Source organism: Bidens hawaiensis, unplaced genomic scaffold (genome assembly GCF_021521415.1).
Source record: "Bidens hawaiensis isolate Kalapana, Puna unplaced genomic scaffold, B.hawaiensis_p1.1 tig00003469_1, whole genome shotgun sequence".
NCBI classification, from domain to species: Eukaryota; Viridiplantae; Streptophyta; class Magnoliopsida; order Asterales; family Asteraceae; genus Bidens; species Bidens hawaiensis.
In genome coordinates, this window is record NW_027491193.1 from 245,715 (window position 1) to 317,803 (window position 72,089).

General features: G+C 35.7%; 5 protein-coding genes and 1 long non-coding RNA gene across 6 annotated transcripts; 4 read left to right on the top strand and 2 right to left on the bottom strand.

Annotated features, from left to right (window-relative positions):
- The first annotated feature begins 587 nt into the window (after positions 1-587).
- On the top strand, positions 588-1,067 carry LOC143623426 (uncharacterized). The gene has a single exon (XM_077094339.1). It carries the CDS (start codon positions 588-590, stop codon positions 1,065-1,067), a length of 480 nt encoding a protein of 159 aa, XP_076950454.1.
- Positions 1,068-10,066: 8,999 nt separating this feature from the next.
- LOC143623456 (brefeldin A-inhibited guanine nucleotide-exchange protein 5-like) lies at positions 10,067-30,546 on the top strand. Its single transcript, XM_077094362.1, has 34 exons — positions 10,067-10,568; positions 11,296-11,371; positions 12,046-12,220; positions 12,358-12,479; positions 12,579-12,637; positions 12,754-12,811; positions 12,887-12,971; positions 13,077-13,244; positions 13,347-13,402; positions 13,496-13,565; positions 13,645-13,713; positions 13,786-13,908; positions 13,997-14,050; positions 14,132-14,220; positions 14,329-14,425; positions 14,502-14,600; positions 14,681-14,875; positions 16,006-16,116; positions 16,195-16,379; positions 17,197-17,823; positions 18,702-19,119; positions 19,400-19,639; positions 19,730-19,850; positions 20,685-20,833; positions 20,929-21,285; positions 26,748-26,914; positions 26,997-27,127; positions 27,219-27,290; positions 27,361-27,536; positions 27,631-27,744; positions 27,848-27,984; positions 28,575-28,851; positions 29,848-29,943; positions 30,052-30,546. Exons 1-34 carry the CDS (start codon positions 10,457-10,459, stop codon positions 30,112-30,114), a joined length of 5,148 nt encoding a protein of 1,715 aa, XP_076950477.1. The 5' UTR covers positions 10,067-10,456; the 3' UTR covers positions 30,115-30,546.
- Positions 30,547-32,343: 1,797 nt separating this feature from the next.
- LOC143623437 (uncharacterized) lies at positions 32,344-33,861 on the top strand. Its single transcript, XR_013151893.1, has 3 exons — positions 32,344-32,457; positions 33,412-33,488; positions 33,606-33,861. It is a non-coding gene; the product is annotated as an uncharacterized LOC143623437 (long non-coding RNA).
- Positions 33,862-34,389: 528 nt separating this feature from the next.
- On the bottom strand, positions 34,390-38,142 carry LOC143623438 (aquaporin NIP1-1-like). The gene is made up of 5 exons (XM_077094349.1): positions 37,982-38,142; positions 36,308-36,532; positions 35,144-35,341; positions 34,983-35,044; positions 34,390-34,768 (listed from the first exon to the last, which is right to left on the bottom strand). The coding sequence occupies exons 1-5, from the start codon at positions 38,108-38,110 to the stop codon at positions 34,546-34,548; spliced, it is 837 nt and encodes a 278-aa protein (XP_076950464.1). The 5' UTR covers positions 38,111-38,142; the 3' UTR covers positions 34,390-34,545.
- A 4,601-nt stretch (positions 38,143-42,743) lies between these two features.
- LOC143623457 (casein kinase II subunit beta-1-like) lies at positions 42,744-47,364 on the bottom strand. The gene is made up of 5 exons (XM_077094363.1): positions 47,135-47,364; positions 45,053-45,271; positions 44,849-44,955; positions 44,595-44,760; positions 42,744-43,183 (listed from the first exon to the last, which is right to left on the bottom strand). The coding sequence occupies exons 1-5, from the start codon at positions 47,346-47,348 to the stop codon at positions 43,053-43,055; spliced, it is 837 nt and encodes a 278-aa protein (XP_076950478.1). The 5' UTR covers positions 47,349-47,364; the 3' UTR covers positions 42,744-43,052.
- A 22,501-nt stretch (positions 47,365-69,865) lies between these two features.
- On the top strand, positions 69,866-71,925 carry LOC143623462 (uncharacterized). Its single transcript, XM_077094367.1, has 3 exons — positions 69,866-70,859; positions 71,147-71,408; positions 71,484-71,925. Exons 1-3 carry the CDS (start codon positions 69,934-69,936, stop codon positions 71,697-71,699), a joined length of 1,404 nt encoding a protein of 467 aa, XP_076950482.1. The 5' UTR covers positions 69,866-69,933; the 3' UTR covers positions 71,700-71,925.
- Positions 71,926-72,089: the final 164 nt, after the last annotated feature.

Here is a 72,089-nt window from a genome sequence, read left to right on the forward strand (position 1 = left end):
GGTAGATGGTGTACATAAAAAAAGGTAGGTGTTACATTTATACGTGTGTCGTTGATGATTCTATAGTCCCACTTGATTTTACTATGACGGTATTGCGTTGGCATATGATTTTTTTTTTAATCATGAGTCAGATTTTAATAATGAGCTCAATGGTGTTGACTGAGTCTTACTTGGAAGCATAAAACTAGAATTGTATGTTCCAAGTAATATGAAAAATGTTAAATTAAAAAAGAAAGACGACAACCGTGCATGGGGTATACATAGTGCAAAAGTATGTGAAATCCGAAATTGTTGGAAACGAAAGAAAAAAACAAAATTCTGTAGTTTCATCGAGCAACATGAAACCTGAAAGTGGTTCGATCTATACAAATCTCAAAGGGTTATTTTTCGTTTTGATAAAAATGGTGTTATTTTTATGATTTTTCATTGAACAACATTTGACTCATGGCATGCGAATAATCCATCATTTTCGTTGCAAGTAATATTTTTAAAATAAAAATGTTTCTTTATATACAAAGTGCAACTTGGTTCTCCCTATATATAACCCAATTCACCTATTCGATCAAATTATCCCACTAATATCAAAAATGGGAATAGAAGGTCGAAGGCGAGATGTGGAGGAGCAACCGATCAATCCAAACACGTCTTCTTCGGAAAGCCCTTTTGCTTACTTCAGGTTCGACAAAAAAAGGGATTCTCCTGACCAAGCACGCAGCGCCATTCTGGTGGTCGCAGCGCTTGTAGTCTCTGCCAGCTATCAAGCTATGATGAGCCCTCCTGAAGTGTTCAAAGATAAGCCCCATAGAGCATTGCTCGTGTTCATTTATGCTAACACTCTAGCCTGGTCAGCTTCAAACACCATCTTGGAACTGCTCACCGCTTCTTTACCATATCAAAGAGAGCTCCGATTATCCTACGGGTCCATGGCTTGTGCCTATGGAATTGTTGCAGCCATACACGCAGATTTAAAATCTAGCACTGAGTATTTCCTATTGTTTTCGTGTTATCTCATACCATACATTGTTCGTTTGCTACCTATGGCTATAAAATATATGTGTTGTAAATGAATGATGGTTTGGTGAAAACAAGGTGTGATGAAGTGAAACTGTAATCTACTAATTAAAAGCTGTATTTAATGTACGTGATTAAACGTACGTGTGTGTTATGTATGTATGTTCTGATCTTTTGTCTTAATAAGCAGTGTACTCAGCTATATTTAATGTACGTGTTTGTGCAAACATCAACTATCTTATGCATTAAGTTTAATTCCAAAGCTGAGAAACCCGCATGGACACCATTTTCTAGTCGTTAATGTACTTCATTTTAGTTATGAACTATATCATACTGACCACTAACACGCTAATTAACCTACAATGGGTTGCCGTGTCATTATTACATATAAAAAAATTATGTAGTTAAAAAGATCATCGCGTTACCAAAAAAATAAGCTCTAAACACAAGTCTGGAACTCTGGATCTTCTCAAACTAATTGCCTAACCAAATGAATTAGTGAGTGGATAAACAAAAGAACAATAAGGCTGAGTGTAGTGGGCGTGGGCTCGGGCGACAAAGGGGCGGGGGGTTGTTTTTGTCGCCGTGGAAGAAAAAGAAATATTATTATTTTATTACATGTTGTGTGTGTGTATATGTATATGTATATGTATATGTATATGTATATATGTTGTGTGTGTGATATATATGTATATGTATATATGTTGTGTGTGTGATATATATATATATATGTATGTATATATGTTGTGTGTGTGTGTATATGTATATATGTGTATATGTTGTGTGTGTATATATATGTATATGTATATATGTATATATGTTGTGTGTGTGTATGTATATGTATATGTATATGTACCAACCGAGCTATCCGTTTCAATTTCCCGACCCGAACCTAAACATGTATGCCAACCGAGCTACAGTATATGTTTTTTTTATATTTTTAGTTATGTATTTTTTTGTATTTCTTTTTAATTTTTAATGCTTTTTTATTTAATTATTTGAAGAAATTGATTTTTATTTGATTAGTTTAATTATAAAAAGAAAATAATAAAAAAAGATACTGTGGGCCCAACTTGTAGCTCCTACACCATTACACCCTAAAAACAAATTCGCCTCTTTTGCTGACTGGGCGCCACATGTCACAATTCGCCTACAATTGTAGCCCCTCCACTACACATAGCCTAATGGATATTGGGATGAATCATATACTGGACAAAAGGAAACATACATATAATTAAACAAGTCGTATCATATAAAGTAATACCCACTTATCACAATCATGATAAAATAATAATAAATAAATATACACTAGGTCATTCGACTCAAATTAATGCAATCAAGTGTACGTAAGCAGGATATATATAAAACAATCAAATCCACATAAACACATTTGACATACTTCTATATAATAACATTTGCAATCGTAAAAAGTCCTTCCAAATTGTCGCTCATTTTTTCAATTTTATGTTGTATATCACATCAGTTTTTTCCACATTTTTCAGTTTTTTTCCCATTTAAACATCATATTTTTTGTATTATGGAACCGGGAACAAATCATATAGGAGAACAGTGGGGATGGTTTTCATGTTCGGCCCCTTTTTTTCCAGGTCCTTTTCCTGGCGTTTCTCATGCTCGACTTCGAATGCTAGCTATTCTTCAGTTTTACATGTAGATTTAAAAAGGATTTAACTTAAAATTCCTATGCTAGAATGACTTTTGTTCTTTCTTATTTCTAGTTTACATATTAACTATTTAGTCCTTTACAACTTCAGCAATTAAGTTTTAACAAGCTAGTCCGTCGATATTTAACTTATATACTAAAAGGTAAATAAATATTTATAACTTTTTCGGCTCTTAAATCTGCTTTGACATATCATAACGACGGTCTGACTAGTGACCTAGTAAGAAGGCTGATTTGTTTTTGAACCAATTTACATTTTTACTCATAAACTTTAATAGAGCTATAAGTAATACGGGAGTTATCATACGGCTTTAGTATTTTAATCAAGTTACCTTTTTTAACCAATATTTTTATGTTTCCAATCAGATTTCCACGTCACCGGTGTAACACGGGAGTTCACACGTAGTTATCAAACAAACATAAACTAATAACAACTTGCTTTTATAACTATAACTGGTCTGTATTTTTAAATGAATAAGATTAATTAAATCTTAACCAAAATTTCATATAATTAAAACCTAGTCCTGCAAGATGATTTTTTTGCTTTCCTTTTTGGCTCCTTTTTTTTATTCTATTATTTTTCGCTTTGTTTTTGTGTTTATTTTTTAAAATTATGTTGTTTTATTAATATTACAAATAACTAAATTTTAAATAGTAATTTGAGTTATTCATAAAAGAATTTGTCATTAATAAAAGTAAAAATATATTTAAAAAAACAAGGAACTGAACATTTTTCGATATCTTTTTAGACATATTACGACTTTATTAGTTTTGGGTTTTTCCGGGTTGCTATAGTGAGTTGTTATTTAACTATTGTTTAGTTGTTTATTTATTTGTTACTCCGTATTTAATTGTTTATATTTTGTTGTTTAATTGTTTTTTTTTGTTATTTAATTGCTTTTTTTCGGATCTTGGGAATTAATTAAAACTTTTTTGTTATCTAACTGTTTTGTAGCGATATTGTTGATGACGGTGATATGATCATTTCAGAGTGTCGTGGAATATAGAAAAACATATTTATTGTTAGAAATCTTGTATTAATAAAATTCAAAAAAAGAAAAGAATTTACTGTTGCAGCAAAGCAAAGATTATGTTTGTATGTTGGTGTGTCTAAACTGAAGAGATGGTCACAATCAATAATACTATTAACGACCATTATTGCCTCATGCGGGCTCGGGTTTTTGGAGCTGCATTCATGTCCGCGGGACTTGCTGGCGCGCACGAGTTTGATGAATTTCTAGTTCAGAAACCCAAATTTGCACCCCCCCCCCCTCTTCATAAAGATTCAAATGAGTGGTAAAGGCTCTACCTTATATATCACTCTTTATTTTGTTTTCAATTCGATGTGAGACAACTTTTACCACTTTCTTTTTAGGACTTCATTCACACACTTTTAAAACTTCCAACATTTATGACATATTAGCTAACTTGCGGAGCTTGAACATCCCTGAGTAATTGTTATATATGCATGTCTAATTTAGTCTAGATGTAACAATCCTCATAGGCTTATATGTTTGATAAATTAGCGAGCACATGCCAGTAACGTCGGCTAGAGAATAAAAACATTTTACTAATCAAATAAATAAGATTGAAGGGGGGAAAAAGCAGCTCTAGAAAAAATCAGCTTATAGGCCAGCTTAATTACCAAACGTAAATTATACATTGAATGTTAAGAAAATTAGAAACTGGCCACCAATTATTTAAATTATTAGAAGTTTGCCAATTGCCACTTTTCCCGTTTTTAGATGTCACCAACTATTCGTTTTTGTGCGGCCATCTCTAAGACCGAATTGGTGGTGGGGACTGAAGAATCACGGATCTACTTTCCTTGACGGGTCCTAGATTTAGTGAGTACACATGGTAGGATACGGATAACGATCAATACGATATGAACACAATTCCTAAAGTCCAGTGACGTGAACCTGCAAAACAGACACCGTGAGCTCGTTACGGGAAGGACAAGAGGGGGTCTTCCCGTAACCACCCTCCGGCGTGAGAATAAGTACAATTCTGATGAAGATAATGCACTTAAGTAAATAGTGAGAGTACAGTGGGAGTGAATGAATACCTCATGATAGTTGAGAGGGTATTTATAGCCGAAGAGTGTGGGAAGGTGATTGGACCAGCTGTCCTTTTTAGAAGATGCTCTCGTAACCACCTGGACACGTGTCTTCTTATGATAGGTTCAGTTATACGTCGCATGTGCATATATAACAACCTGGACACGTGTCCTCACGGAATAGGGTGACAGACAACCCTGGCCATATGCACGGTTATAACGGCCTTGCTAGGTGTCCTTTATTCATTAGGCGAGGGATCACGTATTGCCCAAGAAAGCATCTTGGCAAATCTTCCAGAAGGTAACTTAGTTGTTGACAGCTGTCCCGGGGCATTACCTCATGGTCGTTTACACGGACGGATACTCCGTATTACGGATGACTTCTGAGGGTGCCAGGATGCTTCAGCATGTCCTGCGATGGTGCTTCTTCCTCAAATAGATATGCGGGTGATCTGTATGTCCCGCGGGTGCCTTATGAGGGACCTCTGATTGACCCGCGGTTGATACTTAAGGGTATTTGAGTCTTTTTGGTACCCTACCTCTATAGGGACCACGACGATGCAACAAGTTTTAACTCATATTAAACCTTACTAATTTTTATTTATTTATTTTTATAAAGCAAACGAAAACATCTATATCTATACTCTCTAATAAAAGACTACAAGTTTTGTCACTTGTTACTCATACATTAAGCCTTACCCTTTTTAACAAATTTATAATAGTAAAATAATAGCTACCATTCTTAAAATTTATGCTTTAAAATTTATTAATTTAATATTTACTTTCTATTTTTTTTCAAACATTTGATACTAGTTTTATCCCCTCATATTACGGGGTTATTTACATTATTCGTTTTTAATATTTATATATTTTTTTGGATTTTAATTTTATTTATCACAAGGAAGTTAATAATATACTTAAGATTTGATGATGAAAAGGTTCATAAATAAATGAGATGTTATAACTCGGTTTAAAAGCTATCTGGTTTGGTAAGACTCATGACCCGCTTATTTTTTTACTATAAAATTGTCTCTTAATTATAAATAATATCTTATTTAAAAAAAATCAGATATTAAATTTTTGTATATCCTTATTTTATAGGATTTTCATATCAAATATTTGGTGAGATTACTTTTTAATTTAGTTAGATGTTATAACCCGTTTAAGGGCTATCTGGGTTTGGTGAGACACATACCCGTGAATTCGAGTCAAATACATGAGAAACCTCAATTTACAAATAAAACAATTTGATGGCTTGATAAAATGTAGAGAACAACTAGGGACCTTTAAAGGTTTCGTTTATATATATTTAAGATTTAATGATTAAAAAAATTGCTTCGTAAAATGAGAGCATGTTAGAGTTTTTTATTTAAAATCATTAACTATATACATAGTATAATATGTTGATGATAATATTTATAATTATATTTCTTTCAGTGTTTAACAAACACGGTTTGTTGTTAATTTTTGGATTTCACCAAGTATTTTGTGAAACATATATTCAACCAGCGTATATTAGTATAATATATAAATATTTATTTTTATAAAAATGTATAGATACAGTATAAATAGAGTTTAAAGGAAAATAAATAATTTAATAATGTTATTGAAATAATATAAATGGAGTGTAAAAGGAAATTAAATAATTAATGATTTATTACATATATTAGTTTTGAAGGGAAAACAATTATGAGGATACACGTGTCCCCAATTATTTTACTTTATTAGAATATGTATATTTATTATTATTTTTTTACTTTAAAATTGTTTTAAAGACTATTATACGACGATTGTACTAATAGTGTTTAATGGGTTTATTGTTTATTGTATATTAATTATTTATTATATATTGTATTTTCAAAAACTGCATGTGTAGTACACGGGCCTCAAACTAGTGTATTATAAAAAGGGGCAACTTCATAGAATAGTAACTATGTTTCAAAAGTGCATACGGGTATATAACAACTGAACCGGCTGGTCCGGCCTAACAAGTCGATAGACCCATCCCAAAAAACACCAAAATAGGGGCACTACAAATCAAACCCTTTCCAATTTGTCCACGAAATTGCATCCCCTCCAGATGTGTTTTTACCCAAAGAAAACTTAGAGTTTTTACGCTCTCCGCCACGCCTCCTACGGTCACCGCCACACCATCATGCTCTATATCATTCCTAGCTTTCCATAGACTCCATACATAGCAAGGCAAGACAAACCACATGGAACGACTTCACCTTTCTCTTGGGGAACTTGGTATATATATACTTAAATAAATCGAGAATATCCCACACACTGAAAGCGAACAACCGAGGAACCTGGCACCAAATGTAAATTGCTTGCCATATTGATTGATCTTGCACAATATATATATATATATATATATATGCTCGTTCGTTTAATTCAACAGCCCACATATTCAGGGGCGGACCTACATAGTAGCCGTCGAGGTCCCGGGACACCAATGTTTTTTAAAATTTATTTAGAAGCGATATAGAAAATTTTTGAAGGACCCATATAAATTAACACTTGGACCCCATAAACATATTGCATATCCACTCTGGTTGGAATGAAACCTATTTTTGGAGTGAAAGGTCCCAGGTTCAAGACTCTTGTAAACTGATTTTACTCTATTTTTTTGCTATTTTTTAGTCAAATTGGCAATATATATGGTCAATATAGTAATTAGGTTTTTTTAGTTTGTAACATCAAACCAGAAACAAAAGCTGCTTCTCAAGTCTCAACCCCTCCTCAACACTGCTCAATCCTCCTCAGTCCTTAGGACCGCCACCTGCCCAACCCCTGCTCGCTGCCGCGCTTCTCTGCTACCAGCCACCCTCTCGGCACTCCTTCTGATTTTGCCTCAACTCTTAGGTAATTTTAGGGCTAAAAACTACTCAATAAAATAAAAATGTCCAATTGATTGATTTTATGCAATCACATACTTAGATTGGTTATTCTATGTTGTATATTATTGTTAGATTGTGATTTGTTATGTTAAAAACTTGAATTTTAGGGTTAATTATGCAAGAATTATTGAAAAGAATGGGAAAAGGTTTTGAAGATATATATATATATACACACACACACATATACATACATACATATATAGATTTAGAGAAGAGCCATGCTATGGATTATGGTTTGAGGAGAGTAACATGGTTTAGATCGTGCAAAACGGCTCATTATAAGAATGTTTTAATTTGGCTCGGGTCAAAACGATTCTTCTTGCTAAGTTTTAATTTTTTTTGCGTCGAAACTGGCTTTGACCACTAGACTCTTGTTGAATTGAGTTGTTTTATGAAAGAAAAACATAAGTTAATTCTACTGTTTTGAATAATATAGCCCAGATGTTATTAAGAAACTTCACACAAACAGAATTTGTAATGTTTTCTCTTATTGTTTCGAATAACATCGTATTTTGTGTTTATATTATAATGATATTATTTTCTATTATGTTTCTCGACCCGCCCCGCCCCGACACAACCCAAACAGCGACCGGCCAAAAAAATTTGAACGCCGAAAATAATGGGACCCCATTGTCGAAAAATCCTGGGTCCGCCACTGCACATATTGGGCGGCAGACAATCCAACGACTCAGCCACACTATTTTTTTTAACAAACCTCACTATTTTAATAATTTCACAATAATATAATAATATTTTACTATTTTTAAAATTTACGTTTCAAAAGTTATTAATTTAATTCTTTTTTTAATATTTAAAATTTATAATTATCTCTTATTTTATATAAAAAACAACCGTTATTCAAGATATATAAATTTACTTAAATTTAAATTTAAAATTGTTGTGTTAAACTGAAAACTTTCTGAAATTTTGAAAAATAAAAATGTATTGTTTATTTTAAAGTTATTGTAAAGGGTATTGCACACGACTGTGTATTAATAGTATTTGCATGGTTGCAAAAGTCGTTAGGCGCTTCCAGGGCGGTCAATTGGGGAGTTGCGAGTATTCGGGAGTACTCAGACGTAGTAAATTATAAAGAAACTAGTTTTTTTGGGAATTTATATACATGTCAAGTATCATAAATCTACTAGTATCTATATTAAAATGTATTTATATCACTACTAGCTTTTAAACTCGTGTATTATACGTGATTTGTCAAATAAAAAAAAATAAAAATATTCATTATCTGAAAAAAAATTGAACCAAATTATAGGTAAAAAGAAGATAAAATATATAGTACAAACAATAAGAAGTCTAGAATCTTAAATTTACAAAGTCGATTCTTTTATATACAACATTTGCAAAAATTGTTTTGACCAATTACCCGTGGATAACTATGATAAATGAGATGAGAGATTAAAAAATTATAAGAGAAATTATAACCCATTTCTCAAAATTGTTTTGTCCCATGACCCATGGATAAGTAAGATAAATAAGATGAAAAATTAGAGAACTAAAAATGAAATTATAACCCATTTATTAAAATTATTTTGACCCATGACCAATGGATAGTTAGGATGAATGAGATGATAGATTAGGGAATTAGAAAGGAAATTATAAATCATTTGCCAATACGATTTACTCCATAACCCATGGATAGGTAGGATGAATGAGAAGAGAGATTAAGCCAAGAATGAATGTGAGATTGCTACATCATCCTCATTATTTTTTTTATGGAAAATTACAAAAATAAGCAACCTTGATCATTTTTTTTTCCAAAACAGACATGCCTGTTTCAGCTTACGTATCTTCAATCATTAAGTTTTTGACCAATAAACAATTGACACGTCACCGAAGCTGGCTAAGCCTTAACCGTCACTTTATGGACACAGAATGTTATGAAAAGTAAACGCGGCTGTAACACCACCTAAACTACCCTATTAAAATTTTAGCCTTTTATACCATACTCATAAAGTTTAGGGACTAAACTTAAAAATTCTGAAAAACTTCATCCATCGCGATACGCGATGGGATAAACAAAAGACCATCGCGTAGCGCTATGGACTTGCACACAAATCAACATTAGGGCAGCGTAGCGATACGCGATGGCTCAAATCTATAGGATCATCGCGTAACGCGAAGACCTCGTTAAGCAACCGGGTACACGTGTACAACCATGTGTTACCACGTGGCACAATGTGACAGGCCACGTGACATTCTGTTATAAATTGCGGCGTCGCGATACGCGACGGCCGTATATGCACTCCATCGTGTATCGCGACGGGGCGCAGATTTTGCCATCTGATAATGGAGAGTTCATTAAGTGTTGTTACAGATGCGCCCAAAGCAAATAGGGAATACTTTTTCTAACATGAAATTGTATCTTGGGAAATTGACGATAAGTTTGTGTTTTCTAACATGAAATTGTATCCTTTTCCCAAGCGGCGGGTCTAATTACCAATTTCTTTTTAAAAACCACGTCATTTCGGACTTTCCTTAAAACACTAGCGCAAGCAAATGAAATAAATTATAGAAGTTATATTATGTAACTCAGGTATGAGTTGAGGGGCGATTTATGCCAAGAATTCCATTAGCGGAAAGCTTTCAATTCTGATTTGAAAAACGTAAAACTGCAAATAAAGAGGACGGGAAACGTTTATGATTCACTATTTTAGTCATTCATCACCAACAATCGGATCTCACTACACACTCACTCATGATCTATCGTTCATTCATTCACATCTATCTCTCTCTCTCAATCGACTTACGTCACTCTCAAATCATTTCTTCAAAATTCGTTGATTAATGGCTGGAGGTGCTGCCGGAGGCTTTCTAACCAGAGCATTTCAATCCATGCTCAAAGAATGTTCCGGAAAGAAGTATAATTATATTCAGATTTCCATCCGTTGTTATCTAGGTTTGTTTTTCGGCTAATCCATGTTTTATTTTTTAGAAATTTGAGTGAATTAGTTTGTTATTGAATGTTCATGTGATAATATTGGTTGAATCAGTTTCTAGGGTTAGGAATTGAGTGAATCAGTGTGTTGTGTTTCGATCGAATTTTTTAGGGAGGAATCTGTGATTTGAGTACTTGAAACCTGGTGATATAATTGAAGACATGTTATGATCAGAGGCGGACACAGAAAATTTTTGTACGGGGCGCATTACGGATTGATGGCGACAACAGCGCGATGGGAGACATAATATGAGAAGTCGAAGCGGTGGCTGGGAGGCAGAAGTTGATTCACGATGGCATGATGTATTAATAAATCAAAATTAATCAATTATGATTAGATTTAATTGGTTTGAGCCTTAGGCTTGAAGTTTTGGAGGGCAGGCGCTTAGACTAGAACAAGAAAATTGGGCTATTTATTACACTACAAATTAGGACTGGACACTACAAGTTAGAGCTGGACGGTGGGCCTTGGCTCACCCTCATTTCTTTTTGGATCCACCTATGTTTATGATGAAAAAAGAATGTTACATGTTGAATTCTCATGAAATATGAAGCAAATTGGTACAAAATGATAAATCGTGTTATGAGAGGATTTGAAGGCGTTTCATAGTCACGTTTGTGTTGGGCGTTGTGCATTATTTTATTGTATTGAACAGACGTTAACTTCTAGTTCCTTGTGCTTGTGCAGATAGTTCGAAAGCGACCAGTCAAGAGGTGGCAGGAAACAATAACAATCAAGCAACATCTCCTAGGAAAGATAAAAGGTGCTTATTGTATATTAACTCATGCATGCTCTTGTTTTTATATATAATATAAAATGTTGATTTTCGGCTGCGGTTACTTTGGTGGCTAGAATACTAATGAATGATATCAACTTACACTTTCACTGGCCCAAATTATCAATCAAAGATGCTATAAAAGAAGGTAAGAAGTGTATACACACTGACACACATGTATACACACACACGGACACACATGCACACTCTGTCAAGATATGTACTTTATGATGGACCCTCTTCAAAACTATTTCATTTCCTGGTAAAACAGAAATTGATGATGTTTATTCTCTCTTTGTTTTGTTTGTCATCAAATATATTCTCCATGAATGTTAGCATCTCATAACCAACTCTATTAATATTGTGGTTGATTCAAAAATTAAGAATTCTCGTGCTGCATTTGGTAAAAATGTCCTTTAAGCAGCATTTGCTATAAGTTATTGAAAAATTTTGACTGGTGTTTTTTTTTTTGGTAAAAGGAAGTTGAATTGTACTTCTTAATTTGTTTAAGGCATGTGACTCTTATATTTTGTGAAAAAACATAAGCCGTTTGGTTTATTTAATCCGAGACTAATGAATTGGGGCTTAACATACCTATTAATTGAGATGGTCTGAACTTAATTAACATGAGTTTAATTTATCAAAATGGAGCTTTGTGACAGTGATGATGGGAATGCAAGAACTGAAGTGGACTCAGGAGGAAGTATTACAAAGACCTTGTCAAATGCTGGCCAGTCTTTGGAAGGAACTGATGCGGAACTCGTTCTTATTCCACTTCGACTTGCATTTGAAACCAAGAATCCAAAAGTCATTGAACTTGCATTGGATTGTATACACGTATGTCATTTTCTGTTTAATTCTTGTAGCTTTAACTACAATATAATACTGATTCGTTTTGCCTAACACTTTTGTTTCGAAATTTGTTTTATTACATCATGTCAACATTTTGTGTTTATAAACATCTCTAAGTGCAGAAACTTATTGCATATGATCATCTAGAGGGTGATCCTGGTCTAGAGAATGGTAAAAATGTTCCACTGTTCACAGACATATTGAATATGGTCTGTGGTTGTGTTGATAATAACTCACCTGACAGGTACATTCTTCAATATATGTTTTCCTTTTTTGATTTATTTGAAAGTTTCTCCAACATATAATATTTATTTGATACTAACTTCTGAGGATATTGATTCAGTACAATTCTTCAAGTCTTGAAAGTGTTACTTACTGCTGTCTCATCCACCAAGTTCAGAGGTAATATAAATCATTAAATGGATCTTGCTGTTCTTAAAAGAACATTCTTTTATGTTATTTCTTTATGATGTCAATTGTGGTTTATGGTTGCCTTGATGATTCGTTCATATATGCAGTTCATGGGGAACCACTGCTAAGTGTAATTAGAGTGTGCTATAATATTGCACTCAACAGGTAACTACTATTCTTTCATCTAAATATTTATATCACTTTAGCAAATTGAATTAATAGTCTCTTTTCATTGTCTAGTAAAAGTTCCATAAACCAAGCGACATCCAAAGCTATGTTAACTCAAATGATCAACATAGTATTCCGGCGAACGGAGACCAGCTCGGTTTGTAATCTATACCTTTGTGTTTAATTTTTTTCACACATTTGAAAAGTAGTATAGGTTCCACTATATTTTTTAGTTTTCAGTGTTGTATTTTTTGCATTTTAGGTGTTTTCAGATGGTCAATCTGTGAACAAAGGAAATGAGTCATCAATGAAAGTAGAAGAAACTTCGCCAGCTGATGAAGATGGTCAAATGCTGACTCCCACTGCCAACAACACAATAATTGCATCTTTTGAAGAACTACAGATTCTTGCTGGTGGGAATGACATAAAGGTGCATAGTTGCGTATTCTTTAAGATATCTCATTATGTGAAAGTGTGATTCATATGCTATTTGAAAGTCAAACCAAGATGGTTGACCATTTTTGTTTCACAGGGCTTGGAAGCAGCTCTTGACAAGGCTGTGAAGCTTGATGATGATGGAAAGATAAGGTATATAATTAATTAATTAATAATATAATATGATGCTACCATGAAGATTCTTTTTAACAACAATAACTTAATGACTTCTACTGTATTGTTAAGTGGGGTTGATCCCGAGAGCATGAGTATAGCAGAACGTGACGCACTGCTCATTTTTCGCACCCTTTGCAAGGTTTCATTTTCTTTTATCTGTTTTTTTGCATGATTCTTAATTTAAATAATAATTTTCGTTGTAACTTTTATTACTGCAGATGGGTATGAAAGAAGATCATGATGCAGTTACCATAAAGACACGAGTTCTATCGCTCGAACTTCTACAGGTACTCTGTTACAATAACTCATCTGTTTGGCCAAATTCTTCTTATAAATTGTTAGAAATATGAAATTTTCAGGGCTTGTTAGAGGGTGTTAGTCACTCTTTTACTAAAAACTTTACTTTTATGGACTCGGTGAAAGCTTACCTATCATATGCTTTGCTACGTGCATCGGTTTCAAATTCCCCAACAATATTCCAGGCAAGTTTTAAGATTTAATCACCATTTTTCTTTTTAGTTTTAAAAGTTTCTCTCGACTTAAAATGAAACTGTATCATTTTTCTTACAGTATGCTACTGGAATCTTTTCTGTACTTTTATTGAGATTTAGAGAAGGCCTCAAGGTAAGTTATGACAAAACTTTAGACATGTTTTTGGAAATTAATCTACTAATTTGTCCTGACAATTTTAGTATGCATTTTCAGATTGAAATTGGCATCTTCTTTCCTCTGATTGTTTTGAGAACTTTAGACAACACAGAATGTCCCCTGAACCTCAAATTAATGGTGATTCGGTAAAAATCTACTTACAATATTGAAATATGAAACTTCTATTACAGATTATTAATCCTCATTGATTATTTGGTTTATTAAATGAATTTGTTACAACTTCATAATCACAGGATGCTGGAGAAAATCTGCAAGGAACCACAGATGCTTATTGATCTATACATGAACTATGATTGTGATCTTGAAGCTCCTAATTTGTTTGAACGAATGGTATGATTCAACATATTTGTTTTGAGTTATTGAAATTGTATGTGATTTATTGTGTTTTTTTTTCATTCATATTTAGGTTACAACACTTTCCAAAATAGCCCAAGGGTCACAAGATTTAGATCCAAACTCTGCTAACTCTGTCCAAAATGGAACCCTTAAAGGATCATCTCTTCAGGTTTATATTCATTCTTTTATATTTTCTTTTGTGGGACCTTAATAATACAATGTGTACATGTTGACTTTTGTTCTTTCTAGTGTCTTGTGAGTGTCTTAAAGTCACTTGTTGACTGGGAGAAGTTGCGTAGGGAGGCAAAACAGAATAAAGATAAACAATCTATTCAGGAAGAAGTTTCGTCTGAGGATGTTAAAGCAAAAGACAGCAATGGTTCAGCGAATAACTTTGAGAAAGTGAAGGCTCAAAAGTCAACCATAGAAGCAGCCATATCTGAGGTATTTAATGCCTCCATTAACACCAAACAAACAAGAATAGTTTGACTTGAAGTCAACGGTATTTTTTTGGTCAAAATAGATCAAAGATTCCCATGTTCTTTTCATACACACATATTTTACCAAATGAGCTTTATAACGAATGGTACCAGTTCAGATAAATGTCACTCAAAGTTATAACAAAACCCATAGGCACCTTAAATTTTCACCTTAGCTGCCAAATCTAGGCCTGTAAACAAACCGAACAAACACGAATGGGACATGTTTGGTTTATTTGTTTAACTTAAACTAAACAAATGGTTGAACATGAACAATCAAACGAATGGGGTTTCTTGTTCATGGTTGTTCGTAAAGAAAATGAGTCTGTTTGTGTTTGTTTGTTAATATTATAAACGGATAGTTCATGAACATAAGCGAACGAACATAACTGAAAATAGATGAATGGGCATAACCGATTGAACTCCAGTAAAAAGTAAATGTGAACATCAGTTTGCGGGGTCTAAAAATCTAATAAAACTAGTCTAAAATCTAAATTGTAGCGGATCTAAGAGTTCTATTGAATATATAAATGAACAACTAAAATGAACGTACACGAATGAACATTAACGAGCGTAAATGAACAAACATAAATGAACGGGACATGTGTTAATGTTCGTTTGTTTAAACTAAACGAACAAAAAGTTATGTTTATGTTCATTCGTTTGTTAAATAAATGAGCATAAACGAACTTCCTGCCTATTGGTTCACTGAACGTTTAGTTCGATTACAGGCCTAGTCAAACATTTAAAAATTATGGACAAAAGAAGTGCTTCAGGTCAACCCATAAAGTATTGTATGTGACCAGAACTCGCTCTAACCATCTACACAGCCCGTCACACATCCATTTTGCCACCTTTGTTTTCTTGGAATATAATTTAGATATCATCAATAAATTTGAGAGATTAATTGACAAAATGAGAGTAACACATTTGAAAAATAAAAACATTTAATACAACTAATGAGATGAGAATATCAGATTATGTTTAAAAAAGGGGTTAAATTGGTAATTTAAATACCACAAAAGGTATCTAAATAAGATATACAAGAAACAAGAATTTAAGAGGGAGTACTCACATATCATCAATAATTTACAGTTCAACAGGCATCCTGCAAGGGGTATTGGATTTCTCACAGCAAATAGGTTGGTGGAAAATACACCCATTTCGGTTGCACAATTTCTTAGACATACATTCGGTTTGGATAAGGTACTTCTTTAAGTAAAAAAAAAAACTTATGTTCAAACATAAATAGATGTTAAACATCTTTAATGGCTGGACTTTCAGGCTATGATTGGTGATTATTTGGGTCAGCATGAGGAGTTTGCCCTTTCTGTAATGCATGCTTATGTTGATTCTATGAGTTTCTCTGGAATGAAATTTCATACAGCCATTCGTGAATTTCTCAAAGGTTTTAGGCTTCCAGGTGAAGCTCAGAAAATTGATCGGATAATGGAAAAATTTGCAGAGCGGTAAGTATCTTGTGTATCATTTTATCTCTAACGGGTCAGTAGATTAAACAGGTTTAATGCCACCCCAAGTGTACTTTAAATCGGTGGCGGATACATAAATTTTTCGTTGGGAGGGGACGATACAGTCAGCTAAAAATCATCAACGCAAAGTATAAATTAACATACACAAACAAAACAATCAACGCAGGTTAACCGACCCATAACTGAACCAAACCAACATTATAAACTGATTCACTATAACTGGCTTAACTGAAACAGGTTGGTTATCATTCTCAGGTTAATCACTAATAAATTATTATTACACATTTGGGCAATAATTTGAGTTTTACCGTTTGACATTTGTATCATTCGTTTATATGGGTCGGTTATACGTATTGGGCCGGTTTGATTAACCATGGATTTACTAAAACTTGGTTCGGGTCGGCTTCGTCGGTTATGGAAATATCGATAACCAAAACCTACCCACTATTTTTTGGTTTTCAAAAGTCATTAAACCGATCCACCAGTTTTTTATTAAGTTAGGTTATATTGGTTGTGTTTCATTGATAAATTTTGTTATGGGTTGGTTAATTCGATTTTATGCACACCTCTAACTTTTAATGCACAAAACCTCTTGAAGTGTTTCATTCAAAAGCCAGATTTCCAACCTGACTTCTACTAAATGAATGTAATAATTTGTTTTATTTGTACTATACTCGCATTGCATACAAAGCAGACATGCATAGATAGATGCATCGATATCTAACTTTTACTTTTCACCAAATAGTTGTGTGCTTATTATCATTTCCTTGTCTTGAATATGTTGCCATTGTTGCAGTTACTGTGCAGATAATCCTGGTCTGTTCAAGAGTCCAGATACTGCATATGTTCTTGCATATGCAGTCATAATGTTAAACACCGATGCTCATAATCCAATGGTCTGGCCTAAAATGTCCAAATCTGATTTCGTGAGAATGAATGCCACAAATGACCCCGAAGAATGTGCACCAAGACCACTTTTGGAGGAAATATATGATTCCATTGTTAAAGAAGAGATAAAAATGAAGAACGAGACGATTAATGTAGGAAAAAGCAGTTGGCAAAAAGCAGAAACCGAAGAAAAAGGGGGCATTGTTGGTATTCTTAATTTGGCTCTCCCAAAACTTAGGAGTCAGTCTGACACCAAGTCTGAGAGTGAAGCTATTATTAAACAAACACATGAAATTTTTAAGAAACAAGGAGCAAAAAGAGGAACATTCTATACGTCTCAACGGATTGAGATTATAAGGCCGATGGTTGAAGCTGTGGGGTGGCCTTTGCTTGCTACATTTTCTGTTATGATGGAGGAAAGGGAAAATAAGGCTCGAGTGATTCTCTGTATGGAAGGTTTTAAAGCGGGAATTTACGTCACGCATGTTCTTAGAATGGATACTATGCGATATGCTTTTTTGACGTCGTTGGTCAGGTAAATATATACTTTGCATCATGCACAGGCAGGGCAGATTGGGTAACAAGTTTGCTTGAAAAGGGCGGTTTGTTAGACTAGTTATATAATTATCATATCTAGAAGGTATCCAAGTGTTATATTATTCTCTCTATATATAGAGCACTTATGTAACCTTATTTTACACAAAATCAATACACCACAGAATGTAAAATGTATATTGATTGTGTGTATAATAGGGTTACATAGTTGCTCTATATATTGAGAATAATATTACACTTGATACCTTCTAGATATGATATTTATATAACTAGTCTAATACGGTTGACCAATATGTACCTTATGTGATAAAACACAACCCGCATTGACCCATTCCTGAAATGAGTTGAAATTGCACCTCTACTACCAGTATATTTCAAAATTTCTTTTCCAAATCTCTTGTTTTTTGCTTTTCTTTTCTGAGCGGCGATGGTCATCCAAGATGTTTGCCTAGAGGGAAGGTTTGAACCGGGGACTCTTTGGATACAAAATATCATTTTATGAGCCATTTATTCCTCGGGACTCCATATCTTATTTATTTAAATCTTAGTATTTTATTAAAGATTTGCAAATTCACACCAAAACATCAAGCATTTTCATATTTTGTTTTGTATTAGATGTGTATATGTAGTTTTATGTTTTATATCATTTAGGACGTCATCCGGTACCAGTGAACCGGTAAGGCAACCGATTTGCTATCCGGTCCGGTTTTGAAAACACTGAATAGGACTATACGATTCTTCTCAAATCAGTTAAAGACTTAAAGGGGACCACTTTTGAATCTTCATTTCTTGTCATTTAACTAAATAAACTCAACCGTCTTCCATTGTTTGGTTCAAACTATTGACGGGCTCTTGCAGATTTACTTTCTTACATGCACCAAGAGATATGTATAGTAAAAATGTTGAAGCCTTACGGACTCTACTAGATCTGTGTGACTCAGAGCCCGAAACGCTCCAAGATTCTTGGAATGCTGTTTTGGAGTGCATATCTAGACTAGACTATACTACATCTATTCCAGCTATGACTGCAACTGTAATGCATGGAGGTAACCAAATCTCTAAAGATGCTGTTGTTCAGTCACTTAAAGAGTTGGCTGGAAAACCATCCGAGCAAGTTTTCTTGAACAGCGTTAAACTCCCGAGTGAATCAGTGGTGGAATTTTTTGCTGCTCTTTGTAATGTATCAGCTGAAGAATTGAAGCATATTCCAGCCCGAGTTTATAGCTTGCAAAAACTTGTGGATATCAGTTACTATAATATGGCTCGTATACGCATGGTAATAATCAGGCACTTACCTCAAGAATATGCTTCTATCTCTAGAAACTATAGGTGAACTAAAATAAAAGTTTTGCAAGTAATGATTTCAAGAAAGTATTACTTGAAAACTATCGTTCTAACTGTCGTTTTACCAATGTATAATCCAAAAAATCAGTTTCCATTCCATACACAACAATTTGGAAGTTTTAGTGTCAGTGAAAAAGTAAATGGACGTTCTTATAGTGATAGTAATGTTGTTTCATTGGTTTTCAACTTAGTGAAAGCATTTATATTTTCAGGTATGGGCTAGAATATGGTCTGTCCTTTCTAATCACTTTATTGTTGCTGGGAGTCATTATGATGAGAAAGTTGCAATGTATGCCATAGATTCTTTAAAACAACTAGGCATAAAATACATGGAGCGTGCAGAACTCGCCACTTTCACATTCCAGAATGATACCCTGAAACCATTTGTTATTTTAATGCGGCATAGTAGGAGTGAAAGAATTAGGAAATTGATTGTTGATTGCATTGTTCAGGTATGCTTACCTGTCTATGCACTGGGCTATTGTTTTTAAACATTTTTTTATACTATGTTACTTTATAACCAACATGTGGATTGGATACAGATGATAAAATCGAAGGTTGGGATTAGATCTGGTTGGCGAAGTGTCTTCATGGTGTTCACAGCTGCTGCCAGTGATGAGTTGGAATCAATTGTTGAAAGTGCTTTTGAGAATGTAGAGCAAGGTATTTTATTCATTGCTTTACTTCCATCATATCTTTTAAAAATGAAAATCAGAAATAAATAAGAACAGAGCTATACACACGCCACTGATATACTATCCATACACCACTAACAAGTCAATGCTCATATAGCCCTGTATGACTTTTTTGTCAAATCATACGGGTTGTATGTATTTGAATAGATAATTTAAATTATTTGAATAATATATACGGTGCTAATAGTATGACCCTATGTACCCGTATGATATGTCATAGATGTTCATACAGGCTTGTATAAGGTGTTATACGGGCTCGTATAACTTTAGTAAAAATAACCGATGTGAGAGTGGTGTGTAAGTGTTAAGATTCATACGGGACGTGTAACTTTTTTGCCATATCATACAGGCCTGTATAACTTTTGCCAAATTTAATGGCTTTATGACCTTATATGGCCCATATGACATGAAAAAATGTTCATACGGGCCCGTATAACTTCACTAAAAAATGACTGATATAAGCGTTTGTTTATACAACTCGTATGATGTGATAGGTCTGGTTTGCAAAACGTCGCACGGGCCATATAATCTCATACAACCTGTATGGTGTGACGTTCATGTTGGTGTGCATTTTGGGGGTGGTGTGTCAATAGCACCACCCATAAATAAAATGTTGACATGACAGACAGTATGTCAATACCTTTTGACAACCTTTTATAGAAACTTTTTGGGATTATGGGGTTTTAGGTTTCAAACAAAGCCGGTTACCCAAAATAGAAAGTATTACCTCTTATGCAATTACCCCTAAAAACATACAATTATTTATTTTGGTGTGCCGTGTCAAACTAACTGAATTTGACAGTTATACTAGAGCACTTTGATCAAGTTGTTGGAGACTGTTTTATGGACTGTGTTAACTGCCTAATAAGTTTTGCCAACAGTAAAAGCTCTCCCCGCATCAGTTTAAAAGCTATCGCACTTCTCCGCATATGTGAGGATCGACTTGCAGAGGTTTTATTTATATTATTATTCATCACCGTTTCAAATATAGTTATATTTTTTTTTCAACATCAAAACAGAGTGTAATCACATTTTGTCTTTGTTAGGGTTTAATACCTGGTGGTAGTTTAAAACCGATTTACACCAATGTAGATACAACATACGATGTTACCGAGCATTATTGGTTTCCAATGCTGGCTGGTTTATCTGATCTGACATCCGACCAACGTGCTGAGATCAGCAAGTGTGCACTTGAGGTTTTGTTTGATTTGTTGAATGAAAGAGGAAGCCATTTTTCACCCACTTTTTGGGAGAGTATATTTCACCGAGTTTTGTTTCCTATTTTCGATCATGTGAGGCATGCGGGAAAAGAAAACACTACAGCTTCTAAAGACGGGTGGATTCGTGAAACTACTGTTCATTCACTGCAGTTGTTATGCAATCTTTTTAACACATTTTACAAGGTACTGTTATTTTCGTTCGACATTAACTGCGAGTGGGTCAACTTGTGTTTTGTCACTGATTATTCTATAAATCGAGTTGAAATCAAGTTTAGCATTTGGATAAACAGATTTTGCTAGTCTTGTAAACTAAACGAACTGACACAAATGGAGCATATTCATGCTCGTTCGTTTAACTTTAATCGAACGAACTCGAACAACTAAACGAATGGGGTTTTCTTGTTTGTTTTCATTCGTTAATAAATTAAACATGTTCATGTTCGTTTATGTTTGTTCGTTAACAGTATGAACAAACGGTTTACGAATGTAAAGGAACGAGCATATGAGCTAAAACTTTCAATAACAATTTGTTGGCCCTAAAAAGTTAATAGAATCCCGATTAGTTTAGAAGACATATGTTTATCTTATTATTTGAAAGGTTGATATTTATCCCTAAAATAAGGGATTCCTTGCTGTATATATTGTAATCTATTATTGTGAATGAAAGAAGGGGAAAACGTTTACATCTTTCATGGTATCAATAGCCTAAGATCCTATCCCCTCTCCTAACCCTAGCCGATTCTTCTACAATCGGCCTCTCCTTCTGTGTTCTTCTCGTATCCCTTCAGTCTCCCTTAATCCTTTGAACATGGAGGCCAAACTCCATCCAGCCATAACGGTGTCCAACATTAAACACTTCGTCCCCATTACCCTCAACAACGAAGATGCTCAATACAACACATGGTCCGAACTCTTTCGGATCCATTGCACGGCCTATCTTGTAGACGATCACCTTGCTCCACGTCCGGCCACACAATCTTCTACTTCCACCGAAAAAGACAAGGCTGCTGTAGGTGCTGCCACAGATCAGGAACAATGGAGATGGATTGACGCCATTGTTTTACAATGGATTTACGGGACGATCTCACACGACCTAATCCAAACAATCATGAAGAAGAACGCAACGGCGCATGATGCATGGGTCGCCCTAGAGAACCTGTTCCAAGACAACAAGAGCTCTCGTGCTCTTCATCTACAATCCAAACTTACTAATACACGTTTGAATCGTTCAAGGATATGGCTTCTTATTGCCAAGAGGTTAAAGTGCTCGCCGACCGCCCGCCTCGCAAACGTTGATGTCCCGCTTACTCACACTCAACTAGTCCTAAAGCTGCTTGGGGGGCTAACTGAACAATATCACACCATCGCCGCCATTATTCGGAACACAGAGCCGCTCCCAGATTTCAATATCGTCCGTTCAAAGCTATGTCAAGAAGAGTCGGAACGGGAGGCCATGTCACTCCAGTCCGCAACACAGGCCGGTCAGGCCCTTGCGGCTTCCTCAAAACCAGATACATATCTCTCCGACTCCTCCTCTACCAGTCGCGCTGATGCATCTAGTGAACGTGGACGTGGTAGGACACGCGGACGTGGCCGCGGTCGCGGCCGAGGTTACACTGGCAGAGGCCGTGGACAACAAGTCCAGAAACAACCTGGATACTATGCTCCTTGGGCTCCCTTCTTGGGTCATTGGCCCAACACAACTCAAGCCCATACAAACTGGCAGGCCTGGGCCGCTTCACCCCCCTGCCCCTATCCGACCTCAAACAAGCAGCCCCAACAGAACACAGGACATGGTATTCTAGGCCCGAGACCGACACAAGCATACCCCATGGGGTACACACCTACAGATATTGACCAGGCTCTCTACACTACGTCGCTCCACCCTCCGGAGCAGCCCTGGTTCATGGACATCGGCGCCTCAAACCATATGACAAATAACCCAGGTAATTTTTCGTCTTTTTCTAATAAGGGTATCTCACGAAACATAGTTGTAGGCGACGGTAATACCATACCGGTAACTGGACATGGCAATCAAACCTTACCACCACCCTTTCCGCCACTTAAACTTAATAACGTTCTGCTAGCCCCACACATAATTAAAAACTTATTGTCGGTTCGTCGCCTTACAACCGACAATCAAGTTTCTATTAAATTTGACCCTTATGTTTTCTTGTGAAGGATCTCAAGACCAAGGCGTGTATCCTCCGCAGCAATAGCACCGGGGACCTCTATCCTTTGACGCCGGAGATACTATCCAAGATCCGCTCACCATCTTTGTTTGCTGCAATCTCGCAAGACGTGTGGCATCAATGATTAGGTCATCCGGGTCCTGAGTCTTTACAGTCACTCAAAAATTCCAATTATATTTCTTGTAATAAGTCAAACGTTAAACTCTGTCAGTCATGTGTTTTTGGTAAAAGTATTAGACTTCCCTTTACTAATTCTACTACTTCTACTTTTATGCCTTTTGATTTATTACATAGTGACTTGTGGACATCCCCAATTATAAGTACCAGTGGACATCGATATTACATACTATTTATCGATGATTTCACCAATTTTTTATGGACTTTTCCTCTTTCTCATAAATCTCACGTCCTTGATGTTTTCAAACAACTTTACAAATTAATCCAAACCCAATTTGAACGATCAGTAAAACAAATACAATGCGATAAATGAAAGGAATACTCCAATAGTTCCTTTCAAGCATTCTGCCAAAAACACGGAATGCTCTTCCGATTTTCTTGCCCTACACATCCTCACAAAATGGGAAGGCTGAACGTAAAATTCGGTCTTTAAATAACATCATTCGCACCATTCTAGCCCAAGCCAGTCTACCCAACAACCTTTGGCATCACGCGCTAGAGGTTGCAACATATTTAATGAATATCCTACCTTCCAAAACAATCAACAATCAAACCCCCACCCAACTTCTATATCACCGAACACCGACATACGAACACCTTAGAGTGTTCTGATGTTTGTGTTATCCCTTACTTCCACATACTACCATCCACAAACTACAACACCGATCCAAACCGTGTGTTTTTCTCGGGTACCCTACTCAACATCGTGGGTACAAATGCCTAGATCTCTCTAATAATAAAATAATCATCTGTCGTCATGTAAGATTTGACGAACACGTTTTCCCATTCCGCAATATTAACCAACCGAAACTACAAACTTATACTTTCCTTACCCATCCAATTCATATCTCTCACTGGCCTCATATTGATCCAAACCCAAATTCCCATCCTACTCCTAACCAGCACCCTACACCACCAACACCTGTCCCCGGTACCCCTCCCAACACAACTCACCAGCCTACCACTATTACCTACTCGAGACGACCCAAACCGCCAGTGGCCCAATCTCAACAGCCTGCCCAAACCACTGTTCCGTCTCAAATCACCACCCCTCAGCCCGAACCCACTTCACAAACGCAAAACAAAACAGCCCCCACTCCCTCGGCACCACCCACCTCGAGCCGAACCATCAGAACCCGGTCGATGGACGGCATCTCCAAACCGAGACAAACTTTTAATCTCAATACTATCTCACCCATTCCCCGCAATCCTACCGTTGCCTTGTCCATACCGGAATGGCGCCATGCAATGACCATGGTTGTAAAAATCGCGCCTAGGCGCCGAGTACTCAACGAGTAATCCCCGAGTAATCCCCGCCTAGGCCGAGTTCTCGGTGAGCCATCCCCGAGTACTCTCCAACTAAGGCCGAGTATTCACCAACTAAGGCCGAGTACTCCCAACTCCCTAGTCGGCCGCCTAGGGTCCGCCTAGCGACTTTTGCAACCTTGGCAATGACTGTTGAATTTGATGCACTTATTAAGAATAAGACGTGGGAATTGGTTCCGCGTACACACGATATTAACATAATACGAAGCATGTGGCTATTCCGTCACAAGTTTAAATCGGACGGTTCTCTAGAAAGGTATAAAGCGAGGCTGGTATGTGACGGAAGAAACCAGCAAATGGGGGTAGACTGTGGTGAAACCTTCAGCCCGGTGGTTAAACCGGCAACCATACGCACCGTCTTATCACTAGCCTTGACCCAGTCATGGTCCATACACCAGCTCGATGTGACAAATGCGTTCTTACATGGCAATTTGAATGAAACGGTGTATATGTATCAGCCCATGGGTTTTCGTAACCCACAATATCCTGATCATGTCTGCCGATTAACGAAATCTTTATACGGGTTAAAACAGGCACCACGGGCGTGGTACCAACGTTTCACAGATTTTGTTACCACCATGGGCTTTGTACAAAGTAAGTGTGATAATTCGCTTTTCGTATTTCATCAGGGGAGTGACACGGCATATCTTCTTATCTATGTCGACGACATTATTCTTACCACATCCTCTGATAATCTACGGGTCAGCCTTATCGCCACCTTAGCAGCAGAGTTTGCAATGAAAGACCTTGGGCCCCTTAGTTTCTTCTTGGGCATCTCTGTTAAACGAACCGGAAATACTCTTTTTTTATCTCAACAAAATTATGTTAGTGATATTCTGGAACGCGCGGGAATGAGCACATGTAAATCTGTCCCGACTCCAGTCGATACAAAACCAAAACTCAGCAATAATGACGGTGAAGATTTTCGTGATCCAACCCTTTACCGCAGCTTGGCCGGCGCCCTTCAATATCTTACGTTTACTAGGCCGGATATTTCGTACGCGGTACAACAACTATGCATTCACATGCATGCTCCTAAAATCTCTCATTGGAATGCTCTCCTTCGAGTTCTGCGGTATCTTCGAGGCACAACCAGCTACGGTCTCACGCTTGCACCGTTCAAGGAATCCACACTGAGGGCTTACACCGATGCCGATTGGGCTGGTTGCCCGGACACTCGTCGGTCCACCTCTGGTTATTGCGTGTACTTTGGAGAAAATTTCCTGTCTTGGTCTTCAAAACGACAAACCACAGTTTCAAGGTCGAGTGCTGAAGCGGAATACAGGGGGGTTGCAAATGTGGTAGCCGAAATTTGTTGGCTACGTAATTTATTACTCGAGCTACATAGACCGCTTTCGAAGGCTACACTGGTTTACTGTGATAACATTAGTGCAATATACCTGTCGGGGAATCCGGTTCAACACCAACGCACCAAGCACATCGAACTCGACATTCATTTTGTTCGTGAACAAGTAAGAAAGGGTCACGTCCGGATTGTTCATGTCCCAACTAGATTTCAGATAGCAGACATCTTCAGATAGCAGATACCAAAGTTATTAAAACTATACTAAGTTGTAATGGGCGAAAAGAATTTAATGAATATATTAACGAACGAACTTTAATAAACGTAAACTAACGGACATAAATGAACATAAACAAAGGAATTTAAATGAAAGAATGTAAACGAAAGTTCACTAACAAAATGAATAACTAGACATAAACATGTTTGATCATTTAACTAAATAAACAATATGTTTTGATCATGTTTGTTCATTTATTAAATATATAAAGACAAACGAACTTCGCGTCGAATGATTATCGAAGTGTTCACTGACATTCAAACAGTTGCTTATCTGATTATCACATATTGTTAATGACCTTTTATTACAAATGATTTTGATTATTCATTATAAGTTTATGAGATAATAATCTGTAAAAGATCTCCTGCAGGAGGTTTGTTTCATGTTATCTCCACTGTTAAATTTACTGGTAGATTGTGCAAAAAAGACGGACCAATCAGTGGTCTCAATATCACTCGGTGCATTGGTTCATCTTATAGAAATTGGAGGAAACCAATTCATTGTTTCTGACTGGGATACATTGTTAAAGAGCATAAGGTGCTTATAATTCCATTTTAAGATCTTTTTTGCGTTTACATTATTGTAACAATATTGACAGTTCGACACATTTGTATTTCAGGGATGCTTCTTACACCACTCAACCACTTGAGCTACTTAATGCATTGAGTCATGAAAGCACCAAGAATCAATCAGTTATGAGTGATGGTTTAAAAGTTCAAGAAGACAACAGTCCCTCGCCTCGATCGCCTGGTAAGTTTAATAATCACATTAAACGTTTTAGCGATGATAATATCAAAACCTTATTGGCTGTATCTAATGACTAATGAGGTCTATTTGGCAGGTCAAAATTTATTGATGGTGGCGAAGGACAAACAGGAAGACGAGCCATCAACGGATCCACAAGAACCCGAAGGTTATGATTCGTCAAATGTATTAAAATAATGAAAGTTTAAAGAAAAGAATTTGACTTATAATTTTTGCAGGTCAAACTCCATCTGAAAATTCTGATAAATCTTCTCCTACGCCAAGTTTGCAAAGAAGTCAAACAATTGGTCAAAGACTTAAGAAAAATATGAGGAACAATGTTCTTGTTAGAAGTTTCACTTCTAAACCTAAGAACCTGACTTTAGATGCCTTAGTACCCATTACCCCATCTAAGGTACCATGTTCAGTTTGACTTTAAAAGTCAAAGAAACATACTTTTGACTTTTGTGACTCTAGAGTTTACTCATTTCCCTCTTTATGTAATGCAGTCTCCTGATGAGGAGAATGAATCTGAAGATGCAGTAGAGAGTGCATATATGGGAACAATAAGGAGCAAATGCATAACTCAGTTGCTATTATTAGGTGCCCTTGATATCATCCAGGTATGGATCTTACTCGAGTATGCCAAAGCTCAAATGATTGCGCCAGGTCGGTAGGAAATTAGGTTTCATTAATCTAATTTTAAGTTGTCTGTTAAATGTGCAGAAAAAATACTGGAGTAGATTGAAAGGTTACCAAAAAATTACCATTTTGGAAATTTTGTTCTCGATGTTAGAGTTTGCATCGTCATATAACTCGTACACTAACCTCAGGTTACGAATGCAACATGTTACTCCTGAAAGGTTGGTTACTTGGATAACTATGTTTAAATAGTACTGAAAATACTATATTATTAATATAACTCTTTGGGATAATTTCATATACATCCTTACAAACTTGCCATATTTCGTATATATCCAAACCAAACTCTAAATATCACATGTATCCATTCTATCTAAAATAATCAAATATCATATATATTCATTTTTAACTTTAGAGGGGGTATCTACGATATTTGGTAAGTTTTATAGGGATATATATGATATTTGTCGAGTTTTGTAGTGACATATATGATATTTAGATTTTAGTCTGGATACATATGATAGTTATGTTTTGTAGGGATATATATGGAAATTATGTCTGGCTTTTCTTTTTGCAATGAAATTTACGGGGCTATATGCATTTAAATACACTTTTTAAAATGTTTTGATTTAACTCATTGCCGTTTTTATGCAATAAACGATGACATACTATATTGGATGGGTATGTTAAACATTTGACCAATGATAAAAAACACTGTTGTTAAACTAGAGTCAAACATTGCTATATTCATGGGACGGATTCAGACAATCGATCTTATCATTCTGACTTAAACTAGTTTATCTTCATTCAGGCCGCCAATTAATCTTCTTCGCCAGGAGTTTACCGGGACCTGCATTTACTTAGAGGCGCTACACAAGACGACTTCTGGAGTTGCTTTAAACCAAAATGGAGAGCTTAAAACTGATGATGAAGATAATGATAGAGTTAAAACTGATGCTGAAGAAAAGCTTGCAGCTTTTTGCTGTCAGGTACTCAAAGAAGCATCGAATTTCCAAACGAGTATTGGAGATAGTACTAGTATGGAGATTCATCAAGTTCTTGAACTTCGGTCTCCCATTGTTGTTAAGGTATTTCCTACATCTTGGATTTTAATCATTCATAACTAGGGCTGTTGAAAAACCTCGTGGCCGCTCGTAATCGGCTCATTTGAAAACGAGTCATGCCGAGCCAATTCGATTATTAAATGAGGCGAACCAGATCGTGGCTCGATTGTTAGTTGGCTCGTGTGAATTAAAGCCCAAATCTATATTTGTGGCCCAAAATTTATATATATATATATATATCATCATCATCATCATCATCGTACTCAGTATATCCCACCAATAGCAGAGCTATCGTAGGGTCTGAGGAGGGTAAGATGTAGACAGCCTTACCTCTACCCCGCAGGAATAGAGAGGCTGCTTCCAGTGAGACCCCCGGCTCGAAAGTAGTTTTGCATCAAGCCTTGGACATAAGGCACATAACACTCAACCATCGGCATGCCGGTAAATTGGTGCATGTACCTTGTCTTTCGGCTATCAACGCCACCACATGATGCCTGATTAACCTTCCATCACTTTTAACGTTATTTTCACGATATTAGTAAAATAACGTCAAAATTAGTGCAATTTCACTTTTGCCCACCCGAGGGTTCATATATATATATATATATATATATAATTTTATGAATTGTGTTTCATTCATTAAAATAGTATTTTTAGTTTAGATATATCAATGTGTGTGAAATATAAAAAAAATCAAAACTTAAAAAAAACGGAGCGGTTCGATGAGCCACGATCAGGCTCGAGCATTTGATGAGCCGAGCTCAAGCTCAACATTTTATCCAAGGCCGAGCCCACCTTGGCTCGTTTACAGCTTATTTATAACCACCCCGGTTAGTCAGTTGTAATAAAACCGCAAATCCATTTTCCACTGTTCCTCCCTTAACCTCTTGAAGGCCACCTGCCTAGCATCTGCGCTTTACTTGGTTTTCTTTGATGGGTTCTCATGGTAAAAAAAATAAATAAATCGATAAGTTTTGTCTTTTGGTGTGTGATTTATGTTGACATGTGTATGGATTTTAGGTACTCAAGGGTATGTACTCAATGGACAGCCAGATATTCAGGAGACACCTCGGAAGTTTCTACCCTTTGATCACCAAGCTCGTATGCTGTGAGCAGGTAAACTCTTGTGCTTTTCTGTAAGTTCGGTTTTGATATGATCCATCAATGGCGAATAGGGGACCGTTTACCGTTAGATATTATCTACTTAACATTTGCTCTTTACAGATGGACGTCCGTTGTGCTCTAGCCGATTTATTCAGCATGCAGTTACGAGGATTATTGCAGTAGGATAAATGGCGTTATTCATCGTCTTCCTTTCCCTCTTAGAAGCCATTTATGAAGTTATAGTTGGTGTTTTTGAGTTTTTATAGAATTTAAAGAATAATGGCAATAAATGGTCAACAACATGCAAGGATAGAGAGGAGAATAGATTCAAGATTCATAGGCAAGTTTTGGTTGATGAAGATTGTCAACTTTGGTATTCATCTCATAATTTCTTATTCATGTGTTTATATGTCACATAATTAAACATATGAAATACTTGTTGAGTTTATAGACGGTTATTAAAACACAGTTTTGGTCCTAGAATGCAAGAATTGTAAAACACTTGTAGTGATTTAATTGTGATACAAAACTCCACTCTTTTTGTCTCGATATATTTCGACAATGCTACATACAAGTGCTTACGTAATTCTCGTTTAAAAGTTGTTTTGTAATGAATGCGCTCTTTTGTTCATAAATCCTCCTCACACGTATCATCAAGATCATCAAAATGAAATAATCATGAATCCATAAGGACAACCGGAAATACAAATCCCGAGGACAATGGGAAATATTTGTACTTTTCCTTCTAGTGCCCATGCCATTAGACTATGTGCTAGGCTCTCTAGAAGGTAAAACAAGAGGGTAGTAGCTGACGTCAACCATAAAGCTCACTGTATCATGATGCCCATGGAGAGGGAGAGGTCAAAGTAACATATGCTTTAGAGTACGGATCTTTCCTTTCCAACTCTCAATTTTTTTTTTGTCTTTTGAGATTAGCTGGCTTTAAATTTAAGTAGAAATTAAGCAACTTATAGGATATGATGTCAACAACATATCCCTCCTTAACCTTTAAGGAGCCCTTTTGAAATTGAAATTGAAATTGATCATTATAACAACCAAGATGTTCTTTCACATTATTGTATATGTAACTCTTGATGATTGTTTGACTGGACCCATTTACTTTTCTTTGTATTTCTTGTTAATATCAACCTACTAGAAAGCGACCCTGGTGATATGGATTCGCTAGGACTGAGATGTTATTGATTAAGGATTGCTCAAGGGTAGTGCCATAATGTAGCTGGGTATAAAACATGCTTGGCACGCAAGCAAATATAGATCACGTGGTTTTGTACCGATCCACTTTCGAGCTGTCGAGTGTCGATTGTTCCATCTATAATAGAAAGTTATATTTCATTTTTTGAAAATAAGTTTAAATCAATCGTATAAATAATCATGCAATCAATTTATTACAAATCAATCTTATTTTTTTTTATGTTACAGCCTATAGGAACTATTTTTTTTTCTTCATGATGATAAAAGAATACACTAATTTATTTAAGAAAAATTATAACTAAGAATATATATATATATATATATAGAGAGAGAGAGAGAGAGAATAGATAAATGTCATTTTAACTTCTATATAATATAGATTTTGTACATATATATTAAAAGCTAAAATTCCTTTATCTTAATAATATCATTGTTCATCCATCTTTGATTTATAGCCACACAAAATATTCATCAAAGTTATTATCGACTGCACACTTGCCTTTTACCTAACACATATACCATTTCGACTACAAGTCTACAAAAAATCTTACCCTTCATATAATTATATACAGTTTAGCTTATTGAAAAAAAGTTCGTGGCTTGAATAAGCTAAACAAAGTATCACTTCTTTTTATTTACTATATTATTTAGTTACTATATTCACGCAAGAGTATCCAAAAAGTTCGTGGCTTGAATCTGTTTCGGAATGAGCTCGAGAAAATGTCGTTCAAAATAGCTCGGTATGAAACCTAACCGAATCAAGCCATTAAATTATCAGCTGGATTTAATTCCTAGCCAAGCCTGGACTGGTAGAGATGGGCATAAAACTCGGTTCTGAACCCGACCCAAAACTAGACTTGGTATACCCGATTTGCAGCTACGAACCAGGTTTCAGTTTCTCAGAGAAACTATACTCAGCATTACCGGTTCCATCTCTACCTGATCAAAACCTGGACCCGACAAAACTGGTAAAAACCCGACCATACTCGAAGCCAGTTCCTACCCAACTCGGTTATTGACCAAACCTGAAACCGATTTCTACCTGGTTCTTGAAAAATCCGGTGTGCCCACCTTACGGACCGGGAGTCATTGATAGAAAGGCCCATTGGGCCAAGCTTTAAATAATAAGTCTTTGACTGCTAGCTCTAGAAAGAACTCAAGCAAAGCATTTAAATCAAATAAAACCTTTGTGTGAAAACTTTTTAACAGAAAGTAATATCTCGATGGGTGTGAAAGATCAATTGCCGCCATATCCAAACGCAGCTCGAATCTCTGATTCTCAGTGCTATTCTCAGTACACTGCTTCTCTTAAATGTAACCATCAATAATATTATATTATTTCAATTTTCTTATCCTATGTTTGTTTTGCTGTAGATTTAGGGTTAGGGTTTATTCGTATTCGAATCTGTTTAGTCTAACTGGTATTAGGGCTTAATTCAATTATCGTTAGAATTTATGGTGATTATTATATCTGGTTTATTGAGTTAGTTAATTATGATGATAATCAGTTATTCGCCTTTTAACTTCACTTTCTGTAGGAATTATTATTATTGTATATTAATATGAACATTTATTAGACAAATTCAGAATTAGTTAGGCAAATATTGCAAGAATTTTCTGTTCTTGGATTCAGAAAAGCAAACGACCAAGCCTCAAATAAAGTTCGTTTAGTTATGGAGCCCAAGCTTGAGATATGTATGGAAGATAGTTTAGGCCCACAAGCCGTGTGTATTTTTAAGTTTTAACTTATTTGGACTTCTAATATAAATTTAACGCTGCGCAGTCGAGCTTGACTCTTGTATAGAAGATAGTTTAGGCTCGTCGAGACTTGTGTATTTTTAAGTTTTAGCTCTTTTGGACTTCTGTGTATAAATTTTACACTGCAGGGTCGAGCTTGAGACGAGTCTTGGCTCGTTTAAGGTACTGCACATGAGTCCGAGCCTGAGCTCAATCCGAGCTTAGGCTTGTTGAGGTTTTCTCAAAGTATATAGAAATAGATAAAATCTATACAAGTTAATTAATAAATAATAAACAAGGCGAGCCCTAGCTTTAGAAAAAGACCTCGAAACAAGCCGAGCTCAAGCTTGAGCCTAGTCAAGCTTGTGCTCGGCTCATTAACACACCTGAAAGCAGTATTAGAATTTTCTGAGTTGTGTGAACTTTTAGTTATGTAAGAATGTATAACAGCAGAAAGGAGGAATTGTTGAACGATGAATGTAATCCTTAAACGGCCAAATGATTTAAGTAGAGTTTTGAACTTGTTTTCAGGTTTGGAAGAGTTTAGCTCTGATAAAAGTAAATGCCAAGAATATTTTGATGTCTACAAAGAATGCAAGAAAAAAGAGGTTAGCTTTATATATCATAACTTCTTTCATAATCTATCTTTTACCATTTGAGAATACAGTTGATTGAAGTTTTAGCCATGAATAATAATATATTGCTTAACTTTTTTGGTGTTATAGAGGGAGGCTCGTTTGGAACGCAACAAAAGTCGATCATTATTCTCATGAAACATTCAGTGCTGAGGACTCATCCTTGAACAAATGAGAATCTGAACAAACGGTTTTGTATTGCTCTAATACTTGTTTAAACAAACTAAAATAATTTGTTTGGTTTAATAAATTTGATCCTGTATCTCTCACTGCCTAGAAATCTGAGAATATTATGTATTGTATGCCTCTGGACTAACTTCCATATAAGCAAACATTTTTGGTTTAATTGTTCTTATGTATATTTTTTTTCATAATAAACTGAAAGAAAAGCCACGAAAAGACTGTTGTATATCACCTTTGTGAGTGGATTTTAGTGTATATGGTTGTCTTAGTGTATTAAGGTTTGCGACGCGATAAGGCTACACACACTGATGGGATTGGGTTTGAAGTTTGGATTTTTGTAGCAATTGTTTTGAGTGATTCTTAAACCTGTAGTTTGAGTATTGTTTAGCATTTTGTTGGTTCAGCCATAGTTTTTTCATTCCTCATGAACACTTTTGAAGTTTGAAATATTCTCACTTTTTCTTAGCAAATAGAAGAAATACGAGTGTCAAAACGCTTAAAATGAAGATCAATCGATTGGGTGGCGAACGTAATCTTTTATCATTAGTATGTGTACTACATAAGGAGACGATTCTTCATTGGCCAATGTTGTAAATGTTACTGATAAGTGATAGCATTTGGTAGGTTAACTGATAAGCATTTGTACAAGGGTGACACAATTGTCGCTTAACATGTTTAGACTTCCGAAAACATTTAATCTACACAATGAATCTCATTTCATATTTTAGGTCAACCATTACATGTTAAGACACTAATATTCTTACAATAACAATTCCACTTTTAAAGGGCATCTCATGCAATCATATTTGTACAACCACAAACACGCGCATGCTAGTATCCAATATCATCATTTAGACCCGTTACGAGTGCTAGCATACCGAAGGAAAGATGCGCTCTTGGTAATTTCACGCAAAGGCTTGTTGGTGAACCTTATGATGTTGTAGACCCATGCTCCGGAAATAGCACCAGCGGTTGGACCCAACATGTAGACCCATATGCCCCTGTATTCCCTCGACACAATAGCCGGCCCCAAAGTCCTTGCCGGGTTCATTGACGCCCCTGATATCGCCCTGTCACCCGCAACCATAAGTATCCGAAACTTAACTCGTAATATTTTGATTTGGTATGACTATAATTTCCAACGGTTTTATTTTGTTTTAAAATGATCAAAACTCTTACTAACTATGTGACTCATGATTTTAATTTTTACCTTAACACCGAACGATAAACACCCTTAAAATTATAACATTTGAATATAAAAGGAGGTAATGGATGAAATCATACCCTGCAAACATGACATTAAGTAGAACCGTTGCTCCGACCGCAAGTCCGGCTAGTTCTCCTATCTGCATACATTCATAGTTTCATATGATTTAACTTAATAACTTTCACATAAATTTTTAAAATTTTGAAATCTAGTCTACATGAACTAATAATGTACTAACTGCTCGGTTATCAGTCGCGACACCGGAGATGACAAACATGAGATAGAATGTGATAACAAACTCCAAAACCAAAGACTGGAGATCAGAACCCGCGGGAAGAGTTCCCGCAAAATGATCTTGATGGCCGTTAAAAATTAACCGGAGAGTACCGCTAGCAAGAGTTGAGCCAAGGACTTGAGCTGCCACGTATGCGGGTACCTTCATTAAAAAATGGTGTACATGTCAAATTAAAATTAATATAACTTTAAATGTGTACAAGATGTCACGTGTCGCATCAGTTTGATTGATCGGGCACTTATTTGCTCGGATAAGATTCGTTAACTAAATTAATAAATTAATAGTGACAACAGTTACAGTTTTCTTAATTGTTATAATTTTTTAGTAATTTAGGTTTAATTGTTTTTTCAGAATTTTAACTTGAAAATTAGTAAAGAGACTTGTATCTTAACGGTATCAAGTGTGATTTTTTTTTTTTTTTTTTTTGCAAATGTTTGATAAAGTGGTTTAAAGCATTTATCACGTGTTATAAGTTTTAACCCACGCTCAAGATTTGAATAAGCATTTATCACATTTATATAAAATATGGTCTCTCTTTAATACATCAAAATATTTAATATAAACCCACATATACAATTTAGTATAGTTTTTTTACACGCATTCTGATAAGTTTTATTTAAAAAGGAGTTGTATCTCAAGTAACTTTTTTTTTTCATATAAACTTAGATTTACAAAAACAATACAATATATTAGAGAATAACTAAAATATATCTTTAATGACGAAATGAGCTAATTGTCACCTAAATGTATGCCGGTGTTATCTTTATTAAAAATTGGTACGTTTGTTGAGTGTTGCCTGGAAATGTGCCACACGAATAAACTAGAAATGTAATTCTTTTTTAATAATATAGCTTTCAAAGTTGAAAATATGGTAATGGAGATCCAATTTCTGACCAAATCTTTTAATGTTATTTAATTATTTCTACTAACTTTAATTTTTTTATCAAAGAATGTAATTGATCGATGTTTAATATTTTATAACGCACAAAACCAATTGTTTTTCTATGTATGCTATATCATTATGGTAAGAATAAAATAACACATAAGCAAGAGATACGTGATTTATAGTTACATGTATACTTTTATTGTCAAACTACAAAAATTTACCTGTTTGATAGGAAACCTATTGCAAGAGGCAAAAGCAATGGTGACAGCAGGGTTAAAATGAGCACCGGAGATATGTCCGACGGAGTAAACCATGACCATCACCACCAGCCCCCACACGATGGATATTCCGGGAAGACCGATCACCTTATCCTTGTCCGCATTCACCACCACCGCCGCGCACCCAGCGAATATTACAAAATATGTTCCTAGAACCTCTGCTATCAACTGTCCACATTATAAGTTGATCACCAAACTTTGTCATTTTTTATTTGTATTAAAATTTTATACATTATGATTAGTCTAATTTAATTATTTTTTCATTTTCAGTTTAGAAATTAGTTGGATGGTTTGGTGATGTGGTTAATCAGATTATTGACGAATTTAGGTGTGGACGACTGACAACCCAAATAAGAATATGACAATATAATATTATATAATAGATTAATAATAATAAATAAAATAATATGTGCTTTTTGATAAGACAACGAAATTTAACGAATTTAAATGTGAAAAATAAGGAATTTAAGAATAGATAAAAAGAACCTACGTACGCAATCCTATTACTTAATTAAAAATATTTTAAATGAATAAAATAAATTTGGTTTTCAAAACTTTGCCAACTAAAATTATAATGTAATAATAATTATTTCATGATATAACAAACACCTAATGACCTAAAATAATATTAGATAAAGAGAAGAGGGATCTAAAAATTTTCGATCAACAAAACTATTCGTTTAAGTTATTTTATGGACAGAAATTATGATCAAACCATAAGAAAGCAACGACATCTATCTGTTGGAAAATTTGACTAGCTCAAAGGTACGTTAAAACACATCAACCAATTTCTAGTTCCGTCCATTAAAGTGATCTATAACAAAATTGTACATTTGTACCATAGTTGTTTGTAATTTATGAAAGTTACTATCTTGATTACGATGTTATACCAAACAAGTCAAGTTTAAAAAAAACAACAACAACAATATATCCATAAACCAATTATTATTGAAATAAAACAATAAACATAAGCAAAAATAAAACATGTCCCTTTTCAAAAAAAAAGTCATATTCACATGATTCAGGAGACTCAAAACTCAAAAGGATCAAGTATGGCTTTACCTTTAAACTTAATATATAATTGAGAAAGAAAAAAATATAAAAGAAGGATATTAAAGTAACTAACACTAGCATTGTGCTTTCGAGTTTAATAAATGAACCAAAAAAAAGAGAAAGAAAATTAAGAAAGAGAAAAAGAAGAGGAGAAGTAAAAGGTCTTAACTAACATTAACTACCGTTTCCGAGTTTGAAGTAAATGAAATAAAGAAAACAAAAACAAAATTTTCATGTTTTCGTAAGCATTTTTCTCCGAATCTCTATGATTTAGAAGGATAAAAACAAACATCAATTTTCATTCCTTATCATTTTCTCTTCATTTATGTGTTTAAAAGGACTTTGAAACGCTGAAAAACGATTTTTCTGTATCCTCTCAGTTTCATTCATTTCCCTCATTAAGTTATACTTTAGAACAGAACCAGTAGCTTGGTTTAGTAATAAAGTGTGTAACAAATGATTATGAGTTATAGTCTCAATTGACACATGAACAGATAGAAAAAAAAACTTTTACCGTTAAAAAAAAGTTATACTTTACATAATAAGAGTATAGAATATAAAAACCTTTTGAAGAAAAGGAACAGTGGGAAAACAGCAAGTTAGATGATCAGTTTGATCTTCCTCTGTATTCACGGTTACTGCATGGTGGTCTTCAGCCATCGCCGCCGCAGCTCCTCCGTCAATCTCCGGCATCGGCAGAATTTATGAATAGTATGAAATGGATATAATTATGAGAGATGAGACTTAAAATGGCTGTGGGTTTCCCAAAAACTGGCCCTTATTTATGGAGCAATAGTGGGTTTGACTTGTTGCCAACACTTATTTGACTTAATGTTTGGCATTCATTATTATCTTTTGATCCTTTCACATGATCGTTTTCCAACTTTGTGAATAGAAAATTATATATTTTTTTTCTAACACATTTATTTCTAGTGACATTAATAAATAAGGCTATGTACACTGAGATAACGGTCACACTAGCCTGCGACCCCCCATCTTGTGTTGACGGGTGTGAGTCAATTTCGGTTTGATTTAACCCAATAGTTAAAATTACTCATGACTAATGATATAGTGATATAGTGTTTCGCTTTCTAAAAGTGAGGTGGTGAGTTTAAGTTTCTTGCAAATGCAAAGTTAGAAGATCTAGGTGAAACATTTTATATACCAAAAATAAAAATAAATAAGATCAAAAGACCCAATTATTCATTGACTATATCCATTTGTTGGATATCCGGATGGTAAGGAGTATTCTTTCATCAAAATGACGTTGAATCATATAATATGTAGGTTGGTTATTAGTTAATAGGCTAATTTAAGTACAGTAAGAAAAAAGCATTTGTGTGTAATTTGTTTAGGGTTAGCCTAAAATTTGTTTGTGGTTCCAGATTTCAAAAATCGAAATTCAAAATATTATCTATCATTAATTCGGATATAATCGTTTTTGAATGATTAAATTTTAGTGAAATTCCCAAAATAAACACTTTATAGAATAAAATTTTAAGTTTTTCCTTCCTAATTAAAGTTCCATCTTTGTCTAAAATTACATTCAAATGTAGTTTTTTTAGGGTTAGCCTAAAATTTGTTTGTGGTTCTAGATTTTGAAAATCGGAATTCAAAGTATTATGTATCATTAATTCTGATATAATTTTTTTTGAATGATTAAATTTTGAGAAAATTTTCAAAATTAAATAAGATACCGCTCAATGAAAATGAACTAACTTGGATCATAAACCTAGATGTTTAGTTTCTCTTTTGCTAATGAAGTTTAAAAAAAGTTTCAAAAAAATATCAAACTAAAATCAATGTTATAACTTATAAATAGCAGTAGAAGTAATTAAATAAATCTCAAACGTACAAAAGTGCAATTAGTTAACACTCCTTTTGTTCTTATAAAAACTTCTATTTTGGGTTATATAAGATCATCCAAAACATGCAGTATTTCTTTGAAACACTTTCTACCTAAATTACGTTTTTTTATCCTTAAAAACTATATATAAAATATTATGTTTATAGCATTAATATATGAATTTATTAAATTAATCATAAAATGGCGTATAAATTATTTAATATTCTTCAATAATATAATTTTCTATATATACAGTGTTATAATAATAAGTAGATATCTATATTGGGTTAATTTTGTTCATATTAAAAAAAAATACTAAAAACGTACCTATATAGGGCTAAATTTATAGAGTGATATGGATAGTATAAACTCTTAATTAGTTTGATGAATTATTTGTTTGTGAGATATATCGGTAAATTAATATATATCAGCAATACATATTTAATGTGTACAAATAAAAAAGATTAATTTGTACATATAAACTTTTTTTTTCTGAACGGCAATATATACACACAATAAAGTTGTCGTTCCAAATAAAAAATATAATCAAAGAAATGGCCTCTAGAATTATAATTTAAATAAAGAAATACTTGATGGGGAAGTTAAGGGGATTAAATATATGAGAAGTGTTCCAAGCAAATACCACATGAGATCTCTAAAAATCTTTAACCACTTTAATTATTCAATAAGTAAGAGAAACAAAAATTCGAATTCAAGGCTCAAAACATCTTTCTTTCTCCCTTTCTATTGCGATATTTCGATCCCAAGCAAGAGGAAGGTGATTTAGCTATCTAGGGTATATTGGTGAAAACAAGCCACCGTTTGATCTAAATTTAGAGTAGCGCATGGATACTAGGTAGCTAGCAACAATTCTATAGCCAATCATTTGTGGGATTTCTACACTACATGAAGGTAGGTAACAGAACCCGAACACGTGAGAAAAACAAAAATCTAAATCATTTGGGATTGAGAACGAGTATAATATTATGTATGTTCAAGTTATTACATAATTGTTAGAAGTGTGTTAAGTATTTGATACTTCAATTCATGTTTAGGCAAGCACAATATTAGATTTCAAATAATGGGCATTCCAACAAGTAATTTGTAACACATTGAAAAATTACGAGTACACTTGATACCTACGAGCCCAATGATAAATGAGGTTAACGAGTAAACGTGACAGATATGGGAAACGTGTATGGGACTAGCATTACCGTCTTCTATGCACGTTTTATCAATTAATATCGAGCATCAAATGTAAAAAAAGTTGTTTTTGAATAAAACTGGCATATCTACATGCTGTCAAGAGGGAAACATGTCCATTGAGGAGCCTGTTATGCAAACTACAAGCACATGATAATGCAAAGGTACCGAACTAAAGGCTAGACATAAATCATAAATGTATTTAGAGATGTTACCTAATTTTAGTTGAATGCATTAAATGAGTGACTGATTTGTTTGACATTTTCCTTAACTTTAATAATCTACTCTTGCTCTCTGGTTACCAAAACTCTACAGACCCTTAGTTGATGAGATTTTATAGGTTTTGTAGCATCAGTCCCCCCAACAAGTACTCCCTCTACACCGGTGATATCGAAACTTACTTCTTCTCTCTAATTATCTTGTTATAGCTAGGAGTTCAACACCGAATTCATAAAAGAAAAACCAGCCTCTCTATACCTTTGCTGGGTTGGCCAAAGGTAAATCAACAATCTCACTCAAATATCATTACTTATATCATTTAAATAGTTCAGCAACTGTCACTGTTCCATTTGCTTTTCTCACCATAAACTCAAACCTTTATGGCAGTGAAACTAGCACCAGGTACCATTTTGAGTGACTGCATGGATGTATGCCAACATTTTCCCCTACTACTTGCTAGTATTTGATATTCACTGATCATGTTCATTGTTCGCTTCATATGCAGATTTCATTACTCCTATCTATAGTATGTTAACCATAAATATCAAAGAAGCCATGTATACATTAATTAATTGTATTTCAGTTTGATTGTATAAACTTGAAGTCAGTTGTTAATAGTGGGAGATTCTTAGGTATCTGTGTACAGTTGATTATAAGAAAATATACTAGTTACACTTGAATAAATTTAAATACACTAAGTGAAAATATCCCAAGTATATAAAGGTCAAACTTATAATATCAGCATAAACTATTACACTATGACAACTGGACGTCAACATAAAGATGCGCTCAACTGATTGATTAGTGAATGTTGTCTTATAAGTTATAACATTTACAACACAAGAAACCCTAGAAACCTAAACCGGGGCCGTGAGCTCATTCTAATAAACCCTAAATAATAATATATTCCAATAATATTTATGTTTAGATAATTTTTGTTGTGTTTTCTATCTAATGGTCCAAAACATTTTAAGAGTTGTTTTATCTCACTATTTGAGCAAGCATACGTCCCACATATGAACCACTCTCTTGCACACTAAAACCGTAGAGTTCTAAATCACATCTAAGTGGTCTTTAACTCATTAAACATCTTCCATATAATTAAAAGATTATGGATTAACAAGAGCATAGGTGTTTGAATATTCTTCATGTTATCTTTCTTTTCAACACCCGAGTTGGTAATCTATCGCATTAAAGAGAAGGACTGTAGTAAAGATCTCTACTATGCTAAGAAATACTATGAATAATTCAAAATAATCTATTCACCCTATGTTTGTGTTTGCTAATTAGTTTGTCTTTAACTGTTCTTCATTTCTTATTTTCCAAAACAAACTTGTAATTCTTAACGGTTATGATAAAATGTATAAAAGTTGTAATAATTATTATAATTAGTATGTATTCACCAAAAGACCATTTCTTAAGCTTCTGTTTTCAAGTGCCATCGCTAGCTAAACATGTCTGTTGAATTAAAGAATACTGTTTTGAGTGTTCTTCTTAGATGCATGCGGATCCTAGCTAAGGTCCATACTAGAGGTCAACATTAGCAACAAAGAAAATCAACCAATCTAAAGAATCAAAATCAATACAAACCAAAGTCAAACATACACAATGTGAGGCAAAAAGTCCAAATTCAACAAGAGTTGACCATGTTTAGTTCTTTGACTATTGACAGGTTGACTTTATAACTAAAAAATGAGTTCTATCCCATCCCCAATCTTAACCAGAAATCAAACAAAAGGCCAACAACATCATCAACTGACTATTGAAACCAGAAACCAATAACACAAACAATATATCATCAAGAAGTGATAATCCCACATCAAAAAAACATATATGATATGTAAATCTATAGCTCAAAATTAAACAAGCCATTTTTTTTCTTTTTTTTTTTCTTTTTTTTTTTTGCAGTTGTGAACGAACCACATATAAAACATAATCAAAACTGAGAAAAATTAGCCCCCATGTTTACAAAATTAGCCCCCATGTTTAGAACCGAAAAACATCATGATTGACAATGAACATGCCTTTTGAATAACACATCCAAAGTTAATATGTCGGTAACACTACAAGACCAAATGATTTTCCATATAAATTTCCAAACCAATTATAAAAATAAAAAAGAGAAAAAAAAAGAACAACAAAAGTTGACTTGCAACTCTACTATGTTAACATGTTCTTAAGTACTTTTCCAACACAAGTTTTTTGTTCAAAAATAGACAGGCCATAAAGCATCCCCTGTTTTGCCAAACAATTAAAGTTCCACCTTTTAAGACAAATCTTTGTTTTAACTTTTAACTAACCTTGCTTGATGGAACCGCATGAAGAATCAAGGATCAGGCAACGGGGTCTGGCAGTCGGGACCCACAGTCACGGTTTATGGAGCTTGAAGCCAAAAACTCTCGGTACGTAGTTTTGTGTCGCTTTTTGTGGCTTCAAGTGGCCATAAGTCATCAAGAACAAGTGAGGGAAAGTGGTGCCAAAATAAGCACCATCAATATCTATAGCAGGTGAAGGAAAATAACAGTCATGTTCACACTAAACTGTTTACTAGCATAGAAAATAGAGTAACAAAAAAGACAGTAACTGTGGTCACACGTTAAATTAGAGCTCAAGTTCTTATTAACATGTCCAAACCAAACAAAAAAAAAAAAAAAATATCACATAAGATTTATAAGTTTATAACCTACATGAATACTTATCTTATTAATTTTGAAGTTGATCCTAAATTTGCTTCAACTTACTCTAAAATAATTTATACAATATGTGTAAATATAAAATTTAATCACGTGATAACTATTATGATAGCCGTTTTTTAGCATGATAATAATAATCAGTTAGGCCTGTAAACGAACCGAGCGTTCAGTGAACTGTTCGTAAACCGTTCGGCGGGAAGTTCATTAATGTTCGTTTATTTAATAAACGAACGGACATGAACAAAAAATTTGTGTCCGTTTAACTAAACAAACGAACATGAACACGTGTTTAGTTCGTTCATTTATGTTCGTAAACATTCGTTTGTAGATGTTCGTTTACATATTAATAGAAAATGATCAAATATTATTTGGAAGAGTCATCTACATAATAGTTTTATATTTGTTATTTGTGCTCATTTAAGTGTGTTTAATTATGTTTGTTTATGGTTTGTCTGTGTTCATTACTTCATTTATGTTTGTTTATCTTTGTTCAGTTTTGTTCGTTTATGTTCGTGAACTGTTCATTTAGATTTTAAACAAACGAACACGAACATGTTCATTTTTAAATAAACTACACAAAATATATGTTCGATTAAGTGCTCGTGTTCTTGTTCATTTAAAGTTAAATGAACGAACACGAGCATGCCCTTGTTCATGTTCGTTCAGTTTGTTTACAGACATTAATCAGAGGTGTGAACAAGCAAAGTTGTCTTCATGAGCTACTGAAAATTGGCTCGTTAAAAGTTCAAATCGAGCCGTATATAACCCTAGTCCAAGCTTCACTTATCAAACTCGATCTGACTAGCGAGCCTAAACGAGCGTATTATTTATACTCTTTTTATTTAATATATTAAATATATATTTATACAAAAATAAGTATTATATTTAAAATTATGATAAAAATAAGTAAAATAATATCAATTCTGTTATGTATAAAAATTATACTTAAAAAAAAGTTACTAAAACTGTTAATAAATAAAGTAACAAATAATAAACAAGCCGAGCTCAAGCTTTAAGAAAAAAAAAGATCGAAACAAGCTGGAGCTCGAGCTCTTGTTAGTCAAACGAGCCGAGCTCAGGCATTGTGAACAGAAAAGGCCAAGCTTGAGCTCTCATGAGTCAAACGAGCCAAGCTCGAGCCTAGTCGAGCTCAGGCTCGACTAAGCTCATTTACACGCCTAATAATGATGAAAAAGACATATTAATGTAAGGATACTGCCTTGGTATTTGGACCGAGGGTAATAGATGTCTTCACAATTGGGACAGTAAATTTTCACGGTACTTGAGCGCGGTATGTCGGCTTGACCAACAGGAAGGCAAGGTTGACCACAGCAATAAACTCTTGGACACCGTCCAAAGTCATAGTTTTTGTATTTCTCCAACTGCAAAATTTCAAGAAAATATATGCATATCAAACTATTTAATCATGAAATAAAAAATAAAAAGTGCAGACAGGTTATCATATTATACCATTGCAGAAAGTCCCTTCGTGGTTAATATGTAGCGAACATGTATTAAGCCGTACAACATCTCCGCTGCTGATTCAACAAGTTCATTCTGCTCTTCAGTGAACATATCTCCATATCATACACAGTCAGAAATTATTAGCATAAGAAAATAATAACAATATGAAATGTTAAAGAATTATATTGTTAGCTACTGTGGATAACTTACCATGAGAGGATTCCACATCCAGAATTAGATCAAGCGCATAATCAAAGTATGGAACTTGACTGCTTAATCCACATAGATTGAAATCATCTTGAATGTACTCGTCGTCAACTTCACAGAAGAATTCATTTCCACGTAGGTTGCAAAACCATGAGATCCAAGAAGTATCCTCCTCATCAGAACCACTAACATCAGATTCCTCGCTGTCTGTTTCAGATTCCTCTGCAAAACAAAACACTTCATATCGCAAGACGGTAACCCCCAACACAAACAAGTGCAAGCCTTTGCGATATATTGAAAGGCCGCTCCCACTGAGACCCCGACTCCAAAACAGAAAAAGGTAAATTACAAAAATTTAGTGAACTAGATAAAGCAGATAATATAAAGTGTAGCTAGGAGAATCAGAAAAGCAAGAAAACAATAAATACTAATAATAGTAGCACTATCTTACCGATAGCGATGTAACATAAAGGTGGCACAAAATCTATAATAGTAATCACCAAGAGAAACTATAAAAGTATCATGAACCCCTATAGAGTACCTATACGCTCCAAAATCTATCCGCCAAGGCGAAACTAAGGCAAAGCAAAAGCAGAGATAAGACTAAGGCAAACAAAAGTGTAGAAAAAAAGTCAAACGAAGGTGTAGGAAAAAAAAGGCACATAGAAGTATATAAATAAGCGAAGTATATAAAAAGCTAAAGTCCTGAAACAAATCTACTACAAAAATCTATACACTCTTCTAAAAGTCCATAACCTTTATCCTACGTCTCCATGAACTATCCCCAATCATGTCTTCATAGAGGTGAACTATCAAATATTGCCTAATCAAAATATCACATGTCAATGTGGGTCTGCCTCTACTCCTCCTCCCCGGAGGGTTTTCACGATAGGGACCGTCATTTGTCTCCTCTTCACACGCCAAGATGCATGTCACCCCAATTTCCCCTGAAAAATGCATTACTTATCAGGTCCATCATTGTGCCCCCACGGCCCACACGTCCACCTCAACATCCTCATCTCTACTACCTTCTTCTTTCGTGTGTGTGTCTTCTTATAGGCCAAACAATCAGTTTCATATAACATCGCCGGTCGAACTGCAACCCTATAGAACTTCCAAATTAAGCTTGTTGAAAACCTCTTGTCACACGTACCTCCGCCGGTGCTCTCCAATTGCGGCAACATGCCTAAGCGCTATGAGCTACATCATGGTCTATGTCTCTGTCAGTCCGTCACTCTGTATAAACAAGCCTAAATACTTGAAGCTGGTTGTCTGTGGGACCGCATGGCCTTCAATACTGATATAGGCGTCCTCGTTTACACCACTAAAGTTACAGTAAAGGTACGATAAAGGCACACGGTTTTAGAGTGACTTATCTTTAAGCATTTGCACTCCAATGCAACTAGCCATTCCTTTAGCCTGTCATTCAGACTCGCTTTAATCACCACTACTAACAAAATATCTTCTGCAAAAAGCATGCACCACAGAATTTCCTCCTTAACCAACTTCGTCGTCCAATGGGCGACATTAACAGTTAGGTTACTTCGAGACGTGAACAAAAACTCAAATTTTAAGAAAAAAAATGATAACTTTAAACCGATCATAGATTACATGTGATTAAGCTGATTTCTTAACAAAACATCATTACACTCCATCCTAAATCACTAATAATTGTGCACTATTCCTAGTTTCATCAATGATAAGAAGTGTGAGGACATAACATACATCTTAAACTACATTCCAATGAAATCCCCGACCCAACCAACAGCCTCGTTTTTTCACAAACGAATACAAATTATATGTGACGTATATAGGCTACTGAAACACCTAGACAAGTAGCTAACATCAACACCTAAAAGCGGGCCAAGAAACAAGTAGAGCAAGCCAATTCCCTAGCCTTTACCCTACGTCTCCAAGAACATAATATACGTTGCGCAAGTCTACCGAATCACCACGAATCCAATTAAAACCTTCTACTTAGCAAACACAATGCCACATTATTATATCTTAATATAATAACAACTATCAACAAGCAATATCAAATAATAAAAACACAATTTGTAAAAACAAAAACAAAAAACAAACCATCTGAGCCTTTGGTTTTGTCGATGGTAGCGGACGAGGGACGGTTAACGTCGAACGATTTGGCACCGCCTGCGGATGTAGAAGGCAAGGACGAGAGCTTGTCTTTGTGTTTGTCCTTATTGATATTATTATTGAGTGCCGTAGAAGTCGAAGGCGTGGTGTTGTCGTTGATTCGTTTCCGATCCAACGATGCAGCTCCACCTCTTCCCACCATATTATCCAATCACTCACCACCTGTATATATATATATATATATAATTAGATATATGAATTTGGGGTAAATAAGTTTATTTGTTTATACCTAACAATTAATTGGATGATAATTTGAAGATGAATTAACGATGAGATTATTAGACGACGGAGAAAATGATATTAGATTAGGGTTGGATTATTATTGTGTCCATGAGAGACCAATAATAGAGATCTCTATTCTGTTCTTTCTTCTTCTCTTGGTTTCGTAGATATTTTTGTTTTGAGGAATAAATTGTTTTTATTCTATTCTCTTTTTTTTTGGGTTTTTCATTTATTTATTTATTTGAACGACCAACAAAGTATTATTAGAAAAACTAATAAGATGCTGGACACACCAAGACAATTACTAAAAACAACACGACATACAGCGTCACCAATACTAGGAGTGAGCAATAATCAAATCGTTAACCAAAACCGAACCGAAAACCGACGAAACCGAACCGATATAACCGAAAAACGAATTAACCGAAATTAACCGAACCGAACTCTTCATTTTTTTAATATTTTCAAGTCTTTTGTCCCTCTATTTCATGTATTATATGTATTAATAGTTTAATACTATTATTTTCGTGCATTTATATCTCCATTTCATGTATTAATTTCTCAATTTCATATATTTATACATTCAATTCATGTAGTTATGCATTCATTTCATGTATTTTTATCATTCATTTCATTTATTTTTAAGCAAAATTTTAGCCCAAATTTGATATTGGTTATTAACCGAACCGAACCGAACCGAACCATACACACCCCTAACCAATACAACAAACGACTCATACACAAACAAGCTTCACAATTTAAAACGACATCAATCCTTTTAAGTAAACCTTGTCCTTCTCCATGCTTAATCTAAAGGAAAGGAAGACCAAAACTTTACTTCTCCACCAATCAAACACATTGCATGCAAAACTCTTGCTTTATCATTCTCAAACGTCGTGTACTTATGGATCTCTGACAAGCCACGAAAGGTTGAAAGCTAAACAAAAAAAACAAGAAGGCATCTTACACTATTGAGCAAGCACAACTCCACATAGATTGTGCGATTCCCCACGAAACCAACACATGTTCAGTCGTTTCCTCAACCTCGATCCCCACTAAACGTACAAACATTCGAGGCCACCGGGATGTTTCTCGCTGCCAATGCACCAAAACTTGGTAATAGACTCAACATCGACTCCATGCCACAAAACTGACTTTTCTTGGTAACTTACCCCATCGGGATATTTTTTTATTATTGTTATTATAAGTTAAAATAAAGTTAAATGAAAAAGAATTAAAAATAAAAATAGTTAAATGTTAAAAAGATACAAACAAAAAATACATGTTAAAACAAGAAAAAATAACTTTATTAAACTTTACGTGTCACATGATAACTATATTAAAGTTCAAAGAAAGTAAAGTAAGTTTTTTAAAGAAAAAGAATATTAAAGTTATTGGATTGTATGATACTCTATTAAAATTCGGGGTTAGAAATGTAAGATGATTAAAAAGTTTGATGTGTTTCAGAGTTTCATTTAAATAATTGGTTATGTTCCTGAGTTACATTTAGACAAGTAAAATAAAGGAAAAAATAAAAAGGGTGTTCCCGGGTTTCACTAAAGATAAGAAAAGGAGAGGATGAGAAAGAAAAGGAAAAGTAAAATAATATAATTTATATATTTTTAAATTGGAAAGATTTGGAAGGAAATATATTAAAGAGAAAGAGGAAATGCTTGAGTTCCCGAGATCATTAAACGAAAGAATGGAAAGGAAAAGAATCATTCTTTCTCTTTATTTTCATGTTTTCTTCACCAACTTTTTTTCCATTTATTTCCTTCCAAATTGGAAGGAAACAAAACCTTTCATTTACCCTTACTTTTCCTTTTAATTCCTACCCTTTTTTTCATTTCCTATTTATTTCCCTTTTCATCAGTTAGATGAAACTCAAGAACACAATCATTATTTTCTTTCCTACCTTTTTATTTCCTTTCATTTCATAAATGATACTCATAAACACACAAAAAAAAAAAAAAGGTAAAAGAAGAAGCCCTCTCTTTCCACAAATGAACTCGGGAACGTCAGCTGACGAAACCAATCAATGAGGGTTAAGTACTTTTACCCCTTTCTCATATGTTGTTGGTTATAACTATAATTATAATTATATTGAAAATTATATAAATACTCACCCTGTTTCTATGACTAGGTATGTTTGGTATTGAATTTATAATAATATTGAAAATTGTATAAATACTCACCCTCCTTCTATGACTATGTTTGGTATTGAATTTGATGAAAACTGAATTTGAGCTTTTAATGTTCGAACAAATTATTTGGATTCGAATATCAAATTTCAGTTTGAGTTTGTAATTTTTGATTCAATACAACAGAATTCGAATTATTGATGGTAACTAGTTTGAATATACCTAATAGCTCTAAGAAGTAAGAAGTGGAGAGTGAGTTTATTGAAAACCTTGAACAAGAAGTAAACATCTAACGCCATATGTAGTGGGGCTAGAGTTTGGGTGATTTTGGGCGCGAAGGGATGCGAACACCGCCTCCCGGCGATTTTTGAGCGAAAAGGGAAGGGGGCGGGGTGTTATTGTTGCCTGGGTGAAGAAATAATATTATTATTATATTCCGACAATGTGTGTGTATATATATGTATATGTATATGTATATATGTTGTTTGTGTGTATATATATGTATATGTATATATGTTGTGCGTGTGATATATATATATGTATATGCAAAATGAATCCTAGAACCAACTCGAACCACCCATTCCCTCCTTTCGGTCAACACCATGGTTCGCAAAACCAACCGAACATGAACTTACAATGAAATCCGATAATCCTAAACCAAACCGAGCTATATTTTTTTTATATTTTTAGTTATGTTTTTTTTTGTATTTCTTTTTAATTTTAATGCATTTTTATTTAATTATTTGAATAAATTGGTTTTTATTTGATTAGTTTAATTATAAAAAGAAAATAATAAAAAAAAGATACCGTGGGCCTAACTTGTAGCCCCTACACCATTACACCTCAAAAACAAAATCGCCCCCTTTGCTGACTGGGCGCCACGTGTCACAATTCGCCCTCATTTGTAGCCCATCCGCTATGCATAGCCTAACAAGCTAAAACCTTAACATCTAACTCAAACAGTTCACTCATTAGCTCAAGCCACCTTAGTCGCTAATTCGCAAACCTAGAAGGAACAATAAATAGATTTCGACTTCCTTTAGTTGATTCAATATTTTTGAATTTCTCTAGTCAATTTAATCAAAGTGTTATATCGTCGCAAGTCATTTTGTCGATTTCAAGTCTTCAGTTGGAGTCTTTTATCCACTTACTCACTTACACATTAGAAAGACAGATCAGCTAGTCTATATTGAGTTCCTTTAGACAATTTAAGATTTTGAGTTCATGTAGTCGATTTAATCGAAACTAACATCATGGCATATCCATTATTCGAAGTCCATTCCATGTCCGTTGTTTCAAACTTTCAGACTTTTTATGAATCGTGATAAATTCTACATTTAAAAATGTTACAGTTCAATAACATTTTGTTTTCTAAGAGCCTTTTAAACTAATTCCAAACTACTTGAAGTGTAGGAAAATATACCCAACCATGTATATTTTATCTTCCTAATCATGGATTTGTTTGCCATTGAGTTTGGATTACATTTGAGTTATGAAATAACTCACTTAAATTGCTTAATGGATACTTTAAGAAAGTTGATTAATTTGTGATAAGAAATTGGGTACGAAGATACCAAATACTCCAAATTAGTCTAAATCAAATACATATACAACAATCTATACAACTAATATATATTCCGTAGGGTCTACTTAAGATTCTGTTAATATTTATCAGAAGTATAGTAATATCATTGGTTAAAATATCAGATCAAGAATACATAAATACCTTTCTTTGTATTATCATGATCGCTGACGGGTCTAGAAATTTCGTCAATAAGATAAAAAGAATGAATAAGTTAAAAACAAGTTCGATAAAATATCACGTTCAATCTTAGCAAAATCACCCATGGCCACAAATGAAGTAATACGAGATCTATTGAATGAGCTTTTATTATCTTCAAGACAACAAAATTTTTAAATTGAAGTATTGTCTCCTTCATTAACGTATTTTCTACTCTATATATTTTTAATATATTATAAACTAGTTTTTCTACCCGGCGCGTTGCGCCGGGGCAGCTGGCAAACCATAGCATTGAAACACGAGCATTACGACGATGAGTCGACACGAATTCGGTCAGTATCGACTGCGTTCGTTTTGACATACACCATTGATAAAATTTCAGCGTTAAAACCCAAAAAATTAATTCATTAAATGGACATATAAAAACATTAACATATAAGAAAACAAAATATTTAAAACAATATTTATTTGGTTGGCAAACTCAGGCAGTGGTAAAACCCAAGCGTTGCAAGTACCAAGCATTGAGGCGATAACTTGACACGAATTCGGCATGTTTTGATTACGTACGTTATGGTACCGGAACTCAAAAACGAAAAACATATAAAATTGAGGTAGACCAACGACCTTTTTTTTGGGGGGGGGGGGGTCGGTTGGTAAACTTGCGCATTGGTCAAACTCGAGCGTTGTCAGTCTTGAGCTTTAAATAAGGCCGCAAGTCTGCGCGAACTAAGTAGGCTTCCTTCAGGTTTTAAAAAAATGGCGTTTGATTGGTTTCCATTACGTTTTTATAGTAACCAAACTAAAAAAACAAAACAAAATTCATCAATCAACACGGTGCCGCCAAGCACGGCACCAAACTTCTTATTTATATATGGTATATAATTCTTGAAACCCCTAAATCTTATTACACATTGTAGGTAGCTTATTTTAGCAACTAACCCACCCACATGTACCTTATAAATTTGTTTGAGCCGGAACTTGAGCCTTTAATGTACCGTTTAAGGAGGGACACCTTTAATATATCTGGATTACCATAGGCCAAATGCTTTGACATTTGAGTATAATCAATCGCCAAGACCATATGATACTCCTAGCAGTGTGATTTTACATCTTAAAGAAATACGAGAAGCACCAAGCTGTAACACCCCGACCAAAGGCGGATTATACATCGGGGCGCCACATATTGCTTCATTACTCGCGACACTATTGGTGTCAATATTTATTAATACACATTTTATCGCGCACGCGCAGCGGGGAAAATAAAGAACATAAATCGAACATAAATCAATATATTATAAATTATAACATTCAAACAACATTAACTTGTCTTGATACATTTTAATTCTAGGTCCAAAAGTAAAAACGTCCTACGTGTCCACAAGCTCCAAAACAGCTACTGCAAACCTGAACATGTGTTAAAATAAACGTCAAACACTTGCGTGTTGGTGAGAAATCAAGTTTAATACAATACATAGATAACGATAAATCTGCGCGCAACACGTGTATGTCTGGTGTTTAACAAGGGTGCAATCAGATTGTGATCAAGCCTAGATAGATCATAGCTCATAGTTCATAGTTCAATCCGTGCTCCCAATTGAGCACAAAAACGAGAAAACATCTGTGCAAGTGTAAACAAAGAAAACCGTAAACGATAGGTCTCCCGTGTTCATCTAATGGTACCATGAAAACTTCGGAATAGGCCGAACAAAGCGGTTAATGATACACACATACAAATAAACAGCCAAGTAAACGTCCTCAACACATGGGATACTGCGCGACTAAAGTTCATAAACAGTTTAAGACTCAAGTTTTGTATGAACACATGAACATCCCAAAGCATTTAAAATAAAAAGGGATTAGATACGAGATAACTCACTTGATAAAGATGCGATGATAGATAAAGCAAGAACCAACTTTAAACAAGCACAAGTTAACCTATAAATAAGATTATTGTTTTAATGATTTGTTTTAAGTCTTGATTATAAGTTAGCATAATTAATAAGTTATTATATATAATATATTACCGGAAAACAGGGCAGAGGAGAGGAGAAAACGGAGGCAAGAGAGGAGGGAGGCGGCTGAAGAACAACGGCAGAGAGCAAAAAGGGAGGAAGAGAATAAGTGTAGTGTGTGAAGTGTTAAGAAAATAGTACTATATATAGGCAAACCCTAGGGGACACAAACCCTAGAAAAGATCTCCAAAAGTAAAAGAAAAGATATCAACAGTAAAAAGTTCTGAAAAGTAAAGATATCAAAAGATATGGCAGCTGCAGGGGACAAGAGAAAAGCTGACAGGGAACAGTAACAGGCATGGGCGGATCAGATAAAGGTACTGGATAAAGCACGGCAAAAGCAGATCTCAAAAGATAATGTCAGTCACTTTTTTTCTACCAACCAATGGGGTTGGTACGCATGCTGCGCCGAAAGTAACCATTCAGACATTAGATAGGTTAGGTCAACAGCTCAGAAGAAAAGACATTACAAAAGCAAACGGCTAGAATAAACAGATACAAGGGTTAAGCGCGGGAAGGCTGAGTGCGCGAGCGCGAAGGCTGGCACAACAATCCTTAGCGCACTGCGGGAAGAATCACAAATCCTTAGCGTGCTGCGTGAAGAACTAGAATTCTAAGCGCATCGCGGGAAGAACATACATTCTTAGCGCATTGCGGGAAGAACATGCATTCTTAGCGCGCTGCGAGAAGAGTTCTCTTCACGCATCGCAGGAACAAGATGTCTTCACGCAGGCTTCCATGTAAGGAGTCTGGCGCGTGGAGCTGCAGACATCCTTAGGCGGGAAGAACCAAAGGACAAGCAAAGAGTTAAGGAAAAGGGAAACAAGGCGTAAGGGCGGGACGGCGACAAGAGGGAAAAGAAGGCGGAAAGAGAGAAGAGGGACGGGACGGCGGAAAGAAAGAGAGAGAAAGAGGCGGGAAGGAAAATATATATATATTATTATTAAAAATAAAATATAAGTATAAATATTAAATAATAAAAGAAAGAGATCGGGTCAGAGAAACGGGTACCTGGGTCGGGTCGGATCGGGTCAGATGTCACAGTCTCCCCTACTTTAAGAAATTTCGTCCCGAAATTTATCTCGAAGTAGGTTGCGCAGAGAACAGGTGCGGGTACTTGATCTTCATTTGATCTTCCCTTTCCCATGTAAACTCGGCTCCGCGCTTGGACTCCCAGCGAACTTTCACGATAGGGATACGACTGCGCTTGGTTTGCTTAACCTCGCGATCCATAATCTCAACAGGCTTCTCAACGAAATGCATAGATTCATCAACTTGAACTTCATCAAGTGGAATGTGAAGGTTCTCGTCAGCTAAACACTTCTTGAGATTGGATACATGGAACGTTGGATGCACATTACTGAGCGCGGGCGGCAGGTCAAGTCTGTAGGCAACTTTTCCCACACGCGCGAGAATCTTAAATGGTCCAACATATCGAGGAGCAAGCTTACCTTTCTTCCCAAAGCGGACAACACCCTTCCAAGGCGACACTTTGAGGAGAACAAGATCACCAACTTGAAATTCGAGAGGCTTTCGTCTGCGATCTGTGTAACTCTTCTGTCGGCTTCTAGCAGTCAGCAGATGATCACGGATCTTGGCGATTTTATCGGTTGTCTCTTGAACAAGTTCGGGTCCTGTGATTTGAGTTTCACCCACTTCGCTCCAACAAATCGGGGAGCGGCACTTACGACCGTAAAGTGCTTCAAATGGGGCCATACCAATACTGGAATGATAGCTGTTATTATAAGAGAACTCGATCAAAGGTAGGTGCGAATCCCAATTACCTCCAAAATCAAGAACACAAGATCGGAGCATATCCTCAAGAGTTTGAATAGTTCGCTCAGACTGACCGTCAGTCTGAGGATGATATGCTGTACTCATGTCCAAGCGAGTTTCTAGTGCAGATTGGAGAGATTTCCAAAAGCGAGATATAAAACGGCCATCGCGATCGGATATGATGCTCAAAGGAGTACCATGGCGGCAGACAATTTCCTTGACATAAAGCTGCGCGAGTTGCTCAACACGGTAGTTTTCACGAATGGGCAGAAAGTGAGCAGACTTAGTCAAACGATCCACTATTACCCAAATGCTATCATGTTTGCTTGCTGTCAAAGGTAACTTGGTAATAAAGTCCATCGCTACACATTCCCATTTCCACGTAGGAATTTCTGGTTGTTCGAGCAAACCAGATGGGCGTTGGTGTTCAGCTTTCACTTTAGAACAAGTCAGGCATTTAGCTACGAACACAGCAATATCCTTCTTCATACCGGGCCACCAATAAGTTATGCGCAAATCCTTGTACATCTTATCAGCGCCAGGATGAATAGAATACCGAGATTTGTGCGCTTCACTCAGGATATCAGCGCGAAGATTCTCATCAAAGGGAATCCAGATGCGATTGAGATAGCAGAGAATTCCACTCAGATTAGGCACAAAGAGTGCTTCCGCGCCACACGCTAACTCGGCGCGAAGGTTACCGTTACTGATGGATGCGCGCTGCGCGTCACGAATACGCGATTCAAGGTTGCTTTGGATTGGCGCGAAGTGAAGCTGGGTGCGCGGCAAGATACAGTTAAGCTGGCAGGGTTTTCGGCTGAGCGCATCGGCTACCACATTAGCCTTACCAGGATGATACCGGATCTCACAATCGTAGTCGCTGATGAGTTCGTTCCATCGGCGTTGCCTCATGTTGAGTTCCTTTTGATCAAAGATATGCTGAAGGCTTTTATGGTCAGTGTAAAGGATACACTTAGTACCATAAAGGTAGTGTCTCCAGATCTTCAAGGCAAAAACAACTGCACCAAGTTCGAGGTCGTGAGTTGTATAATTCTTTTCATGAACCTTGAGTTGCCTTGATGCGTAAGCGATAACCTTGCCTCGTTGCATAAGAACACAACCGAGACCTTGGTTGGATGCATCGCAATACACGACAAAATCATTATTACCCTCAGGTAGCGCAAGAACAGGAGCTTCACACAACAAACGCTTGAGCGTTAGAAAGGCTTCTTCTTGCTTCGAGCCCCAAATATACGGTTTACCTTTGTGCGTCAGAGCTGTTAAAGGCAAAGCGATCTTTGAGAAGTTCGAAATAAATCGCCGGTAGTAACCAGCTAAGCCCAGAAAGGAACGGATCTCAGAAGGAGAGGATGGCGTAATCCAGTTCTTGATTGCTTCAATCTTGGATGGGTCGACATGAATACCCATCTTGTTTACAACATGACCAAGAAACTGTACTTCATCAGACCAAAATTCACACTTGGAAAGCTTAGCATAGAGCTTCTCGGTTCGAAGCTTTTGCAATACCAATCGGAGATGTTGCTCATGCTCGGCCTTGGTCTTAGAATACACCAGAACATCATCGATAAACACAATCACGAATTTATCCAAGAAAGGCCTACACACCCGATTCATTAGATCCATGAAAACGGCGGGTGCGTTGGTTAAACCGAAGGACATGACCAAGAATTCAAAATGGCCATAACGAGTTCGAAAAGCAGTCTTCGGAACATCTTCATCGCGGATGCGCAACTGGTGATAGCCAGAGCGGAGATCAATCTTCGAGAAACAAGAGGCACCTTGGAGTTGATCAAAGAGGTCGTCAATACGCGGTAAGGGATACCGGTTTTTTTATGGTGAGTTTGTTCAACTCGCGGTAATCAATACACATGCGAAACGATCCATCTTTCTTTTTAACGAACAACACCGGAGCACCCCAGGGCGAAGAGCTAGGGCGAATGAATCCTTTAGCAGTCAACTCTTGAAGTTGGCTTGCCAATTCTTGCATCTCAGCGGGTGCAAGACGATAAGGAGATTTAGCTACGGGGGAAGCACCAGGGACAAGATCAATACGGAACTCGACTTCACGAGCGGGAGGGATACCAGGAAGATCATCAGGAAAAACTTCAGGGAAATCACGCACAACAGGGATATCGCGAAGCTTCTTCTCTTCAGCAGGTTTAACCACATGGGCTAAAAATGCAATACACTTCTTCCGCATGAGTCTTCGGGCTTCGGCGCAAGACATAAGCTTAAGACCGCGGGAGGGTTTCTCGCCGTAGATGTGAAGATCACCATTTTCTCGAGGTATGCGAATCAATTTCTTGGCGCAAATAACTTCGGCGCGATTATTCGAGAGCCAGTCCATACCAATAATAACATCAAAGCTTCCAAGAGGCATAGGGATGAGGTCGATCAGAAAATCGTTTTCGTTAAGGTTAAGCGTACAATCTTTAATCACCGAGTTAATTAAAATAATTTCGCCATTAGCCAATTCAACTGAAAAATCTTCTTTTAAATCATCGCGCGGTCGCGCAAGCTTCTGCTCGAAGGCGCGAGAGATAAAACTTCGATCGGCGCCAGTATCAAAAAGTACAGAAGCATAAAATCCGTTAAGCAAAAATGTACCATTAACTACGTCATTATTCGCTTGCGCTTGGTGCGCGGTTATGTTAAAAGCTCGTCCACGCGTCACTTGGTTTGAAATCTGGTTCACCGGATTCGCTTGTGTGATTTGCACTTGTAGTCTCGGGCACGCGTTCCGGAAATGACTGGGATCACCGCAGTTAAAGCACGACCTGGGTCGTGGGTTTTGGTAGATTGATTGTGGGTTCTGCGGGTAAACTGGTGGTGTTGGCGCAATTGGATTGGCGGGAGGGACTCTACAGTATTCGGTTGAGTGACCAATGCGGCCACATCGGTTACATTGTCGACACGGGGTCTGAGTTGGGTGGTGAAGTCTACAGGTTGGGCAAAGGGGTTGGTTTCCTGTGTAAGGTTTCTTAGTTGGCGGGGCAGGGAGTGCGGGGTTGGTTAAGGCATAGTTGTGGACTACAGGAGGTGTTGGGTAGGCTGACAGTGGGTTAGGCGCATAAACTGGGGGTTGGTATGCGGGTTGCTGGACAATGGGCGGGTTGGTAAGCGCATAGGCCTTGCGCCTGCGCTTGAGGTTGTTACGGTTTGAGGGTTCAGGTTTGGTTTCTGTTGGTTCAGGGACAGTCTTGGTGAGTTTGGTCTTTTCTGTTCCCCGCAGGAACAGGGTTCCTGCTCTGACATGGTTGTCGCTGAGCACAGCGGCCAACTCGATGGCGTCAGAGAGGGTTACTGGGTTTCTGGCCCATACAGAATCTTGAATTTCCATGGGAAGACCCCCAAGGAATTTCTCTATGGCTCGGCGGGAAGGGGTAACAAGGTGAGGGACAAGCAGGCTTAGTTCATGGAAGCGCGTCGCGTACTCGCGCGCTTCACCGCTGTATTGCTTCAGGTTCCAAAATTCTTCCTCCAGGCGCTTAACTTCGTTGGGAGGGCAGAATTCTCGCGTAAGAATTTCCTTGAATTCCTCCCATGTCATGCTAGAAGCAGCCTCTGCGCCACGCGCATGGGCTACTCCATTCCACCATGTAAGCGCTCTGGATTCCAGGACACTGGAAGCATATAGGGTTCGTCTGTCTGAGGGGCATTGGGTATGGAGGAAAGTGTTTTCAATCTTTTCGAGCCATTGGAGCATCACGGTGGCTCCTTCAAGACCTGTGAACTTTGGAGGGTTACCCGCGTTAAAGGACTTAATGTTATAACTCGAGGTATTGTTTTGGCTCAAGGCTTGGGCTATTGCGGCGGCCATTTCCTGGGAACGTTGCTGTCTACGCATGCGCGAGGCTTCTCTTCTCTGAAATCGGCGAGATAGCGGAGGCATTCTATAAAAATTTTAATTTTAGTTAATATCTTGGTTTTAGCGCAAAGTTTTAATCTTATAAAGCTTGGTTTCACGGAGTCAGATACTATCAAAAGTTAAAGTAAAATAAATGACCCTAAATGCAGACTTAATAAAGGTAACAAATTCGAATCAAGAATCGACAATTCATGTATCACCATGACTTTCCGAATTCCCAATTTAAAATATACGAGCAAACGAGTATTGGAGATTGACGATTCATGTATCACCATGACTTTTCAATCTTCAATATAAAACATACAAGAAAATGAGTATTGGAGGTTGACAATTCATGTATCACCATGACTTTTCAAGTCTCCAACCTCAGAACATAATCGTAAATGGAAATTGAAAATCAACTATTCATGTATCACCATGACTTTTCGGATTTTCAAATCCAACAAACGAATATGTAGGTAAAATCAGTAAAAATCGAAATTCAACAGAAATCGAAATATCGCGAAATAGAACATAAAATCATATACTGCGCAAGTGCGAGCATATTCATAAATAACGAGTAATTAACAATAAGCGTGCAAACATGAGATTTCTCTCATGCGCGAGAAGGGACTCTTAGGTATTCTAGGCCGTTACGTCTAACCACCTATCCTAAAGTCAACGAGCTCTGATACCAATCTGTAACACCCCGACCAAAGGCGGATTATACATCGGGGCGCCACATATTGCTTCATTACTCGCGACACTATTGGTGTCAATATTTATTAATACACATTTTATCGCGCACGCGCAGCGGGGAAAATAAAGAACATAAATCGAACATAAATCAATATATTATAAATTATAACATTCAAACAACATTAACTTGTCTTGATACATTTTAATTCTAGGTCCAAAAGTAAAAACGTCCTACGTGTCCACAAGCTCCAAAACAGCTACTGCAAACCTGAACATGTGTTAAAATAAACGTCAAACACTTGCGTGTTGGTGAGAAATCAAGTTTAATACAATACATAGATAACGATAAATCTGCGCGCAACACGTGTATGTCTGGTGTTTAACAAGGGTGCAATCAGATTGTGATCAAGCCTAGATAGATCATAGCTCATAGTTCATAGTTCAATCCGTGCTCCCAATTGAGCACAAAAACGAGAAAACATCTGTGCAAGTGTAAACAAAGAAAACCGTAAACGATAGGTCTCCCGTGTTCATCTAATGGTACCATGAAAACTTCGGAATAGGCCGAACAAAGCGGTTAATGATACACACATACAAATAAACAGCCAAGTAAACGTCCTCAACACATGGGATACTGCGCGACTAAAGTTCATAAACAGTTTAAGACTCAAGTTTTGTATGAACACATGAACATCCCAAAGCATTTAAAATAAAAAGGGATTAGATACGAGATAACTCACTTGATAAAGATGCGATGATAGATAAAGCAAGAACCAACTTTAAACAAGCACAAGTTAACCTATAAATAAGATTATTGTTTTAATGATTTGTTTTAAGTCTTGATTATAAGTTAGCATAATTAATAAGTTATTATATATAATATATTACCGGAAAACAGGGCAGAGGAGAGGAGAAAACGGAGGCAAGAGAGGAGGGAGGCGGCTGAAGAACAACGGCAGAGAGCAAAAAGGGAGGAAGAGAATAAGTGTAGTGTGTGAAGTGTTAAGAAAATAGTACTATATATAGGCAAACCCTAGGGGACACAAACCCTAGAAAAGATCTCCAAAAGTAAAAGAAAAGATATCAACAGTAAAAAGTTCTGAAAAGTAAAGATATCAAAAGATATGGCAGCTGCAGGGGACAAGAGAAAAGCTGACAGGGAACAGTAACAGGCATGGGCGGATCAGATAAAGGTACTGGATAAAGCATGGCAAAAACAGATCTCAAAAGATAATGTCAGTCACTTTTTTTCTACCAACCAATGGGGTTGGTACGCATGCTGCGCCGAAAGTAACCATTCAGACATTAGATAGGTTAGGTCAACAGCTCAGAAGAAAAGACATTACAAAAGCAAACGGCTAGAATAAACAGATACAAGGGTTAAGCGCGGGAAGGCTGAGTGCGCGAGCGCGAAGGCTGGCACAACAATCCTTAGCGCACTGCGGGAAGAATCACAAATCCTTAGCGTGCTGCGTGAAGAACTAGAATTCTAAGCGCATCGCGGGAAGAACATACATTCTTAGCGCATTGCGGGAAGAACATGCATTCTTAGCGCGCTGCGAGAAGAGTTCTCTTCACGCATCGCAGGAACAAGATGTCTTCACGCAGGCTTCCATGTAAGGAGTCTGGCGCGTGGAGCTGCAGACATCCTTAGGCGGGAAGAACCAAAGGACAAGCAAAGAGTTAAGGAAAAGGGAAACAAGGCGTAAGGGCGGGACGGCGACAAGAGGGAAAAGAAGGCGGAAAGAGAGAAGAGGGACGGGACGGCGGAAAGAAAGAGAGAGAAAGAGGCGGGAAGGAAAATATATATATATTATTATTAAAAATAAAATATAAGTATAAATATTAAATAATAAAAGAAAGAGATCGGGTCAGAGAAACGGGTACCTGGGTCGGGTCGGATCGGGTCAGATGTCACAGTCAATTTCGTTTTCTTCATTCAAGTGCTTGTACAAGTTAATGCGCAAATGAAAGTTAGCATTACTTTGTTACTTTTTACAATAAATGATAATAACATATCAATCACTTAGGCTATGCGTAGTGAAGGGGCTACAAATGGGGACGAATTGTGACACGTGGCGCCCAGTCAGCAAGAAGTGGGAATTTGTTTTTGGGGTGTAATGGTGTAGGGGCTACAAATTGGGCTCACAGTATCTTTTTTTATTAATTTCTTTTTATAATTAAACTAAACAAATAAAAACCAATTTATTTAAATAATTAAATAAAAATGCATTAAACTTAAAAAGAAATACAAAAAAATACATAACTAAAAATTAAAAAAATACATAACTAAAAAAAAAATACTAATATCCATAATATTCGCGTATTTTTTCAATTCGTTGTCGTTGCAATAATGCGGCCTTTTTGTGTGACCCGGCCGCTTTGAGAGATTCATATTCTTTACTCATTTCCCGCAATTTCAACATAGCGACAATCTTTTCGTGTTGTTTGTTGGTTTCTCTCATGGCATCGTTGAATTCCTCAACACACTTTTCGTGTTTTTTGATGATTTCTCTCATGGTAGCGGTGAGTTCCACGGAATTTGGTTGGTTCGGGTTGTTTCTAGGATTTATTTTGCTAGATTTTTTTGAAGAAGGTGTATGTTTATATAGATGTGAAATAGAGAAGAAGGATATGAAATGGAGAAGAAGGTTTATGTTTATATAGATATATAAATATAGTGTTTTAATTATTTTTTTTTTATTGTTGACCGTTGTCAAACGGTCAAATTATTTAAATAATATTATTTTCTCACAACTTGGGCGACAATAACAATCCGCCCCCGCCCAATTTCGCCCAAAAATCGCCCGGGGGAGGGGGGGGGAGCGGTGTTCTAGCCCCTTCGCGCCCAAAAGTCGCCCAAACTCATGCCCACTACATATGGCCTTACAAAAAAAACCTAGGTGTTGATAGCGACCATGATGGTGGAGTGGTTGGTTGACAAATATAGAAAGTTCATTAGGGGAATTTTGTTAAAGCTATAAAGTGCAAGTGGTCAGAATGCAAGATTACGTTTTAGTGAACTTCTACATTTTAGGTTTGAGGGTTTTCAAAGTATTCCAAAAGTCACTTTTAATACAACTTGTAGTGGTTAGATGGGATTAAGATGTTGACATAAATTGTCTTTTAAGTTGTTTTTGTTTCCAATGTAGATTAAGAAATACTTTAATTGTTGGTAATTCTTTCAAAAAGCTTTGCATTATGTTGCTTATCTTATAAACGTAAAATTAGAATTATTCTTACTGTATTCTGATAGCGTAGTATGCAAAATGTAAAATTTGAAGACGATCTTTGTGAATTCACATCTAGTGGATGTCATTTATAACATGTTGGAAGGGATGATTGTGTAATGTTAAATCATGAGAAATGCAACACCTAAGCTATACAATAACTGTACATCATAAACAAAAACTAAATTAAACGCATAAGATAGAGCTGATAGCATAGCCGACTCATTTATTATACAAGACCAATACGAGTATATTCCAGTAACATGTCATTCAAACTATATATATCACATGGACGTCCAAAATCTAATAAATAAAATTTAGGGCATGCTTAAAGTAAATACTATGCATGACTTACAAAATCGACTAAATTATATGGACGAATCATACATCTTAATTATATGATAATAAATGAACTTAGGTGGGTAGCCTAATCAAGTTATAACTATAATAGAAGTTTTTGGTATTTCGTTACTAGAAACTGACTTTACATACTAACTCAAACTATGTGAGTCAGGTTGTGACATATAAGTGTGTAGGTTTCTCAAGATGTAGCGACAGCAAGTTATGCATCACCTTGTGTATTTTTAGGTTTGTAGCCTAATAAAGTTAGTTATTTAGTTAAGATTCATCTAAAGTCGGCTAGCTTCGTAACGGTAACGAAAATAAGTGAAATAAGCATAAAAGAACATTGGCACTCTTATATGTTATGAATTATGACAAAAAAAAGATTTATAACGATGTGTAGGGTCGGTTGGTAAAACAACCCACATGGTATCGGAACTAAATCAAAAAATGAATTCGTCAACGTCCAAATACAACAACATAATATATTTAAAAAAAAACAAAACAAAACTTGCACGTTGCGATGGCGAACTAATACCAAAAGGTAATTTTATTATTTAAAATAAAAAAACACGAACCAAAAGATATGAATTTGGTCGGCATCAAAGATATCGGTCCTAAATTGTAAACATATGTGAGTAAGAAAAAAAAACAAACAAAGCTTGGCATTACACAACCACAATCCGCCACTTAGATCAATCAAGTAATTACAACATCAACCCATTTATTTTTTCCACAAGTGTAATATAATGTATTAAAAGCTTGCTCATAGATAAAAGACCATCTCATATTATATGTTAAAAAAAGAATATTTATATTTTTATCATACATAATTCACTATATAACATATTAAAATTAATATGCATCAAATTAGTAGAAAGCTTCTATTAGCTCCCAACTTCTTAGTAGTAAGATCAAATATCTATCATGCATGTTTATTTTTTAATATTAAGGGTATTTCTTTTGAGGATTACATTTCTGTTTCAAAGCAATCTAATATGTCGTTCGGGAAAATAAGCATGTCGTGAGTCGTGGGGTTTTAAATAAGGGTTTGGTGAAACAAATGGACCAAATTGAATTAGTGTTGTCAATTTCGTATAAAGGCCAATTACTAGGGTTAGGGGTTGTCCTTATTATGACATCACTATTACTACTTTTATTAGGTGATACTATTATTATTATATATAACAAAAGACAACTTTGGTGCCGCAAGGGTCTGATTGGGCAATTTGGCGACACCTTATTGGTCGAAAAAAATTTGTTTTATATTTTAGTTTTGATATCGTAACGAACATAACGTAAATCGGTTAAATGGCAATTTTGTTTTCTCTATTTTTGTTTTAGTTCACCGTAATGAACGTTACAGAAACCGGCTAAAATCACGTACACTCACGCCATTTGATTTTAGTTTCGGTATCGTGACGAACATAACGAATCGATCGAATGGCAAATTTATTTTTTTGGTTTTAGTTATGGTACCGTAACAAACGTGGAGGAGACTGACCCAATTTGCGTAAACTCACCACCACAATGCCCGGATTTGACAACACTTGGATTTTACCACAGTTCGGGTTTTACCGAACTGTCCGGCGCAACGCGTTGGGGTGAAAATACTAGTTGTTATTAATTCTTCTTTGTGTATTTTATGTTTCTTTTGATAAGTTTATTCTTTTACATTATAGTTTTCGGGTGATGTTATGAATCTAATAACGTTTCAAAAACGAGCAAAGCTTTTTTGAAATCAAATCAATTAAAAGCTTATAAGAAGCCAAGGTTTTTCGAGTTTAAGCCGAGCATGGGTATTAAAAAAAATTAGTTATCGATCTCTTGTGTATTTTATAAGTTTAACATGTTTTGGTGTTTTATGTATTAATTTCATACTACAAGGCGAAGCTCGAGCTAAGCTTTGGCTAGTTTAAAGTACATGAGCTCGGACCTACCTTAGGTTCGTTTAATGTTTTTCTATGAATTTATAAAATATTTTAAAACATATATACATTAATTAATAAATAATAAACGAACCAAACCAGAGTTTGAAAAAATGGCTCATGAGACTCGAGTCTTAGAAAACAGCTCAAAACAAGATGATCTCGAGCTTTCATAAGTCAAAACGAGCCAACCTCAAGCCTGGCCAAGCTTAGGCTCGCCCCTCTCAACTCGTTCACACCCCTTTTTTCTGTTAGATGAATTGCCAACGTGAAAGCAGGCCCGACTCATTTTTTTTTTTTGGGGGGGGGGGGGGGGGACGGCTCTGACCCTGACCTTCTGAATGTCCCAATTTTTTTTTTTCGTTTTTTCTAAGTTATATATGTTTAAAGCAATGTGTTTAGATTATACATTCGATTGGTGCACATTAACGTTTCCTTAATTTAGTTGGAAAAACCATTTTAAAAAAAATGCAAAGGTCACAAGTTTAGGGTTGAGTTATTCTACAAAGGGCAATAAAAATGAAAAGTGTGAGAAGCCATAATTAATTGACATGTGTCAAGTAGTAACCAAAGAAAAAAAAAGGTATAAAAGTAATAGTACACATTTTCTCTATTCACGTGCAAGTCACATGTTAATTCTCCCATAATTTTTAAACGCCCAAACTGTTTCATATGATATTTTTTTAACAAATAAAGTTCACCATGATAACAAGTTTTTTTTATCTTTAGTATAAGTATGATTTTGTTATATAAAAATAAAAAAAAATTACGTCATTGTGTCTTTTTGCTTACCGTTGTGTCTTTTTTCGTCATTGTGACTTTCTCTTTGTCAATGTGTTTTTTCGTCATTGTGTCTTTCAAATTGTGTTTTTTGTAACTACTAATAACATCGTTGTGTAATAATATGTAAATATAATGGAAAATACCAACAAATTATCTAATACGTAAAACACAATGATGAATACATATTGCATAATAACCTGAAACGTAAAACACAATAATGAATACATATAACACAATGACCTCAAATGTAAGACACAATGGTAAATACATATAACACAATTATTTGAAACGTAAAACACAATGGTATCTACATATTACACAATGGCTTAAACGTAATACACAATGAACATAATACTATTTTTCTCAACTTAAGAATGTTAAGCATAATGACTAAAACACAATGATAAGTAGAAAGACAAATGTTGAGCATAAAGACACAATGACGAACAAAAAATACACATTGATGTAATATTTGTTTTAATTTTTATCGTTAATATGAATACCAATAGAAAAACACAATGATAAAAATTATAACACGATGCATAGAAAGACTGAATTAAAAAACACAATGGACAACCAAATAACACGATATAAAAAAAACCCATTAACGTTTTTTTTATTTTTATATAACAATATGATATTCATATTAAAGATAAAAAAACGCTTATTATTATGGTAAAAAAATGTCGTATGAAAAAGTTATAACGTTTTAAAATGATATGGGGAATTGACATGTGCATTGCATGTGGATAAAGAAAGTCATCATAAGTAGATTATTACATTCATACCCTTTTAATCAATTTTCATACTTACCATCCAAATTTAAGAACAATGGATTAGATTCCTTCTCATTTTTGTTGTACTTTGTAGTTTAACTTTACCCCACAAGTTTAAGTTTTGAAAACAGCATAACATACTTTTTATGTATCTTGTTTTTATTCTCTCTTTAAAAGATTGTTCTGTAAAAGCCTATAACTGTTTAAACTATTAAAAGACAAAGGTGCTGTTTGTTTTTCCTTAGAAGCACTTCTCCACCTCTTTTGTCTGCACTGAGAAGAGGGCGCGCAGACGTTGGGCTCTGCAGTGTGTTTGTTTTTTCGAAGACGTTTTATTAAAAAACGTCTGCGCGCCCTCTTCTCCCAGAAGTGTTGGGATTATTACTTCTAACCTCTTCTACCATTTTATTTCATCGATCATCATCTCCTCCTAACCCTAAACTCCTCTCCACTGCCCCATCCGGGAGCTCCACACGCCACGCCGGCTTCCTCCACACCGCCGGCTTCCTCCACACGCCACGCCGGCTTCATCCACGCCCCATCCGGCTTCCTCCACACCGCCGCTCCATTCACCACGCTGCCGCCGCTGCTCCGGGATCTGTTAATCTGTTAATCACACATTCACATTCGAATCTAGGGTTCATAATCATGATTGTGAGAACACCTTTACCGAAGAAACGACGGCCTGAAGCCACAGACAGCCCTAACTCCGATGGCCGTCTGCTCATCTTCGAGGACCTGCCGGAGCCTGAACCTTCTCATCAACACTCCGATCAGATGCTTTGCACTTACCAATGCCGTCAGCTGGTAATTAATTATTAATTACTAATTACACCGTTCGATTCGTATTTATGGCGCTTTTATTATGTCATACTCCTGTTTCCGAATTAAGATAGAGATTTTAGAAATTAAACATAATAGTTTATAAATTTATACAAGATATGGAGTAGTTGTTTTTGTTTTGGCGTTTATTAGTAACCTAGGGCTTAATTTGTTCTCTTCCGCAGGGATTTGGATCGTTTTGCTAAGTACATCCATAGTAGAATTAGGTGAATGCTTGTTATAAGCTTTTTATATTGGTTGTCAGTTGTTAATTGCAAAGCTGAAATGGAATTTGTTTTTAGAATCCTAAACTGAAACTAATTTACTGATGGATAACTACTGTTTTTTGTGTTTACCTATTTTTTATTTATATTTCAGTTTATTTAAATTTCAGCTTATTTTAGCAGTCTGCAGATGTTAAAAAACAAACAGTCTTCTTGTTGCAGACTGCAGAGTTTTGGTCCACCTCTTCTGCTACAGATGTTGGCAGATGTGGTTTCGCAGTCTTCTGACATTTTACCTCTGAAAAACAAACAGCACCAAAAAGTCTATATCATTTGCCCGCATTTTTATTATTTTTCCCAGTCCCAAAACGTTTTGAGGATTTTTGGAGCCGGGCATGCGTGAAGGAAGTTTAAAATTTTAGTTTGGTTTTTGATTTTAAAAAGTGAAGTTTGTTTTTTGGATTTATAGTTTATGACTATGTAAAAACGTCTAAAAATATTTGTTAGTTTTAAAGTTGAGAGACGTGAGAAACGATCTTACATACCAACTCCTTGAAGTGACACTATGGCGGCCACACTTTCATTATTGATATGCTTTTATTTACCACGAAAATAACAATATCAATAAAAAGACACAAATGGATAAGATAAGCATTTTCGTATTGAAACTTGCAAGCACAAACAAACGAATAACAAAATCTAAATTGCTTCAATTGTTTATTTGGTAGACCTAGATTTTGTATATTAACTTATTAAGTATCACAATATTTGCTTTAAAAATTAAACATTTTTGTTAAAGCTTTAAAAATCTAAATGTCTATTTGGTTAAATTTTTTTTAGGGATTATTCACATTGATACGACCAACAAAATTTGATGACATAAATCATATTCCATTTCTCTGGCTAAATATGACCTCAAAATGCTTATGAATCTACCATCGTATAAAATGACTTCAAGCATAAGAGTAAACCCTCATTTAATTGATTATCTTCATTATCGTCACAACTAGTAGTCATGACATTGCTTACATGACAATCTTATCTTTATTTTTGGAGATAGCCGACCACCGAATTTTACATCGTAGTTTCACATTCCTTAAGAGAACATAAGATATGTCATACACTTCGGTTTAATTTTCTGATGCTTCAATGTTTTCTTGATTACATTTGATTTCTTTTGTAGAGCCTTGCTCCTAAAGTTATCAAACGCTCTTGTAGAAAACAGTGCACATGCTCACGAGTGATCTATGTCGTTCATACGAATGAGTAGATCCGAGAGCTCGATCGATTCAATTGGTGCTTTTGAAGCCAAAGGATGTCCTGAATGACCTAATCCATTTATGAATCTTCAATATGGTTGATGGTAAGAATTATAGACTTCGATCTAATTTGACAACCCAGACCCAATAGTCGGAGCCAACAACTAGCTCGTTGAACAATATATATAGATATAATTTGACAAATCGATACAGTTTTTGCTAGAAAAAGTTGTTAAAGAACGAGAATATTTTGGTTTTTCATTCATTAAGATATCATATTAACCATTTAAAATTCCAAATACCAATTCAGATATTATTAGCCCGTGTGGTATGCGCTCGTGCACCTCTCCACCGTAGCTAAATAATACCCAATAGCACCTCCGACCCCATTATCTGGGTGCCATTGGCAAGCTCGCCAACACAATAAGGACTCCAGCGGAGAGTTAGGGAGAGATATGGTGCAGCCTGTGGTCATTCAACCAATCAGATTTTTTTTTCATTTTCTTTTATTTTATTAAAAGGCAATGGAGCTTTGTCTACCTAGCGATAATATGACATTGATGTAACATAGTATATCTCGTAGGAGTTTCATTCCATACCAACCAACCGAGCCTTATTAAGTATCCGAAAATTTGGATATCCTAAATATGATACCATTTATGCAAGCAGTAGCCTAGCCGGTCGTCTCTGCTTTCAAAATTGATCTCTTTCTTTCTTTTCTCTCTCTCTCTCTCTCTGCAAACAATATTAACTAAAAAATCCCACACTTCACTCCACAAACAAAACTAATACAGTAATAATAATAATAATAATAATTATTATTATAATATCTTTCTTCTTCTTCTTCATAACTCACAACAATTGATATACACATGTTGATGTCTTCACTTATTATGTAAATGTAATGCATCAAAAGAAATCAGACCTCCAGATCGGAACTGATAGCACCGGCATCTCTTCCGATTTCAACCCTAACCCAACCAATCATAATCACAATAATAATAATAACCTTCTTCCACCATCACCAAACCCTAATCCCACTCTTCACCATCATCAAATTGACATCCAATTCGACCCATTTACTCCCAAACGCCAATTCATCTCTCAAATCACAAAACCCCCAATTTCCCATTACTCCAATCGCCTCTTTGCCGCCAAATCCGCCGTCTTCCGCCGCTGCCGGACCCACCTCCGCCTGATCGTATTACTCTCATTACCCTTTTTCTACTTCCTGGTTTCGAACCCCAGCCGCTCGTTGTTTCTCGATTTCTTATCGGCTTTCGCGTTCTCGACAGCTTTATTATTATCACTAAATCTTGCTTTACCTAAATTACCATCAATCAGATTGTTTTTCTCAAGATCATTCCCAATTAAGCTCTACCCATCTTCCAATTCATTAAGACACTTGCCCGTGTTTTGGTCGATCGGGAATCGAATTAAACCCGATAAACGAACGGGGTCGGGGTGCTGGGTCCAGGCGTATAACAACGGGGATGTTTACGAGGGCGAGTTTCATAAGGGGAAGTGTTCGGGCTGCGGGGTTTATTATTATTACATGAGTGGGAGGTATGAGGGAGATTGGGTTGACGGGAAGTATGACGGGTATGGGATTGAGATGTGGGCACGGGGGAGTCGGTACCGAGGGCAGTATCGGAATGGGTTGAGGCATGGGTTTGGGGTTTATGTGTTTTATACGGGGGATGTTTACGCGGGTGAGTGGTCAAATGGTCAAAGTCACGGGTGTGGAGTGCATACTTGCGAAGATGGTAGCCGTTATGTTGGCGAGTTTAAATGGGGTGTTAAACATGGTCTTGGTCATTACCATTTTAGGTAAATTTTTGCTTCATTAATGTTGGATATTATCGGCTTTTATAATATTAATAACTAGGTTAGAAACCCATGTATTACACCAGTAGAATAAAGAAAAAAAATTTAATTAGCTAGAAATGAAGATTTAGGAATTATAATACGATGTTTTGATATTTGATATGATTAAGAGGCGAATAAGAGAATTGGGAAAATAATCTTGGATTTATAGAATTGTGACACGTGGCGCAGGCAGTTACTTATTTGTCAGGTATAGAACTGTAGATTAATTAATTGTTTTGTTTTTTTAGGAATGGTGATAGGTATGCTGGAGAGTATTTTGCCGATAAAATGCATGGTTTTGGAGTTTATAGTTTTGCAAATGGTCATAGATACGAAGGATCATGGCACGAAGGAAAACGACAAGGGCTCGGTATGTACACTTTCAAAAGTGGAGAGGCTCAATCCGGGCATTGGAAAAATGGTGTTCTTGATGTTCCTAGTTCACAAAGCACAATGTACCCTGTTTCACCTGTTGCTGTTTATCATTCAAAAGTTCTTAATGTAGTTCAGGTATATAATATTATTCTCTTTTGTGGTATATTGTTATTTGTGGTTTATGGTTTGGGATTATTGTTTAATAATTAGGAAGCAAGAAGAGCTGCAGAGAAAGCATATGATGTAGCGAAAGTCGATGAACGGGTTAACCGGGCAGTGGCGGCAGCTAATAGGGCGGCTAATGCAGCTAGAGTGGCGGCTATAAAGGCGGTGCAGAAACAGATGCACCGTAGATCTAACAGTGACGGGCTTCCAATCCCAACGGTTCAAAATTTTCATCATCTATCGAGTCAGTTGCCGGTATGACTTTATTCCACTGAGAGTAGTTTTGGTTTTTAGAGAGAGGTGGTTTTGTTGTTTGTGTTTCTGCTTGTATAGTTTAGTGTTAGATTTGAGTTGTGGTGCCAATGGGAAGTTAAAAGAAACTCATTATGGCATTTTATGTGTATTAACAAACTAATAACAATTACCACTGATGTTACTTATAAGTCCAAATCTAGTGTTCATTCATAAAACTTTGTGGGATTTTGAGTAAAATGAAGTTGTTGGGCTTTTAGTATAATGACAGACGACACTATTGACTTATATGTCCATTATTAATGCATTTATGTGTGAATTAATGGACATAAAGTTTGAACGCTGGCAAAAGGTTGATGCTCGATTTGGGCTCGGCTCAACTTGGATTTGAAGCAGAGC

Excerpts from the sequence above, each read along its gene's own strand:
- LOC143623462 (XM_077094367.1), top strand. The coding sequence starts at position 69,934 with ATGCATCAAAAGAAATCAGACCTCCAGATCGGAACTGATAGCACCGGC. Across the intron at positions 70,860-71,146 it reads CTTGGTCATTACCATTTTAG|GAATGGTGATAGGTATGCTG; the intron begins GTAAATTTTTGC and ends TTGTTTTTTTAG. Across the intron at positions 71,409-71,483 it reads AAGTTCTTAATGTAGTTCAG|GAAGCAAGAAGAGCTGCAGA; the intron begins GTATATAATATT and ends TTTAATAATTAG.
- LOC143623456 (XM_077094362.1), top strand. The coding sequence starts at position 10,457 with ATGGCTGGAGGTGCTGCCGGAGGCTTTCTAACCAGAGCATTTCAATCC. Across the intron at positions 19,640-19,729 it reads TTGTTGATTGCATTGTTCAG|ATGATAAAATCGAAGGTTGG; the intron begins GTATGCTTACCT and ends GATTGGATACAG. Across the intron at positions 27,128-27,218 it reads TCCCTCGCCTCGATCGCCTG|GTCAAAATTTATTGATGGTG; the intron begins GTAAGTTTAATA and ends TCTATTTGGCAG.
- LOC143623438 (XM_077094349.1), bottom strand. The coding sequence starts at position 38,110 with ATGCCGGAGATTGACGGAGGAGCTGCGGCGGCGATGGCTGAAGACCAC. Across the intron at positions 36,533-37,981 it reads CTGTTCCTTTTCTTCAAAAG|TTGATAGCAGAGGTTCTAGG; the intron begins GTTTTTATATTC and ends TAATGTGGACAG. Across the intron at positions 34,769-34,982 it reads CTTAATGTCATGTTTGCAGG|GGCGATATCAGGGGCGTCAA; the intron begins GTATGATTTCAT and ends TGCGGGTGACAG.
- LOC143623426 (XM_077094339.1), top strand. The coding sequence starts at position 588 with ATGGGAATAGAAGGTCGAAGGCGAGATGTGGAGGAGCAACCGATCAAT.
- LOC143623457 (XM_077094363.1), bottom strand. The coding sequence starts at position 47,348 with ATGGTGGGAAGAGGTGGAGCTGCATCGTTGGATCGGAAACGAATCAAC. Across the intron at positions 44,956-45,052 it reads GGATGTGGAATCCTCTCATG|ATATGTTCACTGAAGAGCAG; the intron begins GTAAGTTATCCA and ends TATGATATGGAG. Across the intron at positions 44,761-44,848 it reads CGAAGGGACTTTCTGCAATG|TTGGAGAAATACAAAAACTA; the intron begins GTATAATATGAT and ends GAAATTTTGCAG.